Raw genomic sequence first — 51,920 nt, 5'->3', positions numbered from 1 at the left:
ATGATTTGGATTCTCTATGACCGCATGCATCAGGTTTGATCATTTGTTCTCGGTAACGCTGTTTAAACATAGTGTCTATGTAGTCTGTTACATGACACGCTTCCCCGGGGTGCAGTCGCACTTCAGCTGATCATCCGTAGCGGGCGCAGAACTCCAGTTGCAATCCATCTGCTTTTGCCCAGCGTCAGACATCCTTTTCAGAATTTAATTCAGAGATAGACTTTGTACCCTAATCAATATAGAATGTTGTCACCATTTCCCAGAATCTGGACTGACTGTATTAATCCACGACGATCCAGGCCTTGTGCAATTTCAGTTTCAATTTCTGGTTTATGGTTCAGATCCGTCGAAGCCTTATTATTTGAAAAATTAGAGAGTGCATCAGTTTCAGACAAATTTGATTGTTGAAGCTGATTCTGTCAGTCCATGTAGATAATGTTTTGATCAACAAGATGTTGCAGTAGCTCCGTTGACCGTGCTGTAAAACCCTTGTTCGCAGATCTAGGAAAACCTGCGATAACTGCAGAGTTTATGAGGTCAGCCGCTCACAGGGGAAGAAGACTAGCCATAGTCACGAGGAAGTAGTGGTGGATCTTCTGTACATTTAAACAAAAATAAAAATGGGTGGTCTTGTTTCTACGTTTCAAATGTTGCTTGGTTGGTTGTTGAGATGGGGTGTTGCACTCTAAAAGTGGAGGAGGGTGAAGGGGCCTAATTAGGGATGTGTTTTGACCGGCGAAGCCTAGCTTATGTCACCAAAGAGAATTCTGTCATTTTCACTGGAAGATATTTTGATTATAGATTACGAGGTTATTAGGAGTTGTTAAGACACTTGTTTCAAGTAACAGTAATGTATTGTGGCTTGGGAAAACTTAATCCAACAGCCATTTATTAAACATAGAGCAAGGAACACATAGAAGGGTGAGTAAACACTAAAAAAGAAACATTACAACATCATTGTTCAGGTGTTATACCGAATACACTATTATCCATCATGCGTTTTAAAATAAATTTAAATTGACTGAAACAGCTTGTTTATCATTGAAAAAATTGTGTTCAACATGGGTATGTCACATTGCTCAAAATGTAGTCTCTTTTTGCAGCATTCGTAAGGGTTGACCTCAGGAAGAGGCCAGTCACGATCAGACTCTCAAAATCAAAGTTTGTTTCAAAGTCCTCCCGACGTTTATTTATCTGCATGAGATTCCAAAACGTAGAGCTTCACAATCTGCAACTCTTTGTCAAACACAAATCTCCCCACACGATCATAAGACACAGTGAAATCTTGTTTCACAATATCTTCATCTTCACTGAGAACTTTTCTTATGCTCTTCCCTTGATTTTTTCCTTGGTACAAAAGTCAGCTCCTCTCTCACTTTCAGCAAACTTCTTGGCGGTGTTACACACATCATTCTTCTAGATGTTTCAGGACTGTTTGGAGCAGCGGCCGCCATTGTAACAGGAGCTGCAGAAAGTCTTCTGTGGTTAACTATATGCCCTAAAGCTTTTTTAAGTATCACACTTTGGAAAGTAGGTAGGAGCCCACAGGTGTGAAACAAACAAGGAATGTGAACACCTTCAGTAGTCTTAAAACATTGGATGCTTTAGCACATTCAGTGAGATTATTTTCTCTTAAACAATGTATGTTTTCCTTGTGACCAAAGCATTCAAATGATCTTTCTAGTAAATCTAAAGTACACTGTTGCAAGGTACTTTTGTTTACACATTAAGTTTGTGATGACCACTAATATAATTTAATAATGTACAAAATCGGCCGAGGAACTATAATTATTATTAATGTGTTAATGTTATATTTAAAGAAGCAGTCTTTGGTTCAGAGTGTTAGATGGATATTTCAAGAAAACATATTTGTAAAGATCCTCTATATTCACACACACTCACATTACCCAAAACTGTGTTAAATACTTTAATCGAGCAAATTTAAAGAAATCTGACGTATATAAACACAGTAAAGCAGACAACACAAAGAGCTCGCAACATTACAGCAGTTTCTGTTTGCAAAAAAAAAAATTTTGTACGATTGTGATGTTTAAAATGAAACCATGGTTTCAGAACAACACGCACAAATCATGGAAAGATAAAAAGAAACATTTGAATTCTGCTACAAAACTAAGGCTTCAAGCTCATTTTGTTTGGTTCTGCGTTTTCAGAGTTGGACTACTACAGTGAAAAACTTTTTGTACAGTACATATCTTCACAATGGAGTAATGTGGTGTTAAACATGTGGGAACAGTAACAAACACTACTCAACATAAACTAGAACCCCAAAACTGTAATGTAACTGTGAGCTAGTTTCACATCATGTAGATTATCTGGGTAATGAAATATCGGCTCACTTGCATTTTCTGGCTAACAACTGAAATGTGGACTGATGCTAAACCCGTTTTTCAGGCGTCAAGGTTTGGTTGAAACATATGTAATAAAATTTAAAAGATGATAAACTATATCAGATGTTCTTGAAAATGTAAACGTCAGACATGACAACTTTGTAAACACGTAATAACTAATATTTTAAGATAGATAAATGTTTAGATATTTTGTGAAAACAAAGATATACTACAACATTTCAGGGGCCCATGCTGTCAAAGACCATAATTTCACACTGTGTTGTTTTAAAAGTAAAAGTAGATCAATTATAAAGACATGACAACACTCAGTTCCAGTCGTGTGTGTTTCCGCGAATCAAACCTGTTAGTCTGATGAATACCTAAAACATCTAAAACATGTGTTGGTGCAGACCATCTAAAATGGACTAAAACATGCCCCTTTCAATGAATTCTTTCTACATGTGATCTCTGGTTTATTTAGTGTGATGTTTAGAGAAACAGAGAAGGAAATAGTTCCTGTGGCATCCATGACTTTTAATGTCTAACTTTAAGTGTAATAGACGGTTTTGTATTAAGTGTAACAGTCAGAACAGAAAATGGCAGGACTCATTTTCAAGTTGATTGAAAATTTTGTGTCTTTGTGACACTGGTAGACCAGAAAAAGCTCTAAAGTGCATCACAATCTCAGTTTAAACAGTCTCTTGACAATCATTTAATCATCTTGTACTACATTTTGTTCATGTTTTGCCCGTTTACCCAAACTCTGAGAATAGTCTTTATCTAAAAAACAATGAAAAAAGATACACGGCTGGTGGGCCGGATCAACATTAAAAGTTTTCACAATAGTTTAGAAGAGAGGATTTCATATTTTCAAATTAGGTATTTGTTATTCTGATACATATTTCTGTTGTGGAAACATTTCCTGTATAAAAGAGTATGTCTATAACCTATTCAAGGGGGTTTAGTGCAATCATATGGATCTTAAACGTAATCACATTACAACAAGGTCACATAGTCCCTCTAGTAAATCCACCAAAAGTGGAGAAAGCAGAAAATTCTTAGCACACAGTAGATGTTAATGCTTCTGACATAAAGGGAGCACACATAGGCCTACTCTTTAATGTCCAGTAGAAATGTTGAAACTAACGAGTACGACAAATAAAAATGTGAACATCATCATCAGCTATATGAACAAGAGCTCTAGAATGTAGGGGCGATATTTTTATGCTTGTAAAATTCCTATGAACAGGCACTGTATGTTTGACCACAGTCAGAGAAAACTCTTCATCAGAAAACGGCAAAACAACATGTAAACAGATCAGTCGACTATCTCTGGTAAAAAATAAATAAATAAATAAAATAAAATAGAATATATTTACAAGTCACACTTTGACAATTTTTGTCTTATGTGCTCATTACAGCTAAAATCCTGTTTTGTCAAATGCCGTACACACTTTTGCATTTCATAATTCAGTGATTTTTTTTTAGTCAGTTTTGCTCTGTATGCAAGAGTTATTTTTGAATTTTTCTATAACCATTACAAAAGTGAGAACATCATAGTTCTCAAATGTGTCTGTATTACAACAAAAGCCCATCTAACAAATCTGGCAGAAGTGGGAGAAACAGATGTTTAGCACATACACACATTGTAGATGCTTGCGTACACCAGAGATGTTGCTTCATTTGAGTCAAAGAAGATGGCCATAGGAACGGATAACATTCTTTAATGTTGTTGTGTTTTGTCAAAATAATAAAAAAGTTTGGTCAAATGTTTAATACTTTTTCTTAAATGAATAGGATGTGCTCACCCTGCTCTCTTTCCCACGCGAGAGTTAGCATGAACTTACAGGAGTCTTCAAACAAAATGGTTTCACCTGCTATCTGAACAAGATGACTTAATCTAGTAGATTAATAAAAATACCATTTACAAATCAACATAATTTTTTTTTAACAATTGTATTCTGAATTTTATATGCATTGTAAACATTTGCTTTCTTGCTATACTCTCTTTCTTAGTGATTTGGTCACGTGAATACACAAAAGGTTATGGATAAAATTTATCTCTACACAGGAGTGTGGAAACTTTAACATGCTCAAACTTAAACGAGTGGGCATCTTTCAGTGGAACCGTTTCATTTGTTTAGGTTGTAATAGTTTTAAGTGTAAAACAGCTAGACTTAATTTTTTGTTGTGTCGATGCTTCATGTGATCACACTTTTTGGACAGACACAAAGTTGCCACTAAAAGAAATATCTCGAAGAGAAAAACTGTAACTTAAGTTCTTAATTTTCATTTATTCCTATTATGATGACACCACACAGAGATCACCTAAAAACATACAGTCCAACAAACAAATTGTGAACGGCTGTCCAAAATCTTGATATGGCTAAATCTGGAGGTGTAAGAAAAATGTCATTTAAAAAACATTGTGATTCTTAGATGTGAAAACACCCTTGGCATAATCTGTTAGCATGCAAAAATAGTCATAAATGTTTTAGCACAGCTATCTACACAAATAGTATGAGAACTGTATATCGTGTCACTTGCATAGAAAATTCATTACCAGTTTATCAGAGTCAAAAGGAAATGATGATAATAGTTGAAACATCCTTAGCTTGTACATTTCTTTCATTTTGAAAATCACAGCTGCTGATGCTAAAAATTTTTTGTAAACCATTTAACATTACATGATGCCTACAAAATAGTCAAATAGTCAAAGTGTATGTTTTCTGTTCTAGGTAAGAACATTTACACCAAGTGTTATAGGCCGGGTAAATAATTAGAAAATAGTATTTCTGTCGAATGAGAAAAGTTCAGTCATACATTTAAGATGTAGAAATTATGTTTTTGCCAAACACATCCAGAGAGTTTTCTACTCGTGCGAAAAAAGCACTTGTGTGCGTAAATGATCTAAAGAAACAATGCTGGTCATCAGGTTATTTAAACATTTTTTAAGACAATAGACAGTGTGCCTTGCTTTAGTGACACACAATGTGTAATCTTTTAGACATGTTTAAAATGGTAGGTGTAATTATTTTACTGAGTTTAAGCTAAATGTATATTTGTTCACTTACAGTACACATACTACAGGTTAGATTATTAAATTAAAACATTTCTTACATAACACAAAATAAAAACAACAAATACGAATTTGCTCATAAAAAAATTTAGTTTACTCAGTTTTACTGTGTGTGTGTGTGTGTGTTTGTGTTTGTGTGTTTCAGGTATACCCCATGTTATGGGGAACAATGGTGGCAATATCCAAAATCCTTGGGGATTGTTTTTGTCCCTGTGAGGAAACAAGTTTATAAATCATTACAGAATGAAGTGTTTTTGAAAATCTTAAAATTAACGAAATTTTCTGTAAGGGGTAGGTTTAAGTGTAAGGTTGGTGTATGGTGATGCAAAATACAATTTGTACAGTCTAAAAAAGCATTCCGTCTACAGGATGTCCCATAGAACATGGAAAACCAATTTGTGTGTGTGTGTGTGTGTTTAAAGTCGGTTTTAAAATTAGCGTGAGATTTCAACTCCTTTTACACATCACATATTATGGATAGTATTTTCTTAACATTAAGGAATGCCTGTTTGATTTTATTAATTCGAGATAACATTCAATTATTTATCTCTTCAGCGGCTTGGTTAGTTGATGATTTAGATAATTGTCTCTCTCACTCTTTGAAATTCTCACCTGGAAAGACACCAGACATCGTCCTCCTTTTCAAATGTGTTTGTAGACGGGGAGCATGTGGCCTGTTGGTGCCTAGGTATCAACACCATATAGAGCAAACAAACATTGATCCTGTCAAGACATCAAAACCCTCACTTTTGCACAGCCATTTTTTTTTCCCAGGAAAAACCCAAACACCTCCCACTGTCTTTAGGTGTGAACAACAAGCCAGAAAGGAACTTCACAGAAACCCCCCACAGCTCTGGTTACAGATACAACCATCATAAGAAATCCCCCACTGCTCTGGTTACAGATACAACCATCATATATCCAGTAATAAACACAACACAAGTCAAATCTGAGATCTCTTTGATCTTTTGATTTACACACCTCTGCCATGTCAATCAAGGGTCACAGGACCCAGTGGCATGGCCACCGCTTTGACTGACAGGCCATATAGTCATAAATCAATCCAAACTGACCATGCACACTTCTGACTACCTGTCAATCTACACGGACTGTACGGCCATAAATCAGGCCATAAATCAGGGTAATAAATCATCAAGACTTGAGATAAAGTGTATGATAGGACTACTAGCCTTGATCGAGACTATTATATTTTATATTTATATTATTTATATTCGTATGTAAACCTCAATCAATAACTTAGTCATGGATCATGATTATGGTTTGCCTGCACGTTCTGTGAATGTCCATTTGTTTTGGGACACGAGAAGCAACAAGACACGGGTAAATATTGGAGTTGCATTTCCAAGATAGAGAGAGCTTTCGTGACAAGCTGAAACTACGGAGAGATGCCGAACTCGCTTGCATTCTGATAAACAGGTATGCATCCATTCAGCTAACTTTATCTATCCGTAGGCTATATTTTGTGAAACGATGATGTCTTGTGTAAAACGCAGACTGACTAGCTCTCATGTAAATCTACATTAGTTCTATATCTAGCTGAATAAAGTAGCTTCAAATGCAGTTCTCTAACTTGTTCGATATCATAGTATAATGCAATAATAATTATTAACGAAAGGCGACCGTGTTTTTTAACATATATTACTACTAGCTAGATGGAATATTGATTTGATAGGGGTCTCATAATTCATATAGACGGTTTCATCGGGCGCACGCGCCTGGACCTAAGTTAATTTCTGGTCTGTGTTGTATATCAGCATACATGCCAACCCTCCCGATTTTTCCGGGAGACTCCCGAATTTCAAAGCCCCTCCCGAAAATCTCCCGGGCCGACATTTCTCCCGAATTTCTCCCGATTTCCACCCAGACAACAAAATTGCTACACCATCCATCACTTTGCGCCGTTTCAGACCGAACAACTGGGACTTGGCAACAGCCTCTGGTGGAACGGCAACGCCATTCTGGCGTTATATTGCACATGCGCGAATTTAACTGCTACTTTGTGACGTTCTACTTTAACGGTCTACTACGGGAGAACAGCTGATTTGCCGGAGTCGCTTTAACGTGATAGATTAGGTAAATAGATGTTATGGCATATGACACTGTATCAGTTTATGATTGTCTGATCACAAACGATCTCATTGGGAATCCCGAGAACATCTATATAGGTAATAAAAAAATATTTTATTTTACCATGATTGGTAAAAAAATAAATAAAAATGAGAGCTTGAATGCACTGTAAGTCGCTTTGGATAAAAGCGTCTGCTAAATGCATTAAAAAAGATTGTCATTTAATGCCAAAAGCAATCCTTCTCTTGCTTTTTTAAATTACATTTTTTTTTGTATCTCAATAAGTGAATTAATGCCGCGTTGCACTGTCCTGTTTACCGTTGCTAAGTGATTTTTACGTTCTTGGCTACGGCGGTGTGACAGCAAACTTCCGGTCGCTGTAGCCGTTCCATTCGCAGCTGTTGCTTAAAGGAACACTCCACCGTTTTTTGAAATAGGGCTTATTCACATTATTTCCTACATTTAGATAGGTGGGCAAATGCATTTTTGTGTCAGTGCATGCATTGTTTTAGTTTGACTGGGTCGGCGTTAGCTTAGCTTAGCACGATGAATGGAATCCTTTGTTGTCAGCTAGCATGGCCCGAGTAAAAGTGATCAAAAAAATAAAAAACCGGCGTGAATAGTAGTTGCCTGGCTATTTTCCTTACAGTACACGAATGGCGATGAACATGGCTTATTTTGAGAGAGATGAAGAGGGTGACTTCTCAGACAGTCAAGAACAAGAACCATACCTATTTGAACCAGAGTTTACAGAAGACGAGCTGCGTGCTTTGGAAATAGAACGACAGGAGGAGGAGGTTGCGTTCGCTCAACAGCCTGAGGACGTGACGATGAGAGCCAACATGAACTGGTGGTGTGAATGTGGGGGAATATGCCAATCTATAACCGACGGAAATAGTGTCTGTGCTGTAGAGAGTGGGACATGTTTTTGCCATTGATGACCAGGCTCAACACGTCAGATCAAGATGAGCGTGCCCGAAGTTGTGTCACATCTACAGAGGATTTCACGGCGCTGATCCATTCTGCAGTACTCAATTTTTTTTTTCCGGTGTGACAAAGTGAACTGTAAAAAACGCCCCACGCCGAATGGACCAAATGGACAGCTGTCCACAGAGTAAGTGATTATTTTAATCATGACGCATGTATAGATTGACCCATATTATACCTGTATTCACATAGAGTTGATGTTTTCATGTGTTGCGTGATTCTCTGCGCCGAAGTAGCAGTGCTTCGCCTGTGCTTCCCCATAATATAGTCCCAAGTCAATATCTGCCTAGGAAATCACCTAGTGTTAATCTGGATCGCTATTTGTACTCGTTGTGAATACGCAGGCCACAAGAAGTAATTAGGTGTTTTTTTTTTTTTTTTTGATCACTTTTACTCCGGCCATGCTAGCTGGCAACAAAGGATTCCATTCATTGTGCTAAGCTAAGCTAACGCCGACCCAGGCAAACTAAAAAAATGCATGCACTGACACAAAAATGCATTTGCCCACCTATCTAAATGTAGGAAATAATGTGAATAAGCCCTATTTCAAAAAACGGTGGAGTGTTCCTTTAAAGTCCCTAATAAGGTTACACCTCGAAGTCAAGCGCGGCAAATTCAGAACAGAAGAAGAAGGGAAGGAGGAAGAAAGAAGAGACATGGCGAATAAAAAGAAATATGCCTGAAAATTCCTAACTAAATGGACTGGGTTGGGTTTGCATAAATGGGGTTGGGTTGTGATGGGTTGTTGTTATTGTACATAATATGTATGTATAAACTATGTACAGATAAATTAGTTATATTTTTCTTTACGTTTGTTTGTGTGTGTGATTTATATATGACACAAACACCCCCCCCTCGCCCCTTTGAAAATCTCCCTAATTCTGAGGTCTCAAGGTTGGCAAGTATGTATATCGGTCTGGCTGCAGTCCCTCCTACAAACGCAGTTAAAGGCAAGGTGATGAGTAGACTGAAGTTGGGCTCAGGTGGTTGTGCTGCTGGGTGTGTTTCCCAACATTTATTTATTTTTGGAGACTCGCCACAATTTTAAAACTGATCTTTTTTCAAAAAGGCTTCATTGAATAAACATGAGTAACGTTACTTACTGCACGTTTAATAATAATAATTCCTTACATTTATATGTTTAAATATCAAAACGAGGCACAGGTGTTTTTATATCGCTGTATTTCTGAAGGAAGACTTGCATGTTATATGCCTAATAGCAGCGTATGAGCGTACCAGCTCTGCTTCGTTTACAGCTGTTACTGGGGAAACCTCTTATTTCTCGCGCAAATAATGAATTTGCATTTTTATTAAGTCCGTCTGATCCACGCCTCAAACATTTTGTTTACCAAAAAATATCTACTCTAGAGGGACTTGGCTGTTGTTATTGATTCTATTTGGAAGTCTACCGGAAGTTAAGTTAGGTCCACAAAAGCGCTCATGCGCAGTAACGTTTGTTTATGTTGTTGCCCTTGAAACAGTCTCTCCGTTAAAAAAGATGTGATTGTCAAAATACTAATTTAGAATGAGTGAGGAATGATAGGGAGTGACAGAGCGCGTGTTCCAATGAACAACAACTCCCATGAGCCTTACGCCCTTTCCCGACGTCATCAAAATACGTCTTATGTTATTATTTTGATTGAGTGACCCCTGGTGGCCAAAAATTCCATATTGTACGTTTAATGTTAATTATTGTTTTCTAAAAAAAGAATGTCAAGTCAATGACATCCCTTATTAGAAATATTTTATTTATATCAATCACAACTCATCAATCATGTCCAGATATTTGACTGGTGGTGGTATTAGTATGGATTTTAATCCTATTTCTGTAAAATGTAAATCCCCCAAGAAATTCTGTACATATACTAAATACTTTGACAATCAATATATCGTCGCTGTCCGATGAAAACCACGTATGAGGTGTTGATTTTGAAAAGTTTATCAACGTTGTTTCCCCGTCGTACCTTGCACCGTGTATAAATACACCTAGATCCTAGTGGGCATTTAGATCAACACGGTACATGCAAGGCTTAAAATCTAATGACTGGTAGCAATGGCTTTACAAACAAATTCAATAAACTACCACATGCTCAAAATTGTCAAACAGCAGTTTAATTTTGGAAACATACTGTATAAAACAGATGAAAATAATCCCACACTTTATTATGCAGAGTAGCCTATGCATGGAGGTAATGCTAAAAACATGTAGTAGAACAATCCAAATACAATAATATTTAAAGGTTTTTGTGAAAAAATTTGGCACATAAATGCATAATTTTTGCAGCACTTACAAGACAAACCCTTGTACCTTTAGGACTGAAACCAGTGGATCTTTTATTTGGGTGTAAAAACTACAGTTTCTGTCAAAAACATGTTTTAGTAATGTGTCTCATTACAAGAGTGGTGTACATTTGTGCAGTGAAAATGTGTTGCACAGTACAAGCAGGGAACCTTCAACCAGTTGATTTCTAACGGGAACCCCCCCCCGGACTGTGTCTTCTTTACTGTGGGGAACGCAGAATGAGATTTCTACCGCAGGGCACTATAAAATGTTAGAACCAGCAGCCTCGTGTATATAGTGTGGTTCGGGTGATCCTTGAAAGTGTCCCAGCGCTAGGTCCTTTCTGACGCCGTCCCCTCCACTCTCTCCCACTTGTGCATTTTATGTACCGTCCTGTATAAACATGTACATTTAATCATTTAACAGACGATTTTATCCAAAGCGACTTACAAATAAGAACAACAGAAGCAGTCAGGTCAACAAGCGAACAACAACAACAGTATACAAGTGCCATGACAAGTCTCAGTTAGTCTAGCACAGAATGCATAGCCAGGTTTTTTTTTTTTTATATATGAAAGACAAGATATGAAGGAAACGTGCTAGCATTAGTTGGTTAAGTTCCGGTGAAAAAGAGGAGTCTTAAAATGTTTCTTGAAAATGAGTAAAGACTCAGCAGTTCAGATTGAGATTGGGAGGTCATTCCACCAGCTGGGCACAGTCCAGGAAAAGGTCAGGGAGAGTGATTTTGAACTTCTTTGGGATGGCACCACAAGGAGTCATTCACTTGCAGAGCACAAACTTCTGGAGGGCACATAAGATTAACCAATGAGTTTAGGTATGTTCACAATGTTTCGTTTCACAGTAACTTTGATATTGTGAAATATATTTAACTGAAAACTGAATGCAAAATAAATCACACAATATTTTCATTTTACAGTTCAGTAACAGTGAGGTTGGAAACAAAGTGGACAACACTATTCATTAAACACTTAATGTATTCAGATGAAAATGTACAAGATTAACAAATTATTCACAAGCTAAAGGAAACTGGTACAAACTAGACCAGTTGGGGTTGCCAGTGGGGGGACTAGTTCACCACAGATGTCTGGTAAGAGACATAAAGATGCAGGTTAAGTCTTTGATGCATTTATTTTCTTCACAAATGTTGCAGACATTACATTGGTGTTTCCATCTGGGTGTGGTCTTTAAAAAAAGATATAACAACAAATTAGTATAAACAAATCAATAAAGTAGGTAAATTCATACAAAGGTAGCAATATACACTTAAATGAACAACCTACATAAGAATGTGTGATGACAACCAGTAATTGCATTTAAAGTACCTTAAACAATAAATATCAACTACAATTCAGAAGGGTCACAGCTATCAAAAGCTGAAGTACATAAATAAACTTACTTGGTTCATCTAACATACGCACACAACACCAACACCTCGAGTACATTTGCTTTCACCTACTCGGTGCAGGCTATTTCTACCAAACACTAATCACTGCCACCTGCTGGAAATGGGCGGAGCGTAGTGTCTTTAGGTTGCTGCGATGACATCACATTCAAACACTGGCTGATCACCAGAAAACTTCAAAATAAAAGCTTGTTTACAGCGTGCCTTTTTAACACAAGCAGTGTTTTCAGAGCCCCCAGTTACACTGTTTTAATCAGAACACTAGCAATACAGTGTAGTAAAATAAGTAAAATCTAATTCAGTAAATTTTTATTAAACTAAGTACAATCAAAACCTATCACAAAAGGTCAAAGCATCTCTAGCAGAAGTGACGGTGCAATGTAGCAGCTGAACAATTTCTTACCAATGTTTCAAGAACAAGCTGGATCCTTGATGACTCTACAAGGGGAAAGAAGAAAGAGTTTACTGAAAAGTTCTTAAAAAGCAGGATTTCATATTATACCATTTCTTTAAACCGTTGGTTCTCAAACTTTTTATACCAAGTACCACTTCAGAAAATATTTGTTATTAAATATTAATTTCCACCATAATGACCAACATTACATTTCAGCAGCGTAGTAGGCCAAACTATTCAGCTACAGGTCTACAGTTAAAAAATGAGGCAATTTTATTCTAATAAGAATATTTATTGTTGTCAGACACTTTACCATGGTAAATACAGTTTGAACATTAACACTACAACTGTGGTTATACACAGGTAAATGAAAAAGAAAGTTTAAATTAAAATGTAATTTTAAATGTAATTATGTAACAAAAGTTACAAAACTGTACTGTACTTTAACTGTAACATACCTAAATGTGCAAAAAAAAACTTACTCAAAGATTAAGTTAAAATGTATTAACATTAATTAGTTTAATTTAGTGTTTCACCTGCATAACAACTAGAGGGGGCCTGACACTTTGAGAACCATGGCTTTAACAATCCTTTTTTTATTAATTCATTAAAATTATATTATTTAAACACCGACATTTGCACTTATATGTTTCAGAAAACACTTTGAAACTATTATAAGAATACAAACATATATAACACACCTAATGCATGGGATTCATATCAGGAAAATATGGGAAAATCTCTAAAAGACAGACATTAACACATAACCTACCAGCAACACACTGGGTGAGCATCTAACTTGATCAGCTGTGATAAAGCAATGCAAAAATAAACACATGGCTATTTATTTATCTGCAGGTTACATGTCCTTTAAGCTACCCATTTGTAAACTCTGGTAATACTTTACTATTTTCAAAAGATAATAAAGATAACCTTAGCGATTTTCTTACCTCATTTTGCCAGTATGTTTTCAGGACCTCACAGAACACCTGACCCTTCTTGTGTTCACAGTTTTTGTTCTCCATTGACATGTCACGACTCAAATTCTAACAAAAAAACAACTGACCTTATTTCAACCATATTTCAATGTTGAAAGTTGGTCATGTGCTGGAAGTTTTTCAACCGTTCATCTTTAAACGTTGAATCAACGTTGTTTCAACGTTGAAACCACAACTGACCTTATTTCAACCATATTTCAACATTGAAAGTTGGTCATGTGCTGGATGTTTTTCAACCATTCAGCTTTAAACGTTGAATCAACGTTGTTTCAATGTTGAAACCCCAACTGACCTTATTTCAACCATATTTCAACATTGAAGGTCGGTCATGTGCCGGCTGGGTCTCTGTAAAGGAGCTGTGTGAACTGATGAATGTTAACTATGATAGGGCTGTTATTGAGGCGATTGCGAGGGTCAGCAATGAGGAGGAAGGTTTGTAGGAAAATATAATTGAGTCAGCCAAACAATTAAGTCTACATTGTATTCATTACTGAAATGTAGGGCTGCTCCGATCACGATCGGCCGATCGTTAATGCGCATCTCAAGCTAGTTCTCTAATCAGCGGTAAATTCCATCAGGTGCGTGATTTTACATAGAGCAGCTGTTAGGCTACTACACATAGCCATTGTTAACTGAAAAGATGCGCCAATAAACGCTGCAAATGAAGTGGATTTGTGCATCTTCTCAGTTAACAATGGCTACGTGTAGTAACAGCTGCTCTATGTGAAATCAGGCACCTGAGGTGCTGATAAGAGAACCAGCTTTACTGACTAGATGCGCATTAACGATCGGCCGATCGGAGGAGCCCTACTGAAATGTTAACTAGTTTTTCACTCTGTCATTCTTAGATTCACTTGAAAGTGACAGTTCTCAGACAGCTGCCAATGAGGGTAGGTACTTTAGGCTTAAATTATTTTCTCTCAGTAGCAGCTACCTATACAGCAAGCTAAAGCCTATTGATGTGTTGCACATTAAGATGAAAACCTGTCACACATGTTATTTTGGTTCCCTTGATCCAAGAAACTGCTGTCACATTTCCAAGTAGTAACCCATCAAATTGTATGTGGCTAAATTAAGACATTTTAAAGGGATAGTTCACCCAAAAATGATATTTAAGCCATGATTTACTTACCCTCAAGCCGTTCCAGATGCATATGTCAATCTTTTTTTCAGACAAACACACTGTTATTTTAGAAAATCTCTTAAGTCTTTCAGTCGTTATAATGTCAAGTTATGGGGTCCACATCGTTGAAGTCCCAAAATGTGCATGCATCCTTCACAAAAGTAATCCATCTGGCTCCAGGGGGATAAGCAAAGGCCTTCTGAGGGTAATCCATGTGGTTTTGTCGTAAAAGTATACATATTTAAACCTTTATAAATGAAAATGAATCCATGAACGCGCTCCGACCTCCGCCGGAAGCCAGTTATTTTCGTTTATAAAGTTTTAAATATGTATATTTTTATGAAAAAACCGCACAGATTACCCTCAGAAGGCCTTCATTTATCCCCCTGGAGCCGGATTGATTATTTTTGTGAAGGATGCAGGCACATTTTCGGACTTGAAGCAGCCAGACCCCATTGCTTCACATTATAACCACTGAAAGATCTAAGACTTTTTCTGAAATAACTGAAAATGTGTTCGTCTGAAAAAAGATGCATCTCGAACGGCTTGAGGGTGAGTAAATCATGGCTTGAATATCATTTTTTCACAAATACATGAAACATTAGCCATATCATATTAAAATATTTGTTTTCATAAATATAAACATGCTTTTGTTTCCCTCTTATCTCTGTGACCTGTGTCCCCCGACACCTCTCCCCCCTTCTTTTCTTGTATCTATCTATTAGATACAATGTGGATGGCAGTATGGAGTTTAAATTACTACACTGTGACGACTGGCAACCCTTCACATCCCCATCCCTGAGGAAGACGCATGGCCGCGGGAAGTGGGGGTGCTGGGGGTGCTGCAGCACCCCCTAGTGACGAGAGGGAGATAAAAAAAAATGTAGGCCTATTAAAATATTTGTAACGCGCTTGTAACTTGTATTTTTTTTTTTGGCAACAAGTGTGGGATCAGCTTTGACTAGCCAAGCAATTGTAAGTAGTACACTATAGTATTTTTTTAAGGTGGTGGGGATGGAGAGTATTATTTCGTTCGTGTGTTCTTTGTGTAATGGTTGTGGAGAACTGTTAAATAACGTTTAAATAGTAGGGCTGGGTATCGATTCATGTTCCAGATCGATTCGATTTCGATTCACAAGCTCTCAAATCGATTCTATTTCGATTCTCGATTCGATTTTCGATTCGATTTTCTATTAGAGATGTAATCGGGCCTTAAAAGATAAGCCCGACATGTCCCGAGCCGACACGTACATTTTGATTGACAGCTTTTTAAGAGCCCGAACCCATTTACAACCCGACATTATTCAAATGTACGCAGCACACAGATCTTTTGCCTTTTGTCAGGAATGAGTCATTTATACATAGTTTAACATAATTTATACATGACTAACGTAATAGGCCACTTGGAAGTTTGAACAAAGAAATAAAATAAGTCCTCTGTAACATCGTAACATCTCAGCACTCTATAAATAGCCCTAAGGTATAGGCTCATTTAGCATATAAATAGGCCAACGCACCAATAAAAACAAGTCTTTCTTAAAAAATTTCATTAAGATAAATTATAAATTAAGATGGGTATTTGGCAATAACGAAATGAATTAAGATAAAGGCTCTGCCGGATTTGCTTCGCCATAGCAGCTGGCATAATAAAATAATAATGCCAACATTAGCTTATATAACCTACTCTGTCTACATTATGCATTTAAGACTCAAGTAATATTTAGTTATTATTTGAAAAACATTTACTCACCAAGATTAGGTAAGGCCTAAGTGTTTATGTGGAGGAAAATGATTGAATCCACTGTAGATGGCTTCAGCGCGCTCCTGTGCTCACTGATGGTGCGTCATTATTCACTCATTATTCTCATTATAAACAAGGTCAAAACTTTTCCAAACCTCAGACTTTGCTTTAGTTGCTGGTGCTACCAAAACATAATCGTCAGAAGCAAGCATCCGTTTCAACTACTCAGCATACATTTTCGCATATTTCTCGCGCTAATCGAAACATTACATGACCGCTCATTTACCGCACAAGCCCGAGCCCGGCCCGATTGGTTCGATTGGCAATGGGCTTCTTCACACTGCCTGAACATGTGCAATTGTGCTTTTGAAGACAACTGACCACGCGCACCTGTCCGCGCGGTTGTCTGCTCAGACTCGGTACACACTCTCCGGACTCAAGGACGCAGAAAGTATAAGAGGCTTTAAGATGCAGTCTGTAAGACGCGAACGGGAGCAAGAACTGACGCACATTGCAGAAAATGGAACCACTGCTTTAAACTGAATGAATGAATGATAGGTTCGTTGGTAACATCGCACAAGGCACATAAGAGGGTGACATCTAGTGGAGAAGATTTGTAATTAGATTAACGCTAATCTTACGTTCAATGTATGCGGAAATAAATACGGGAAAAAAAATCGATTCATGGCCTTTGAGAATCGATTTTGAATCGACCACATTTTAAAAAACGATTAATCGAAAAATCTATTTTTTACCCAGCCATATTAAATAGTCGGAGATTCCTTGTGGTTTGTGTAAAAAGGTTGGAGATGGATACAGAAAGCTTTATACTGTGCGTGTGTTCTTTGCGTAATGGATGTGGAGAACTGTTCAATAAACAAATTGCTTAAATAGTCAGAGATTATTTCCTTGTGGTGTGCGTAAAAAGATTTTGGAGTTAATAGAGTTGCGTGTGACATAAACGTGCAGTGACTCAAGCCAGCTGCCCAAATCGATTGCATTGTTTTAGCGTTATTGTGAAGTTTGATTAATATTATATTTTGTTGTAATATTATTTGTTGTATCTAAATGAGTTGCATGTATGTATAGGCTATCTGAAATTGTAATGAAAGTAATTATTTCGTTTTTTTCGATTATTAAACTATTATTTAAACTATTATTTCTGATTCTGCTTCTGCTTCAGATTAATAGCGCATTGCGCATATCTGAGAACTGATGTATGTGTGTTTCAGACCCTGGCTGGCTGTGCACTGAAGTGTATATGACAATAAAGTAGTAAATCTCAATGTATATATTTTTAAAATGTATTTTAAATAGGCCTATTGGCTAGGTTTTTTGTAAAGAAAAAAAAAAAAAAATTCACAGCACCCCCTGTTCAAAATTACTTCCCGCGGCCCTGGGAAGACGTGTGTCATCGTGGCCCCACTCTATACATCCGCCCCAAAAATTAAAGCCCTGAAGTTCAAGCACCTTCAAGAACTGAAACATGTTTTACCCAAGGACTTCCATCCATTTTACAATGCACTTGACCATGAGTGATGCAATTTCACTACCTGGATGAATGGGCTGTCCTGACTTACTGATTCATTTATTAATTAAATGTTCTATTTATTGTGGATTGTCATGTAATTGTTTATTTGCATGTTTTAAAATGACTTGGTCTTATCAGTTGAAATTTTTGGAATTCCTATCAGCCAATTCTGACCAGAAAGATGTTTTATGGTGTCTCCTTTATCTATACACCTTTTACCTATTTCTTTATTATTCTCAGGTAGGTAAGGAAAGTCGACCCTGGACAAAACTATAAGCATTTCAAAAATACTTACATCTTGCTCAGTAGACTTCCCTGTGGTCAGTTCTTGCTTACGGCTCTTAAATTACTACTCTTGCAGACCATAACTTGTCAATAATAAAATACAAGTTTTATTAAAATTAACAAAAGTTATATCAAAGTACAATAGTAAAGTTACAAAATCAAGGTATAATCAGCTGGTATCAGGCGTCGAGGGACACTGTGCTTGTTCAGTATCCGTCGGTCTCTCTCTCAGTCTTTTATACCCAGACGTCGAACGCTGGTTCTTCTGATGTCATCACCTGGAGTGCTGCCAACTCCTCTGCCGAGGCTTTCAGTTGTTTACGTCGCATTGCTTTAGCCCTTTTCCTCTTCTTTTTCCTCTTAACAGTCGGTGAAATACACCTTAAATACTATATTGTCCATTTATCATAAAAACTATTTCTAATACATAAGTGTTTCTACTCTAAATCAGTCACTACATACATTTCATGCAAGTAAGCAGTTTTCTTAATGTTAGTGAAGTTACACAATACATTTTCCATATAGCATTAATCACAGGGTTACATCTTTGTACTTAAGCAAAAGCATTATTACTACTTAGGTTACAGTACATCTGTATAGCATAATATAACTTTATAGCAAATTAAGCATTAATCAAGACAGTACAATTGCAAAATCATCATCTCCATTAACAAAGACATGATTAAAATCTTGCATTAAAGGGATAGTTTTAATTAATGATCGGAAGAATGCGTATCGACCACCGTTACTGTAAAATATGCACGTATGTCCATTTAAACTCAATTTTGGTCAAATGTGGATTATATCATTACACTGGCAAGAGTATGGTTACATGTAAAGATGCCGTACCAAGTATGACAACGCTACATTCAACTGCTTTTGAAATACATTGTTTTTTTCACTTCCTGAAAAGTAACTGTATTGTGAGTTTCATTGGGCAGCGACGATATACTTAATACACTTTTGCTAATGCAAGGATTTGGTGTTTGTATTTTTTTCCACACCAAGCCATGCCCCTCAATAAGCCCCTCCCCCATAACAAAGCCCTGCCCCAAAATCTCATTACATTACATTTATTCATTTAGCTGACGCTTTTATCCAAAGACTTACAGTTGCTATATATGTCAGAGGTCACAAGCCTCTGGAGCAACGAGGGGTTAAGTGTCTTGCTCAGGGACACATTGGTGTCTCACAGTGGATTCGAACCCAGGTCTCTCACACCAAATGCATGCGTCTTATCCACTGCGCAGTGGTTAGCGCAGTGGATCTCACTCTAAGATGAACTCAAAAGTTGGCAGCCCTGCTGTATACCGTTGTTTTCACTGTCATAAAAATGGGCTGATGACTTCCTTGTTCTATAAAGTCCCTCCTTTAGAAATATACATTATGAGTTGTGATTGTTTTCATAAATATAAACATGCTTTTGTTTCCCTCTTATCTCTGTGACCTGTGTCCCCCGACACCTCTCCCCCCTTCTTTTCTTGTATCTATCTATTAGATACAATGTGGATGGCAGTATGGAGTTTAAATTACTACACTGTGACGACTGGCAACCCTTCACATCCCCATCCCTGAGGAAGACGTGTGTCATCGTGGCCCCACTCTATACATCCGCCCCAAAAATTAAAGCCCTGAAGTTCAAGCACCTTCAAGAACTGAAACATGTTTTACCCAAGGACTTCCATCCATTTTACAATGCACTTGACCATGAGTGATGCAATTTCACTACCTGGATGAATGGGCTGTCCTGACTTACTGATTCATTTATTAATTAAATGTTCTATTTATTGTGGATTGTCATGTAATTGTTTATTTGCATGTTTTAAAATGACTTGGTCTTATCAGTTGAAATTTTTGGAATTCCTATCAGCCAATTCTGACCAGAAAGATGTTTTATGGTGTCTCCTTTATCTATACACCTTTTACCTATTTCTTTATTATTCTCAGGTAGGTAAGGAAAGTCGACCCTGGACAAAACTATAAGCATTTCAAAAATACTTACATCTTGCTCAGTAGACTTCCCTGTGGTCAGTTCTTGCTTACGGCTCTTAAATTACTACTCTTGCAGACCATAACTTGTCAATAATAAAATACAAGTTTTATTAAAATTAACAAAAGTTATATCAAAGTACAATAGTAAAGTTACAAAATCAAGGTATAATCAGCTGGTATCAGGCGTCGAGGGACACTGTGCTTGTTCAGTATCCGTCGGTCTCTCTCTCAGTCTTTTATACCCAGACGTCGAACGCTGGTTCTTCTGATGTCATCACCTGGAGTGCTGCCAACTCCTCTGCCGAGGCTTTCAGTTGTTTACGTCGCATTGCTTTAGCCCTTTTCCTCTTCTTTTTCCTCTTAACAGTCGGTGAAATACACCTTAAATACTATATTGTCCATTTATCATAAAAACTATTTCTAATACATAAGTGTTTCTACTCTAAATCAGTCACTACATACATTTCATGCAAGTAAGCAGTTTTCTTAATGTTAGTGAAGTTACACAATACATTTTCCATATAGCATTAATCACAGGGTTACATCTTTGTACTTAAGCAAAAGCATTATTACTACTTAGGTTACAGTACATCTGTATAGCATAATATAATTTTATAGCAAATTAAGCATTAATCAAGACAGTACAATTGCAAAATCATCATCTCCATTAACAAAGACATGATTAAAATCTTGCATTAAAGGGATAGTTCACCCGTCATTTACTCACCCTCAAGTTGTTTCAAACCTGTATGAATTTATTTTTTTCTGAAAAGAAAGGATATTTTGAAAAATGTCTGTAACCAAACCCCATTGACTTCCATAGATTAATTTTTTCCTACTATGGAAGTTAGTGGGATCCATCAACTGTTTGGTTACAGAAATTTTTCCAAAGTTATTTTGTGTTCAGCAGAAAAAAGAAATTCATACAGGTTTGAAACCACTTGAGGGTGAGTAAATGATGACAGAATTTTCATTTTTGGGTGAACTATCCCTTTAAGGCCTGTTGCTATTTTATAATTCCACCTGTAATGTCAGTATTGAGTCTGATTAGTTGGTATTGCTTGAATCACCTGAAGAATAAACATGAACTGGTAACTGGAGTTTACTGGAACTGCATCTTCATTTTCACTTTTCTTTTCTGCAATACATTGCCAAATAAACATAGCCTGGTGAGACAGTGACTTTCTTTCATCGAAGTAAACGCGTTCCCCCTGACGCCAGACGTACGTCTAGGAGTGACAAAATTATGGTAGGACTGTGCAAACAAAGTATCTGTCTAGCATTACCATGTCAGTGTATTGATTCATTGTCCCTTCATAGTTTGCAAGAGACATTTAATAAATTTATAATTAATATTAAATAAACTAAGCGTATTTAATAAACTAAGACGTAGGCTATTTTATAAACTGAGCGTTTTCATCTGTCAATATGAAACGCGACTTGCCCGTTCTAATTAATGATCGGAAGAATGCGTATCGACCACCGTTACTGTAAAATATGCACGTATGTCCATTTAAACTCAATTTTGGTCAAATGTGGATTATATCATTACACTGGCAAGAGTATGGTTACATGTAAAGATGCCATACCAAGTATGACAACGCTACATTCAACTGCTTTTGAAATACATTGTTTTTTTCACTTCCTGAAAAGTAACTGTATTGGACATACGTGAGTTTCATTGGGCAGCGACGATATACTTAATACACTTTTGCTAATGCAAGGATTTGGTGTTTGTATTTTTTTCCACACCAAGCCATCCCCCTCAATAAGCCCCTCCCCCATAACAAAGCCCTGCCCCCAAAATCTCATTACATTACATTTATTCATTTAGCTGACGCTTTTATCCAAAGACTTACAGTTGCTATATATGTCAGAGGTCACAAGCCTCTGGAGCAATGAGGGGTTAAGTGTCTTGCTCAGGGACACATTGGTGTCTCACAGTGGATTCGAACCCGGGTCTCTCACACCAAAGGCATGCGTCTTATCCACTGCGCAGTGGTTAGCGCACCAACTTAAATAATAAAATACACTTACCGGTTGTGGTACATAAACAACGCCTTCTCCAGACAAAGAGGGAACTTCTCCATCTTTCAACATTAATCTTTGTGAGAATCCGGCATTAAACTTGATTGAGATTGAGAAAGCTGTCCTCAGCAAAATGTGCTGCACATAGTTTTACATGTGGATTAAAATTTTCGGGAACCGAGTTAACCCTCTGGGGTTCTTCGGTCATTTATGACCCGAAATATATATTTTTTTAAATGTTAAAAATTGTAGCTTCATCGGAATGGTCAGAAACTTGGTGACTTTATTGGTACTTGGTATATGAACACCCCCGAAAATTGGGGACAGGATTTGAAAAGTCTAAGTGGTCGTAAGGCCCAAGGAAGGTATCCGGTGCTGGATGAAGGTTTCCTGCCTGTTCGGTCTTTCAGCGTGTAGAGTTATTCAGTTTAAGTTCAAGTCAAATCTGACTTCATTTTATTATGTAATCTGACTCCATTTTAGTATGACCTTGAATTTAGGTTGAAATGCAAATTGGTTGTTTGCCTTTTTAATTAGTATTCTTTTGACATTTATTCTAATTAACTTCTACTTTTATATTAACTCGTTCATTCGGGTGCTCATGTTGCTAACAAGGATACAACGTAATCTACTAGAGTCAATAATCACAAAGTAAAACAGAATAAAATCAAATGTAACAATTTATTATCAGTCAGGTAAATATGTGTTCTGCCAATTACATATCCAATTGAAACATATCAAATCATAGCACTAGAAAACATCAAATTGTCAAAGATTAATCAAAGTAAAATATGCATACCTGACCTTAGAAAATACATAGTATGAAGTGAAGAGACACACCACACTACGGGCTTTCTGGCTACAGAATCGCCCTGATCCTTTCGCTGCAATCCTTTAAATACCTCAAACCAAGACAAACATATCCCCCGAGATTAAGACCGAAACTAATAATTGGAATTTGATTAGGTCAGGTCCCAGACCAGGGTAGTTTACACCTCAATAGGAAAAGAAGGTAATTTACATGGAAGACCCTGGAAAAGGGCACTCCCATTACAGTAATCAAAATATCTCTTAACTCTTAGGATCTGTATTATGTTTTAATCTACTTTTCTAAGGTTGAGACCATTGTACCAGTCGCCCTGGGACAATTCAAATGACCGTAAATTTCACTTGCATTAATGCAGAATATTATACTATTGGCAATTCTGAGTGAAACTAAGTGGAGGGAGTGTGATGGTGAGGTGTGAACTACTAGGTGTGGTGCGTCTTTGGTGGTACCATTACTTATGATGGAGGGTATTCAAGAGAGTGTTCAAATGTTAATTATCAGGAAAGTCCTTTGTTTTCTTACGGAGAAGTCGTCCCTCAGTCCAGACGGTCTGGCTCCAGTCTTACAATCACACTCAGGGTCTTCACACTACACACACACACACACTTATACACACAAAAACACACGCACACAAATGACAGTGTGTCATTGAAAAAGCTAATTTTGGGAAATGTGTGAAATAAAAGCAATTATTCATCAATGTAAGAAATAAAGTGCATAGCAATGAAAGCATGAGGCTGTAAGCCATCAAGATTGCAAAATAGACACACACACACACACACACACATAGGGAAATATGAGACTGGTGAAACTGTAACAGAGAAATGTGAGAATATGTTAAATAAAATCAATGAATCAAATAAAGGGGAGACATTGAATCCAAAATGCAAAAGTCACTTACTATGTCTTTCTCTAATTAAAGGTTAATAAAAATATGTTATGATTGAAATAATGTAATTTTTCTTTATTAAGTTAGGATTAAAACAATGGGTAACAAAATGCTTTCCATTTGTTCTCTTTCTAGTGCAATGTTCAGGTTTGACTGTATTATAAAGTAAAACTGGCACTTGAAATTACCATTTAAACCAATCAAACAACAACAACAGAAAAAACTTGACAAAAATTGTCTTTGAGAATCTGTGATTATATATTAAAATGCACAACCTGAAATAAATAGGCAAATATGTGCAAAAATCACTAGAATTCACAAGCCTTTCTACAGAGAGCTGTATTCTCTATAGTGGTAAAAATGTGGTATTGCATGATTAAAATGCTTAATTTGTCTACCAGATGGCACCAAGCTAATTTCAAAAATTGTTTTCTATAGGCCTTGGCTGTACTTTAAAATAAAATACCGCATTAATAAAAAAATTAAAAAAAAATTACATATATATATATATATATATATATATATATATATATATATATATATATATATATATATATATATATATATATATATACATTTTCTATTATATTCAATGGGAAAAAATGTATCATAATTATTGAAGAACCCCAGAGGGTTAAACATAAATTGTAACCATTAATCTCCAAGTACAGCGTCCCTGGGAAGGCCAATCAAAGGTGATTGGACTCCGAGATGAAAATTATAGCGTTTCGACGACATGGCGACAAACACGAACGCAACTCTTCCTTCTTCTCTGTCGGAGCACAACAAGCCCACGCCCCCCTGTTTGTGTATTCCTGTGGGCAGAGGTTATTCAAAAAACTGTTTTAGTGACATATTACTGCAGGAACTAAAGGGATGTACTGTAGTCCAAATGGGTCGTTTTTTGTAGGCAAATTCTGTTAAATAAAATATCTCGCTTGGCATTGAACTTTGAGCTTTAGAATTTTACAGATATTATTTTTACTCTAATAACAACATTACACACTAACTAAAGTTTAAAACATGCGATCACGAAGAACGGGACCTTTAATGTTTCATTAAATTCAGCTCAGATGTTCTGACTCATTGCTGTATAACTGGTCAGACGTACCTTCACAAAAAATCCTAGTGACTTTTGTTATCTGAGCAATGAAGGCCTTATTTAGTTAAACGCAATGAAACTCAAAGCCAGCCGCAGATGACCTATATAGCCTAATACAGCGATTAAACATTAATCTGATTAATAAAGAAGACCGAATACATTTTGTAACAGGCATTAAAAGAGCATATTTTGTTGTGGCAGATAGAGTGCTTAAAGGGTAACTAAACCCCTGGTCCGAGACTGACTCCACCCACTGGCAATATTTGAAAAATCCTAAAAAGTGGGCAGAGCACAGAGGAGATAGAGGGGAGGAACTGAGGGTGGGGCTGAGCGGGTGGGGCATGAACCTGAGACCCGCAGTGACGGATTGATTGACAGCTGCCATCAGAGTCGATAAAATGGAGAGCAGTGTTGGGAACGTTACTTTAATTAGTTATAGTTACTCACTACTTGTTCCAAAAAGTAACTGAGTTAGTAACTGAATTACTCTATACTAAAAGTAACTCGTTACCAGGGAAAGTAACTATTTGCGTTACTGTAAAAAAAAAAAAAAAAAAAGTTGCTACATGTCAGAGAATTTGTCCTTTTTTTTTTCTTTTTTTTTTGCAGTTTTCACAAGTCAGTTGAAATGAGTGGAACAGACAGGTACATAACTTTCTATATTTATTGCACGTCAACAGACAGCAAGAGTTTTATCCTGCACTTCAAGTATTATCTTTGTAAGAAAAGTGTTTTGGCCACTAGCTTTGTAGATGCGTGTCACACATTACATGCACACATTACATGCACGTTCTTGCCTTTGACCACACTTAATTTGAAGTAGTGCTTATATCTTCACCTTGAAAATGCCACCTTTTCATCGGCTTGCTCCTGACTCGCCATCTCTGCTGCGAATCTCTGTGTAGCTGTTGCGCGTGTGTGTTAGGCGCCGTTGGCGCAGCCCCGTGTGCCGGCATGTGTGTAAAAACACTGGCTCTGATTGGCTACCATGAAACACATGACTCTGCCTTAGCCAATCACAACCGCTTATCTCGTCATTAACCAACCTGCTCACTCGCTGTGTGAGCCAGGGGTGCGTTCGGATTGCATATAGTTTATTAAATCAATGCATAGTAACGCACCGCATTTAATGTTCAGTAACGTTAACGGCGTTGTAACGAGGGGAAAAGTAATTAGTAAGATTACCGTGTTACTGAAAAATAACGTTGTTACCTAACGCCGTTCTTTTAAACGCCGTTATTCCAAACACTGGTGGAGAGTGACTGTAGTGACGCAAGTAGCTTTGCAACAGAGCTTTCATTTGAAATAGAGGACTTTTCTCCCCCACCTTCACCTGAAGTGGAGGATGTCGAGGTGTCTGTTCATATCAATTCGAGCCGCTGGCTCAAACTGCGGTCTTAACTCCCGCACCGCGTCGCTTTTCAGCGCGAGCTGTGTTTAGAAGCCCATTTCCACCTCCATTGCATTGGAGAAGCAATCCCGCGTAAAATGCAGTTTGCACACTCCAGCTCTAGGCGGGAACTCGCAGTATTTCATGCCAAGTGCTTGCAACCACTGGCGCTTAATTTTAAAGTCTGCTGGAAAACTATGCAGTCCAGCAGTCTCAACCAGCAACACTACACCTACATACCATCTTGACCACTGTACTAAATACAGATAAATCTACGCCGACTTGAAGCTATCCTAACTGATGCAATTATATACTATGCTACTAACTAACTATACAATACTAACGTTACACTAACAACTATGCTAATTAACTACATAGGCTACACGAAATAATCTAAATAACTATATAAATGCTATGCTAAATAGATGCTATAATAGTCTATCCTTGTCGTTTTCAATACTCGCAACTCCAACTCACTACTACAGTAATTTTGACGGAACAAGATGGTTTTATAATGCCATGGGTGTGGTAGCTCGTACCAAGGGGCGTGGTGAGCAGGCGTCACCTGCCACCGCTTACGTCACTTGCCACCACAACATCCAATAGGAAAAATCAACTGCAGTAGCCACCGTTCAACCTGAAGAGGGCAGCACTCAGACATTTTTACACCATATATTGTAGAATTAAAACACTTTATACTCAAATGTCAAAAAGGTTACTCGAATCAATGAACAGCGCTAATAAAGCCCCATTCCTACAGATCATTAACTAAAAAAAGTTGGTTTAGGGTTTAGTTACTCTTTAAAAGAAAGGCAGCAGGTAAGCAGTTATATTAAATACTGCTGGAGCTTCGTTGAGAACTGAACATAATGTACCGATTAAGGAGGTAGTAGTTTTGTAATATTAATGACCTAGTTTTTAGGAGTTTGTTTTAATGATCTTATTCTTCTGTTTTATTGTTGTGGCTGGATTATTGCCTGACTGATGGTTGCCTGACTGTCCCAGTCGAAAATAGTGGATGTTAGAGGTATTGTTAAACATAAAGGGAACTTTTAATGATTTTAAATTACATTTTATTTAATTGATGCGTTTTTATATTTTTGTTCCTTTGTTGTAATAGACTTTGTTTTCCCTTTTAATGATGCACAGTTACCGTTTACTTTAGATTTAAAACTTTTGTTTGTTTTATTTCTTTTGTTCTGTAAATTCGAGACCCAGAGGGTGAGAGGAGAGTGTAGGCCCCAAAGAATCTGGGTTAATAGTTATTGTGTTAAAATGCTGATTTGTGTCTGTATCACCTGCATTGTCCACTGTTGTTTATTTTCTTTTGTAGGTTCAGTTTTGCCTGGTTACTGTTGACCCCTTAAGGTCATCCCACCACACTAGTAAAAACTGCTTACTTGCACATGCCTTGGAGCGTTGCTGACATTTTAATGCTGTTTTACCTGCAGTTGAGTGTTGTTAAACTCACCCCTGATGAACAGCACCAATAGAAGGCAGATATGATCACCTTTCTGTCTCCTTCCCTACTACTGTACTAATACAAGCTTGATTAATACTGATGAATACAGCCTACTTGAACAGTTAAATCCCAATTTGGGAGATCTGTACAGTACAGTGGTAGTGGTGTATGTCTAGGAGGACCAATGGTGGCCACTGAGTTGCCCTCACTGTTTGGATGGCGGTGGTGAGGTGGCTGGGATTTGAGGTGATGGTTTGATCACTTTATCTTTGTTTTCTGTAGGTTTGCAATGTGATTGCTGTGAGCTTGACAGCTGTGAGAACACTTTTGCTCGTGCCACTTCTGTCTTCACTTTCTGGGTAACATGTGGCATCTATAGTTTGTTTTCTTTTGTTCATTTATTTATTTAGATTTTGCTTTCATGTGGGTATTTGCATCAAAGATTGATGATGTGATGTTTTAATACTTTTGACCTGTCTTAATAAAAATGTGCCTGTTTGTTAAAGTCCCCTCATGGCCCCGTTTACCTGGTTACTGTTGACCCCTTAAGGTCATCCCACCACACTTGTAAAAACTGCTTACTTGCACATGCCTTGGAGCATTGCTGACATTTTAATGCTGTTTTACCTGCAGTTTTTGAGTGTTGTTAAACTCACCCCTGATGAACGCGCTAAACCTTTGCGCAGAGGGCACTTTGAGATGAGAGGATTTTTAAACATCAAAAACCAGTTGGAGGGCCAGATAAAAATTATCTGTCTGGCTGCCGCCATTTCACTCGCCCTAGATCATTTTTTGTAGCCTATTCGTTTTTTTTTTTTTTATAGTCTCAACCCATAGCTACAAGGCAGACAAGGAGTAGCGGCATGCTGACCCAAGACGTCACTTTTCAACGCTGTTGAGTTCTATAGAAGTCTATCAGACTATCCTGCATGCTGAAAATGACGCCAAAGGTATATACCCTGTGCGTTGAAAAGTGACCCCAGGGACCCTTGACCATGCGTCAGACATTTGACGAGTAGGGAGTGAGACTGTGTTGCGAGGTCAGCTACAGAAAGGCAAGCTGAAAAGACTTCACTGAATCCATTTAAAAGAAAGGTAAAACAACAAATGTTGGCTTTGAGGTTTGATCACATGAACATTGCTTCTTCTTGTGAGTTTTTGGTTAGTAGCTCAAAGGCACCAGTCACTGTGTGTCTACTTTGACTACTGGGGAAAAGGGACCAAAGTCACCGTTTCATCAGGTAAGATATTGTGGTACTTTGTTGTTCCATTTTATATATATATATATATATATATATACAGTTTTGAAGATCGGTTAAGTGGTCTTGCCACAAAATAACATGCAGCCATATTTAACATTTTTGTCTTCGCTAATAGTGGAAAGGGGACCTCGGTAATCGAAAACAATATCTAGTAAAACTCAGATTAAAGGAAGTGCGCACTAAAATGTCTCAACACTATTGCTTTGATAACGGAGGCCAATGGCAAGACAGTGTAAATGAAGAGTTCAGATGCAAAAACCTCTAAATGCCATCTGAAATTTTCATCTAAAATTAGGATTTTTATCAAGCTCCTATGCTTAGGTTGAGTCATTTTACTTTAATGGCAATGTGCAGGTCCTTTTCCAGGCTATTAAAGTGAAATAACTGAACATAAATATAGGAGCCTGAAAAAAATCCTAATTTTAGATGAAAATTTCATATGGCATTTAGAGGTTTTTGCATCTGAACTCTACAAATATACTATAGGGTTATGATATGGCTCTTATCGTAAATCTTCTTGTTGTGACGGTGCTTTTGACTACTGGGGAAAGGGAACAAAGGTGACCGTAACATCAGGTAAGACGTTCGATTTTTGTTTAGTTAGAGCCGAACTACAAAAAAATTATTGAAAAAATTGCATGTTTAGTATCAAACTTAAAAAAAAATAGAGTGAAAAATCATGGACAATGTTGCATTTAATTATAAACTTAAAAGGATTGGAGGGTTTGGCGAAAAAAACGTTAGTGTTTTTGTGCGCTAAAGAAATTAAAAGTATCACTGTGACTACGAAGCCTTTGACTACTGGGGGAAAGGAACTTCGGTCACAGTGACATCTGGTAAGAAGTCAAATTAAATCTTTAATAAGCGCTGACAGTTGTTTTAAATATAATAACACAACTAAATGTTTTACAAGAATGAAAGTTAGACTGAATTAAAAGGATAAATAGTTCAATTTGTGGCTTAGGAAAATAAATAAGTGACTTGTCATTCGAGCGTAGGCTACATAATAGCTATTTTTGTACAATATCCATGTCTAAAACTGTCAGTGTGACAATGCTTTTGACTACTGGGGAAAAGGAACCAAGGTCATTGTCTCTTCAGGTAAGAAAACCCTATTAAAACAAAATCTGATTTAAGTACGAAAAAATGTGACCGGCTAATTTGTCAAAAAAGTTGTTTTTATATTGAAGCAACATTTAAATGGCTATTTACTCTACGATTAGGACAGTTAAAGTCGGCACATGTCTTTAGAGTTTTGCTAGAAATGCAACGATTCACAGTAATTATAAATAATTTAACAAAATTTGATGTGTACAAGCATTCAGATAAAACAACGAATCGGCCAAAGGTCATTTAACAGATCATTTTTGAGTTGCATTTTTATACTGCGCTGTGACATTAAACGAATATCGTGTAACTGGGCTTTCGACTACTGGGGAAGCGGCACCAAAGTCACCGTAACAAACAGTAAGATTTTATTATTAATTGCAAGGACAGTTGTATCATACAATAAGACAATGTTACTTACAGTTTTATTATTATATCTTAAGAGTTTTCTATTGATTGTTGTTGTCAAATGAATGTCATTCCATTAGAAAATGTTAAAGAACAGGCTACATAATATTATAATGTTTCGTAGTATAGCTGCTTAAAAACGAACAAAAGTCTATAAGCGTATTGTCAAACGACGACTTTAACTGTTCATTCTTCTCGCAAGTGTTATCAGTCTGTACAAATATTAGTAGCTGGAAACAGCTAAATATGACTAAATAACTAAACTGCCACGTTTTAGCTTTTACCACTGCTATGGCCACTACTTGTTAATTTAAAATAATAAATTGAATTCCACTATTTCTAAGAAAATACAATTTCTAAAATACAAATTCAGTTCTAAATAGCCTAAGCAAAACACCTGCTTGGGTCGATCGGGCTGCTATCCAACCGCAATTTAATAGCCTAAATAATTACAAATTAATTTAGGCTATTTATCCCTTTTCGAATTACTCCAAAGTTCAATGACACAATATTGACTGATTGATTGGCTATATTTAGGAATTTTTGAAAGGTTGGGATTGTTTTAATTTGTTCGTTCGGGTCAGGCTTTATTTTAAAGTTCAGTTATTGCTATTAACAAACCCTTAACTAAGTCTTTTGCCTTAATTTATACTCATAATTCGCTGCTTATTTATAGTTAGTAGTAGCTGTCGGGTTTATGGGTCGGGTTGAGGAATATCGTCATGGAATATGGAATATCGTCATGCAGAATTCGTGCTTTATAGCCTAGACCTACTAATAAACAACCAATAGCCTATGTAAATAATAGACATGATGATAAACAGAATTGGATCTTATACTAAACTGTTTGTTTTAATTTGCACACAGGTTATTTGAACTGATTCATTAGAAACTAACTGAAAAGTAATCCTGCAGTCAAAATGTCCAGTAATAAATTAGTTTTTAAATAGCATTTTATTTATTACAGCATCCAAGAGAGAAAAAAAAAAAACATTTCACCCTATTCGCAAGATTTTGTGTTTTATCGAAATATGTGATTATATTTGGTCAATCAAGCATCAGCGTCTAAAACTATAAAATACCAGTTATCCAGGGCAACAATAATAACTTTTTGCTCAACCGGGAAACTCTCGGGACTCCACAATTTCAATCAATATTTAATATCCATGTAGAAGCCTTCTTATTTGTTAACTAGACCTTGTGGGCGGCACAACATTAAGATGCAGCCTGGTCTAATCGTTAATACGTAGCCTAGTTAATATGTAACTTTAAAAGACACAAAACGTTTTTTGTATGTTTTGAAAGGTGCTAAATCGTACAATACTGACATAATTATGGCACCAAAACGTAAAAATAGTTAGATTTTTACAGCGAATAAAACGTAAATTATTTATGAATCTTTCATGTCATAGAAATATGTATATTTTCCTTTTCTATCATATTTTTTTGATAAATGAAAGGTCCCTAAGTCCCACTACGATCTTAAACCTACCAATTTTATACGGAATGTTAAACATAATAAAACATAATGGACAGAAATGTGTAGGAAAATTACAATTTTAATTTAAATATAACATTAAAACAATATTTTGAGGCATTAAATCCTACACCTACCCATAACCATTTTATTAACCACAAACTGTTATAAATAGGCTAAATTAATTACAGACAAACAAGCGTAACGTTAATAACAATCATTTATTTTTTGTGAAAATGTCAAAAAAAAAAAAAAAATGCCAGTCCTCTCTGGTGTTAATATAGTTTTTATAGGCTACAGAGCAGAATTCAATTTATTAATCCGTGAAATTATTTATCTGTCTTCTCTCCGTGAAGGTGCTCATTTAAAATGTCAATCAACTGAAACTTGATGAAATGAGTATAAAACCGGTGAGAACCTGATACCTGTTCGATATCAGTGCCATAAACCATGTCGTAACGTTGCTCGATTTATAAAGTGCTGAATTTGGATTTGGACAGCAAAATATTAGCTACAAACTGGTTAATCAATTGTATTCATTTTAAGGTTTCAAAGTGTAGTCTCGTTTAACATTATACAACAAATGTAAATCATTAAAGACACTAATTTAATATTAATACATGGACATTCATAATACATTCACACTTTACGTTACGTGATTTACGTTGGCTAATACACGTTTTAGTGCTATAAATACGTAAATGTTGTACGTTTTTGTGTGTACGAAAACATAAGTAAATGTACGTGTTGTAGAACCACACTTAACGTTAAAATACACGTATTCTCATGAGATTACGTTGCAAGATGACCTGAAAAGTTAAAAGCCACAGGAAGATTCAGCGATGTCTTCCTTCTTGCATAAAACCAGATAATATCCATCGTTTTGTTTTATTTTACGTTATGTTATAATCTATTAAATTACATTTTATTTTTGTTATATTTAATTAATTAAACCATCCTTCCAGTCATTCATGTCTAATAGTTTTCATATGTACTACATTACATTGTATGTATATTGTCTGAGAACGATGCATTGTCTCTTCAGGTGAATCATCTCCACCAAAGTCAATCTTGCCGATATCCCAGTGTACTCCTGATTCTGCTGGGTCCCTCGTCATCGCCTGCATGGCAAGAGGTTTCTCACCTGAGGACTCGCTTACTTTTAAATGGACGGATTATACTAAGAAGGAGTTGAGTGATTTCGTGCAGTATCCAGCATTCAGTAGTGGCGGACAATACACCAAAATCAGCCATCTACGCATTAGTAAAAGCGATTGGAATCCTCAAAAACCTTACAATTGCGAAGCTTCAAATTCTGCCGGCAAAAAAGCATCCCCTGTTGCTCCAGGTAAGTTAAATGAAAAAATAACATTTAAATAAAATTTTTAAAAAAATCTAACATTTAACATGAGCTACTTCCAAAAATTAATAGATCAATATTACACATTTTAACAATGATATTAAAACTCCACTTCAAGAGCATTTTCTTTACTTGGTTAAACAGGCACACCCCCCCCCCCCCCCCAAAATATATATATGTCAACCTATATGTGTACAGTTTGCAAAATGTCGGATGTCCTCCACAGTTTCACTGGATGTAATCGTTGTTTTCATTGCAGGTCCAAGAAAACCCACCCTGAGTTTGGTTCCTGTCACAACCCTAAAAAGTAAATCTTTCATGTGTGCTGTTGAAGATTTCTACCCCCAAAACGACCTCTCGGTACAATGGAAGATAAATGATACAAATTCCTTGAGTCCGCTAAAACTGGAGAGTAAATCGAATGAGCAAGGTTTTTATAATGGATACAGTTTTTATGAAGTCAGCAGTGAGAATTTGGATGTGAATACTCAGTATACCTGTGAGGTCACACACCAGGGAAAACAGTTTAACAGATCAGCATACTTCAAAGGTAAGTCATCTAATGTTGATTTTCTCTCTCTAGTTCACACTTTAACATCTATTTCAAATTCACAAAAAGATAAACTCCTTAAAACTGATCCCAATTCCCAGAGATACACATATATTAGATATTTATATCACAGATTACACCAAATTTACACTTTAAGTAATACTGACTTTCTTTTTCCCTTGTAGCTAAATTTTCACTGACAATGAAGCCACCAATTCAGAAAGAACTATTTGTTAATGATAAAATTGTCTTGCAAGCTGTTGTTTCTGGAGATGTAAAAAAAACAGTGCAAGATACTTCAGTATCATGTAAAGTGAAGGATGAGCTTGTGCCCAATGGGAATATCACAACAGGGGATGTTCAATTATCTCCTGAAACTTCACAATTTAACAGAATTCACGATGTCATCATTAATACAAATAAATGGTTTGATGGTGAAGTGGTCACCTGCACCATCCATGACACAAATAATAACAGAGTCATCGAGCAGAAGATCAGTTTTCAAAAAGGTAAGTCAGTTTAAAACCTTCAAATAATCAACTTTATGGCTCTATGTGCCTTTATGATAGATGCTTATAATTGAATTGCCTGGCAAAAAAATAACAAAATATTGCCTTCGAGCACATTTGAAATTCTTTGTCAAAAAGATTAGACTGCCTTGATACACTATTGTTTTACATTATTGTGAGATTTTTCTGTTTGTTCAATGATCCTTTATTATTCTTTCTCCAATTCAGATGGAAAAAAGCCCACTGTTACCATTTACAAACCTGATAACGTCAAAGATCCGCTCTCTCATGTGTGTGAGGTCACCAGCCCTAAACTCGGTGATGTCTATGTAATGTGGAAAGTGGGTGATGGTTCTTACAGAGAGGGCACAACTAGTGCTCCCATCCATCAAAAGGACTCAACGTCTGTTCTCAGCATCCTAACAATGACAAAAGAAGAGTATAGCAATGTCATCACCTGCGCAGTCATTCATGCCAACATGGACAATAGAAGTTCTCCATTACAAGTGTCAACAAGCAAAAGTAAAAAGACAGAAGTTTCATGTGATTAATGTGCAAGCGTTTCCAAACTATCATTGTTCATCTGTTGTTCAGTTTTCCAGTGCTTATGTCATGTTGCTCTCTCATCAGATTATGTAAACTATCTTCAATGTTTTTTGTGCATCTTTCTGTCTGTATGTCTGTATCACTTTACTGCATGGTTCAAACATCAAAGTCAAATTACACTCAAGACTAAATGTTTAATTTGATATTTACTTACATGCTGCATGTAAGTAAATATGTTCACATAAAAACATTGTCAGAACGATATCATAGAGCTTCTTTATGTCGGCTTCTGTGCTTACTGTACTGCTGTTAGTCTATAATATAACATGTCATTCTTGTGTTGTTTTACAAGCAATAAATATTTGTTTGCATGATTTAGTCCAGCTCTCACATTGTTTTTATGATCAGAAACTTGGTGTGCTTCACTGTCTGCCCCTGCTTTTTATTTTTTATATTTTTTTTCTTCAGTATTTCAGTATTTTTTTGGAGGGGGTGGGGGGGGGGGGTCTCTGTCTCTAGTAAAGGCATTTATTCAATTATAAAGATAACCATAAAAATCACAAGAATTATTCGCTTTTTCAATCAATAAAACATACAGATGGTATATATCATATTTTTTTATGTGCACTTTCATTATTATTATTTCAGGAGAAAATAGTAAGTTACTTGATAAGCATACCATAAATGTAGTAATATATATTTATATATTTTTATAAAGTGTATGTTCTAATGCACTATCAATGTCTAACAGACAGGACTATAACTGTATATTTGTCTCTTCAGTATACACTCAGTTGTGTGTGCAAATGAATGTATGTGAGTCCATGTATGCAGTACATAAAGACATTATGTGCTTAAGTGTTACTAACTAGATGTCTAAAACTTTACATTCAGGATATATGATTAACATTCTCATATATGTGTTGGAGCATGTGCTTACCAAACATGTGTGTCCTGTACATGTGTTTTATTTTTCAGGTGAGACACCTGAGCCAGACACAGGCTTTGCTCTGGACTGCAATAAAGATGTTCTTGAGGAGGATGAGTTCAGAAGTCTCTGGTCCACTGCCACCTCATTCATCTTCCTCTTCCTCTTCTCTCTGACCTACAGCGCTGTGCTCAGCTTCTTCAAGGTAATACGAATATTACTATATATCGTGCAGAGAATTTTAAGTAAGATGACACATTTTGTAACTTTTACTGTTTGTTCTTAGTGTTATATGCCTGCTTCAATTTAGATTGTATTATGTCTTTAATGTGTATTTAACTATATATTTTTTTCCCAGGTGAAGCAGTGATGATTTGTTAAAAGAACTTGTGAAGACCCCAAGGTTTCTCATTTGTTCTGTGACAGTAATTAAATGTTGGTCGAATGTATTTAGAAATCAAAAAAGGAGAATAACCACTTCATCTCTATCTATCTTTTGCTCTGTCTATTCATGTCTTTCTGTACGCTCGTCTGAAAAACATAGAATTTCTGAGATGTTGAAACTGCATAACTTGCCTCCGTGCACACATTTCTGAAGAGAAATATGTACACATATCAATAAAGTCTTATTATATTTGTCAAAATGAGATTTTACTCTTTTGAATATTGTATCAGCCTCTTACTACAAATGACATTATCTTGCATTTTCAGTAGATGATATTGTGATATTAATAGAGATCCATCAGGAAATTATAAGAATTATGACCTCAATCTTGATGTGTTTGCTGCTTATCTAAAAGTATGAGGGCAAAAACATCTTGAATTAAAAAAAATCAATCAGATTAATAAAGTAAAGCTTCTGAACACCTTAGAATATTTTGAAGAGAGTAATTTCTCAAACAGATCAGAAGAATCTCAATTTTTACAATAATTTTTATTATATTTTAAGACTGATTGAAACTGTACTCAAATTCCTAGAAAAGCTGAAATGTATGGAAATGCAAACATGCATTGCAGTGTGTTTCATATCACATTTTATTGGGTGTTTCTCTCTCCTATTTCGAGTGTTGTATTTAAATACTTCATCTCTGGGGATTCTGGGGGTTCACAAGAGCAGATGAACATCTCACATTCAGCAGCTGCAAACTGTCAAGCACTCAAGGATTTTTTTCTTCTCAATAATAGCCAAACAGTAATAAACTGAACAACACCTGCAGTTTCTAGCAAGCATGATGAGCTGCAAAGAATAAAAAAAAAATGCATGTTGTAAAATGCCCATTTTACAAACACTGTTTATTCTGTAATCTGATACAAATTTAACAGCATCCTCTTGATATGTTGCATGCTCATTAATACACTTAAGAATAACTTGAATTACATTCAGTTGTCTACCCAAAAATGATGCACCTAAACTGAGAATTCAGTGCTGCAATAAAACTCATTTTAATGTCGTTATGCAAATTTCATTTGACTGAGTACTCTCAAAGGAATTTCAGAAGGTCAAAAATACATATATTCGAGAGCATCTGTGTATTCAGATCTCTCTTTCTTCCTCTTTTGGCTCACACATGCTGAAGTGAAACATACTAACAATTCTTAGGAAGGTTAAAATGTTCAAATTTAAAACCGAAGCCAGCAACGACTTATTTTATTACACTTTATTCATGTTTATATTTTATTTATATTATATTTTTTCATATGAAATATATACTTTCTTATATATATATATATATATACTATATTGCAATCACTATGAATAAAAAAAAGTTATTAAAAAAGTACACTACTTTTCTTAACGTTTAGCCTACTAAAAAGTTGATAAATGTTATGGGTATAATGTAAGTCTTAAAAATAAGTCTAAAAATAAGTCTAATGTAATGTAATGTCTGTAATCTATAGAATGTCTTTTTTTAGATTCTCAGTTCCTGAATGCTTATGGCGCATTCACTTTTTAGCAGAGTCCTCCAATTGCACTTCACGCATATGCGAGGTCGTAAACGTAGCTTACTTGTTTTGCATCTTGCTGACTCTTGCGCCCTCCAGTGGTGAAAACTATTTACATTGATGTATTTTACATTCACGAGTCCTCAAGCCTAGTCGATGCTGAAAAAATGCGGTTAGCCTTTATGACCCATCTGTATTTTGAATTTGATTTTGTGAGAAGATTTGATTGTTTTACCCATGTCCCGGTCCCTATCTACCATCTAAACAAAATCGTATACGTCAGATAAGTCCCTATAAAATCGTAATAATACAGCCTTAATAGATAAACTAAACAGAAAGCATTAGTTTAACACTGGACTTGGCCTGTCGATCGGTTGTCATTTGACATGCGCATGTCGGCTCCATACAGAAAAGAAAAATAATTCTTTACCTCCAGACTGCGTTACACACGTCACGTGACAGCAGTACACGTTTTGGGGGGAAAAGGTACACAATCTGTCACCTGTGGAAAAAAAAACTTCTGAGGTACAAATATATAGGCTTCCATTACTAATAATAACATGGACATGTGAGGTAGTATTATCCCTTTAATTTACTAATGTGAAGTGAAGTGACATTCAGCCAAGTATGGTGACCCATACTCAGAATTTGTGCTCTGCATTTAACCCATCCGAAATGCACACACACAGAGCAGTGAACACACACACACTGTGAGCACACACCCGGAGCAGTGAGCAGCCATTTATGCTGCGGCACCCGGGGAGCAGTTGGGGGTTCGATGCCTTGCTCAAGGGCACCTAAGTCATGGTATTGAAGGTGGAGAGAGAACTGTACATGCACTCCCCCCACCCACAATTCCATCCGGCCCGAGACTAGAACTCACAACCCTTCGATTGGGAGTCCAACCCTCTAACCATTAGGCCACGACTTCCCGAAAACATGAGATAACCGTATCGCGATGTCTGCAAACGTTATCGCTAGACCATATTACGTTATTAGCGTGTCGTTATGTTAACGTTGCATGCTTGATGTGAGCATTAACGTTGCTAATATGAGTGTGTTTACGCCTGAAGCTAATGGGGGAATTTAGTTTCGAGTTAAACTGTCAAAATGACTTTTTACATTCTTACAGGCTATTGTGTATGCTCGCTAACGCCTCACTGAAGCCGGATCATAGGACTAATGTAGCCCATATTGACTTGAGAGAAATATTAAACAAGATGTATTTTACGGATGTTTGGAAACCTTGGGATCTTGACTAGAGTGTAAAATAAAGTTCTGTGGGTTTGGATCTATCTATCTATCTATCTATCTATCTATCTATCTATCTATCTATCTATCTATCTATCTATCTATCTATCTATCTATCTATCTATCTATCTATCTATCTATCTATCTATCTATCTTGAACTTGAAAAATAAAACCCAAAGGTCTGTCTTTCTGATTAGCTGTCTCTGCCTGTGTTACATTAATGTCTTTTTACCTAACTTTTTTGTCTCCCTTTACAGCATACATCTCCAGCTGGTTGCAAGGACTTCTGTGGCAAGTTGGTTTTATTACTTCCATGCTCTATGTCTTTGTTGAACTATCCAAAATTTGGTTTTGGGCTGTTTCGAATTTATTGTTCACAAATCTGTCTTGTGCAAGTTTCTCTCTGTCTGTGTTTTAGGTTGAAGTTGGCCGAGAGCGATAAGTCGTACAGTTGCTGATCTAGAAGCATTAGGCAAGAGTGTCTGAGAACGATGGTATGATCTGCAACACAGTCTTTTTTTATTACTGATTTATTACTGACTATCTATTTCTTTCTTTGTTGTTTTTCAATAAGAGAGAACTCCCATTAATGGGAATCAAAAGGAAACCCTGAAATCATTTTTTAAGGATGGAATGACACGAGTTGGTTCAGAATTAATACCAAGAGCTGCATCAGCTACTGGTTTGGAAACCAGTGTCATAGAAATAAGGTTTACTTTTGTGCCACACTAACAAACATCATGTCAAATAAATAAATCATTCTGCTTCACTGCTTGTATAAATGATGTGTTTTGTTAACATTCGGTTTAATTGGTGTAATACCTTTTTGCTATTTTTTTGTTTTTCAGAACTGGATTGGTAATTACAAAAGATCGCAAATGACCAATGCTTTGTCTGAGCCCCGGCCATCCAAAGCCAAAGTTCACATTAGATAGCTGTCGCCTTACAATCTTTTTTGTAGGGACATATTCAAAAACAAAGGTGAGAAACAAAATTTAAAGACTGTTTTTATACTAAATTGTTTCTTTCCAGACATGGTGGCCTTTTTGACATAAGGTTTATGAGGGTCATGAAGCGTCATGAAACAGAATTTCATGATAGTATTTGGGAAGTACTTCACTCACACAAATTACATTCATCACTTTAAGAATGCTGAGTGTATTGAAAAGAATCATCAGGTCATCTACTTTACACGTTATCTTGTTTTTTACAGAGTTGTTACAGATAAATGGTTTTCACAACCCAAGTACTGATTGTCGTTGTATGAATTTACTTTAGAAAGGAGATGCTGACTCTAATGCGTTAAGTTTTTCCTCAGGCACAATGAATGATATTAAGGGCAGGTGCGCCACATTGGGGGAAGATGCAAAGCAGAAATACATTCAAGAGGCAGCAGCACCAGTGGCGAAGCCAGGATGTTTTTATAGGGGTGGCCAAGTAAGGGCCAGCAACCAGTCTGGGGTGGCACAGAAATCTTCATTATTTTATATAAAAAATGTGTTTGACTATAATGTAGGCATAATGGGCTATTTTAGTGCCTTAAACACAACTGAGTACAATTAATTTTTTTATTATTCCTCACCTCCAGGTATTTTAAAAAAGGGGCTCACTTTAACTTTATTGCTCATTCAGCTTCTCAAAACTTGTAAATGCTTGTTCTCCAACATTAATCATGGATGAGGCGTGCAATGATAAAAATTTTTTTTTGAAAAAGGCCAGAAATCAACATAACAGTAGAATTTGTTTATGCATTTAAATGGTTTATTTTTCGCATATTTTATAGTATAAGTGCACTGTACTATAAAATTTAATTACTAATAAAAAAATAAAAATCAACTTATGTCTGATATTGTGACCTCAAATTGCAGAATAGGCTATATTTTATTTGAACATGCATTTGAGATACGTGGTTTGCTTATACACGCAGTTTGCAGCTTTAATCGCCTTTTCTGTGATTTAATGACTTAGCTGTAGACTTCTTCAAGACAAAAAGACTTTAAACAGCCCTTTAATCACAGAGCAAATAAATAAGTCAAAGCTTGTTCTTGTGTTATAGTTACTTAAATCTAGGCTGTCACACTATATTTCACACACTGGTTGGCCAAAAATATAACATTAGCTCTACTGAACACACACATCTGCAAAAAAAACACCCTAAGTCTTCAGTCCAGAAAATAGCTTTTCATATTTCATGGCGCAGCAGTTGATTCTGTTCCCCTCTGGAATTCTTGTTTCCTCTCGGGTTGCAAGGTCTGTGTAATAAACCCAACCAAATAGTTTATCAAACATTGCCCCAAAGTAGCCTAAATTGTGCCGCATGCTGCAAATACACCAAACACACCTGGATGTAAGGAAAGCAAAAAGGGACAAATCTCTTGCTACACTGCAACATAGTAAAATGATTCTCACACTCCAGTTAATGTTCTGTTATTATTTTTCTTCATCTTGCAGTTGTTCCTTTGTTTTTGTCTTATGTCCGAGTTTTTGCAGTTTAATTTTTCCATTGCAAATTAGTGTAATCTGTCCATGCTGATGTCCAAATGCTGACGTTTCAATATAGAGCAACAATACATTTGAACTAATATTCTATGATTAATCTGTTTACCTTCTTACTGATACAGTGGAATATAGTTCATATAGATCAAACCTATATGAGGAAATTCTAAATTACAAAATTCAAGGTATTTATCCATGTCTTAAAAAAAGAGCAGAAATATTTAACTTGGATATGTTCCTCCAATTTCCAAGTTAATGGTAAGCAACTTCTCTACACTAACACATTTTTTCATAGTAAAGTGAGTATAATGATACACCAACACTTTATAATAAAAAAAAGTCAGTGCTTGTCAAGAAACTGTACTTAACTGACTTAAAGCAACTAGCACATGGACAATGACCTGTTTTCTAATTTCAGTTTATATAGGTATATTCCTTCAATTAGGCCTTTAGAACCTCATTGCAGGTTATTTGTTTAGATTTTAACAATAAAGCTATTTCAATAGATGGCAAACTTAATCACATCTCCTCAGAAAACAATGTAAAGTTAGAAGAAAAGTGGCTGCTGGACAAAAAGAGGCCAGGCAATTTTTATTTTAGAATTAGAAAAAAGCAAGACATTGATAAATGGTTAAAAAGGCTACTAAATATTTTCCTTTTCAACACTGCTCTGAGACATATAAACTGATTATGTTATGTTAACAGCTAGGATTAATTTAGTGGGGAAAGTCACAAATGCATGTTCAGGACCAAAAATTTAAATGAGTACATTTATTGACCATTACACAAAATAGCCTATGCTATTCTGACTAAATATGAAGCAGTTGTGTACTGCATTAATTTATTTCACAGGTTTGGGGCAACAAAGATCATTCTTTCTGACCAAGGCACAGAGTCTGTTTACCAGGTTTATAGTTTATTGAATAAGGGGGGGGGGGGGGGGGGGGCACTATGAATTAAAGTTGTCATGTGTGCATATGGTTCTGATTTATACACAACTTTTATGGTTCATTGTATACTTATTCTAGTGTATGTTTTGCATACACACCACACAGTTAAGCTTTCAGTGCATACATAAATACAACAACAGCAAGGCATATAATACAAGAATAAAAATAAATTAGCATAAATGAATAAGTATAAGACAGTATTAAAACAAAATAGACAAAGCCTCAAGCATCACACTGAAATCGGTAATAAATCTGATTTAAAAAAAAAAAAAAAAAAAGGAAATAATTTTCGAGTTGTAAAACCCCTCGTCTTAAAACTATTTTCAAGTTTAGGATTTAGGACGGTATTTAGAACCATTTGACTTGCCGTACATGCAGTCCCGCTTCTTGTGCAGGCTGCCTTTAACTGTCATTTTGCATTATTGACGCACTGTTTTCCTAATTAATTTTGTTCAGTTGCTTTGACGCAATCCTTTTTGTTAAAAGCGCTATATAAATAAAGGTGACTTGACTATGTTTACGTAAAGGGAAACGGACATTTCGAGGGGAACAGATAGACTGCTGCTGCACCGGCCGTATTCTAACCTTCAATGCTTAACTTAGTTTGCAGGCTACTAAGCTAGCAAGTGCAGTGTAGTTCGACTTTCAGCTGCTACTTAGTGCTAGATACATTTTTCCAACACATTCAGAGAGAACTAACTAAACATTGATTTACCATACATCTCAATCGACTGATTCCAGCGTTTTTGTCGTTGCTACTCTGTGTGTGACCGTCCTCCTGTGTTTCACGGACCAGCAGCAGTAGGTGCAGAGCGCACGCTCATCTCATGGGTCACCTGACCTGCATGGCCAAACGTCCGCTGAGCAGAAATCAGCTCTCAGTCTCCGTAAGACCGTTACTGTGTTAGTTAAAAATGTAAAACTGGCCCTTAATCAGTTGATCAGCTGTCATCATTGATTGACAGCATTTCTCCTTTCTTGTGTTGACGAACTTGACCAACTAGCTATCAGATCTGGGGTGGCCACCGGGGTGGCCAATGAGCTTTCAGGGGTTAACCAATTAAAATGCACTTAAAGAAGCTGAAGTTAGAGGTTCATTTGCTAAGCATTAGTGGTATTCTTAAATTATTAGATGGAAGGATGATCAACAGCAATTGTGGTGTGAGCAAGACATTGTGTTAGACAACCGGATAGTTTATCTCTAGTTTTTATCATAATTTCAAATGAGTTTGTTACAAAAATATTCCAAGGCTATCAACATCAAATATTCTCACATTGAAGAAATTGTCAAAGACTCATACCACCATCTCAAACTGGAAGCAGCTGAAGAACAAAGTGGTCATGAGATTTCTTTAATTAAAATTTAGTTACCCCTCTGTCTCAGGTTTGATTTACATCCATTTCTGAAACGAGAAAGCCGCTTTCTGAAATGGAACCCAGGAAAACCTGCTTTTATCTTATGATTTATTATCAGCAAGATGTGAGATCAATTGATGTGCAATACCCACATATTCCATTGGCAACAGTTAAAAATGAACAAGCTACCTTTGAGATGTTGCTTTAAATATAGTGATGAGTATGATTTAAACTAACTCGCTTGACTTTCAAAATATTTGTGTTTTTCCTTTGGTAGATGGAGGCAATTTGTGCTGTGTCTGCCGCGTCCATTTTGATGATAAGAAGAAGAATGCAAGAAAGAAGTGGCGTTCATGGTCTCAGTGCACAGTGTGCCAATCATGGTCACACACAGCATGTGGCTTAAAAAGAACATGTGCCTTCACTGCCAGTGTCAAGACACCATGCAAACACCCTGAAGATGTATCTTGTTACTTGTTTGTAACAAGTAACTAATTTGTTGTAGAGCTAAACCACATACATTGTTAGAAAGGTCTTGACCTGGAGAGTAACATATGTAAGTATGAAGATTCTACATAGCTCCTGTTTTGAAATACTGACCTTTGAAACATCACCTTGGTGCATATTTGAAGGCTTATAATTAAGCAATTAAAAAGGGCTACACACATGGGGCCAACTGTTATAGAGAGCTCTTGTCCTCATTTATGATGTAAATATAGTCAACAGCTTGGGATATTGTCAAATCTGGTTAAAAGTTATTTGAACCCATTTAAAATTTAGACATTTAAAATCTGATTACATAGATATGTTTACAATCCGCCCAAACTCCACACTGTACTCTCAACTCACTATTTGCAATATCCAATTCTAAGAAATACACGATTAAAAAAAAAAAACTACAATTCTCTATAGCTACGCAATGCAGCTTGATACAAATCAAGCACTGCAGTTGTAGTTTATCTGGTTTGCGAATTAGGGTTGGAAATTAGGGTTGTAAAATGATATATCTACTGAATATATCAAATATCTAGTGTAACCAATCTATTACTTACACTGCATCTAGATGATTTACGTTAAGAAAATCTAAATATATTTGTTTATTTAAGACTTTTTAGCCGAAATGTAGAACGCGCAAACCCCGCCCACAACACAATGCACTTCCGTAACCTTCTGCTACCAAAAATGTATTTCTCTGAATCGAAGGAGAAATGTGCAAAAGTTATATTAACATATCGTATTGTTGAGTTATCTGTTTGTTGTTTTTTTTTTTTTGGACAAATGTTGAATTTATCATTTTAAAAAAGTGTCTTGTGAATAAAATACTTATGGGCGGAACTAAGTTATGCAAGCTACGTGGTTTCAGCGATAGCAGCGTAACCACCATGGCAACAAACAACGAACAAACTAAATGCAATATACATTCACTGAACGAAGAAAGTGAAAATAAAACGAAAACAGCCAATGGGAAGAATAGAAAAAAAGTGTTCAATTACATAGGCTTGGATCTGGAGAATTTCAAGCCAATAAGTTATGTAGGAACATACTGAATGTGGCACTGTCACATACGGATTTTGACTGTAAATTCATTGTATGTCATTTTTTAAGTAAATTACTTTTCATTGACTTTAAATGTGCTGTGAATAAGTGCAGAGCACCATGGCTGAAAACATGGCTGTAACTCGTAGAGTCAATACACCTCTATGTTCCCTTTTATTTTATTTTTTTACAAAGTCATAGTTGCTTCAGAGGATTCAAGATCCAATAATGTATTGTCATTTCAACTCAGTCGAAGGGGATTTTGATGGTGAGCTCACAAAAAACAAAACACCTCTCACACATTTGTACATTACAGTAAATAACATATTACATTATGGTAAACACATTTTTTTTTTTAGATTAGATTAGATTCAACTTTATTGTCATTATGCAGAGTACAAGTACAGAGCTAATGAAATGCAGTTAGCATCTAACCGGAAGTGCAAGAATATAGTGTTTTATATACATAAAAGTGCAGAGTAAGTAAAGCTATGATATACAGAAAGTACAGTGTAGTTGCTATATACAATATTGATCGGAGTATATACAGAATATAAATATGAATGCAGTGTAGGGATTGTATGTACATTATGAACAGAGTAATGAAGGATTATATATATGTTATGAACAGCAGGAACGTGAGAACAGTGGTAATAAATGCAGTTGGATGAGTGTGCAAAAATATTGTTGAACAATGTATTCTATGCAAAATAACAGTAGTGCAATATTTTTTATATAAATATTTTACTGTGCTCGTAGAGTAACAATTATAGACGGTTTATTTTTTTAATTTTGTACTCATACAGACAGACTAGTGGGGATATCTATGCTTAAATACAGTGCCTAAGCTTTAAAATAGATCAGACCTAGTAAAACAACATGTCTGCACAAGTAATGCAGTAAAGTAATTAATTATTTATATATTATAATTATATTATATGTCTATAATGTCTTGTACATGTGGGTGAAACATCACAGCGGCTTGATGTCGTTTTCTTTCCAGCTGTTGGAGACCTTGAATGAGAGCAGCTTACTGCAGTCCTAAAGATTTAAGGAAAACATAGATTTATGGGAGGTGTCAGGATCTTGGTAAGGGAGGAACTCAAATGCAGACAGGATTCAACACAAAAGGGTTTATTAAATACAAAAAGGGAAAACAAAAACCCACGAGGGGGAAAACAAGGGCTAGGGTAAGGACTAAATAACCAAACAAGACAGGGCTGACCAGATAAAGACATTAAACACTAACTATAAACAAACACTCACGGTATACAGGATACAATCACAGTCACAAGTGTGGAACACATCTGAGAAACACGTAAGTAACACAATGAACCGACGCAAGACAGAGCACACTAGGAGATCTAAATAGGGGTACTAATCAAGACACGACAGGTGTTACAGATAGGACAATCAAGACACGACTAGGTTAACAAGGGGGGCGGGGCAAGGGAACGAGACAACACAAGCACATGGCCCAAAGACAAGGCCATGCGCTTGTACACAAAACATGGGTCTGTCATGATCCTGCCTCAAGACTAGGAAAAATCAAGGACACGAGGGCAGAATCATGACAGAACCCCTCCCTTAAGGAGCGGCTTCCAGACGCTCCTCAAGGGAACATCAAACACGGGACACGACTGACATGACAGACTGGGACACAGACACAAACCAACAGGACATGACAAATAACAACAAAGGCAAACATGAGTACACAACGGCAGGGTTGGGGTGACAAATCAAAAAAAACAAACAGGGAAGGGGAGGGGGCGGGACCACAAAGTTCATGGGGGACAGACCAGGGCGGGTGGGAGGGGTAGGAATCCTAGGAGGACAGGACGAAGGCTGACGACGGGGGGTACGGGCAGGTCTGGGTGGTGAGGGACGGGGAGGGGTCTCGGGACAACTGACAGGGGACATGACAGGACCAGACAAGGGACGCGGGACAACACTTACGGGACGCGGGGAGACGACATCTACTGGACACGGGGGGACCACAGGACACGGGGCCACATCGGCTGGACACGGGGGGACAACATCGGCTGGACACGGGGGGACAACATCTACTGGACACGGGGGGACAACATCTACTGGACACGGGGGGACAACGGCTGGACATTTGGGGCTTCTGGGGACAGGGTCAGGGGACAAGACAGGACTGACGGGGATCTCTAAAATTTGGACAAGACGGGACAAATAATCAGAAAATGCTTTAGCAGCTAGGACAATTGGCATCTCCTTATGAGATGAAACCGACTGTACAAGAGTCTTTGCTGCAGAGTCGGCCGCGGCTCTCTCCTCCGCTCTCACGACTGCCGACTTGCATACAGCTTTCTTTCCCGGCTCGGGCACGCTAGCGCTCACCGCTGCTGACTCGGACACGCTCACTGCTGCTGGCTCGGGCACGCCAGCGCTCTCCGCTGCTGGCTCGGGCAAGCTCACCGCTGCTGGGTCGGGCACGCCAGCGCTCACCGCTGCTGGCACGGGCACGCCAGCGCTCTCCGCTGATGGCACGGGCACGCCCACCGCTGCTGGTACGGGCACGCCAGTGCTCTCCGCTGCTGGCACGGGCACGCCAGCGCTCTCCGCTGCTGGCACGGGAGGAAACGGGGTCACAGGACCGGCAGGCCCCCTCTTCCTCCTCTTCCTCCTTGGGCGCGGTGCAGAGACCACAGCTGGGTCAGAGGCGGGTTGGGGGAGTTCGGTCTCTGGCAGGGCTGACTCCGACGATTCCGAGGCAGACTCCCACGATAACCGTCTCCCTCGCTTCCCGGGGAGACCGACGGGTGTGGGAGGCACCTCAGGACTCGGTGAGGGATGTGCCTGATCCCCCAGAGTGGCCACGGCCAGGATACGACCCTCTGGAACCGTTGGCAGCTGGGTAGGTGGGGACCTCTGGGGCTCCTCCTCTCGCCCGCTCGCTCCAGAACGACCTCCCCTGGTCCCCCGGAACACCACAAGGCGAGAGCCCTCAAAACAATCTTGCTTGCTGGCTGACAACATCCAGTATTGCCTCCTGTCTGCTGAGTTCCCTTTTGGTCGGTTCATTCTGTCAGGATCTTGGTAAGGGAGGAACTCAAGTGCAGACAGGATTCAACACAAAAGGGTTTATTAAATACAAAAAGGGAAAACAAAAACCCACGAGGGGGAAAACAAGGGCTAGGGTAAGGACTAAATAACCAAACAAGACAGGGCTGACCAGATAAAGACACTAAACACTAACTATAAACAAACACTCACGGTATACAGGATACAATCACAGTCACAGTCACAGTCACAAGTGTGGAACACATCTGAGAAACACGTAAGTAACACAATGAACCGACGCAAGACAGAGCACACTAGGAGATCTAAATAGGGGTACTAATCAAGACACGACAGGTGTTACAGATAGGACAATCAAGACACGACTAGGTTAACAAGGGGGGCGGGGCAAGGGAACGAGACAACACAAGCACATGGCCCAAAGACAAGGCCATGCGCTTGTACACAAAACATGGGTCTGTCATGATCCTGCCTCAAGACTAGGAAAAATCAAGGACACGAGGGCAGAATCATGACAGGAGGAAGAGTGATCTTTTTTCACAAGTTTAATTAATATTTCATGGACTCAGGCCATGAAATTCTGCAACAATGATTAACCTCTTGAGGATTTGAGCTGTCAAGATGTGATAGCAGGTATTCCTCTAAACATGCGGGTTCCGTGTAATGGATCAAAGTTGGCATCCAATGTGACAATCATATCTCCATCCGCCTGGAAAACAAACACTTACAGTAACACTGGTTTTGTACCCGCACCAGGTTTATACATTTATACTATTACTTCTATTATAATACTACATACACAAATTAACTTAGTTTGATATTAATTCAGATTTTAATTCTACGCCATTAATTTAATCAAACAAGAACCACGCTAGAATTATAACCAACCTTTGGACATGCTGGGCATATGGTGCCATCATTTAATTGTGGGCAAATATCAACCAAACTTCTTTGTCGGAAGTGGTGATGCCTAAAATGGGATATGGGGTGTTGCAAAAACCCTCAACAGAAACCTGACACTCCAGTGACAGAGAAACAGAAAGCTCTAGCAGAGGGATGGAGAAGGCTGTCTGTCTGGGGCTTGTGGCTGTTGCTGGTCAGAGCCCATATCTTAGCAGAGTACAGGTTTTTGGTTCACACGCACACATCTAGACTGTAACGGTGCAGAGCCGTCCTGCAAAATATAAAGAGGAAAATAACATAAAAACATAACCTAGTACTACTATAGAGACTAACATATCAGTATAAATTAAATTAAATTAAATGTATGCATTTAGCAGACGCTTTTATCCAAAGCGACTTACAGTGGATTCAGGCTATACATTTTTAGCCATCATGATAGTATATAAACTATACATTTAGTTTATATAGTATAGACTAAATCACTTGAGTGTGTCACATATAACTTAATGTTTGTAATTATTGGAATCAACAAACAACTTTTTTTTTTTAATTGCATCACAAATTTGATTAATTCCTAAACGGAAATCATTACTCCACATGTAATAGGATTGAATTCCTTAACTTGTCAATAAAATTAAATACATTAAGATTTTGTATCAGGTAAAATGACAAACCTGTGCTGACAATGACCTTCATGTCTTTTGTGTAAATATAGGAATAACCCCAGGGAGGATGGCTCATAGTAAACATTCTGTAAGAAACATGGATAACTCTAATGTTTTTAAAACAACAAACTTGTGACACTAACAGTTGATACTGCATAGTGTTAAAACAATTTGAAGTATCTAATGAATCTGTTGACATTACTGTGAGTTTGCTGTCTGTATGCAAGTATAGCAATAGCAATGTAAGACTGTATGCTACTGTTCTTACATTTCACTTTTCAGGAAGATGCAGTAAATTTCTGTGAATCCTCTTCAGGCAAACCTCACAAAACACTGTAGTGGAGCTGCACTCAATGCACCTATAATCAGCATGTTCTCGGCAGACAGCACACTGGGTAGTGACTGGTGCTGAACATTCAAACGACACCTTAAGCATCTCATCCTTGACTGCATCCCAGGCATGAAGCTCTCTCTTCTTTGCCTTACTGTATGCACTCTCAGAACAGCTTGTGTCACATCATAAGGTTCAGCCAGTTGAGATGTAATAGAAGCTTCTGAAGGGTGGGTCTGTTTGTAGCTGGGCTGGGGAAGACCTTGACTGAGGTAAGAAAACTTTGCAGGGCCAGCGATAGACCTCCTTACCAACTTAATTTTAACGTTCCTGAAACGTGTGGTCATCTTAAGAGCTTTTCCCATATCTGAAATCAAAATATTTGGCAATTATTACATAAAGCAAAGTGCAACCCGTACCGTACTTCTTATCACAGCCTAAAAGACAGAAACACATGAGTGAAAATGGGATGCAGTCAGATGAGGGATATTTGGTGTGATAGTTAGATACAGCTAGCTAGATAACTAGATAGATTGCAAGATATATAGATAGATAAATACACATCAAGCTAGATCTACATCTATAGATAGATTATATAAATAGATAGATAGATACACAGCTAGCTAGCTATATATATATATATATATATATATATATATATATATATATATAATATATATATATATATATATATATATATATATATATATATATAAACTGCTCAAAAAAATAAAGGGAACACTTGTGTGTTATATTGTTGTTGTATTCCCTTTTATTTTTTGAGAAGGTATATAGATAGAAAGACAGAACAGACAGCCAGACAGATAGACAGATCCAAAGCTTCCTGATATAGGATCAAATCCAGCCAAGCTTTGTCCAAACCCACAGAACTTTATTTTACACTCTAGTCAAGATCCAAGGTTTCCAAACATCCGTAAAATACATCTTGTTTAATATTTCTCTCAAGTCAATATGGGCTTCATTAGTCCTATGATCCGGCTTCAGTGAGGCGTTATCGAGCATACACAATAGCCTGTAAGAATGTAAAAAGTCATTTTGACAGTTTAACTCGAAACTAAATTCCCCCATTAGCTTCAGACGTAAATACACACTCATATTAGCAACGTTAATGCTCACATAAAGCATGCAACGTTAACCATAACGACACGCTAATAACGTAATATGGTCTAGCGATAACGTTTGCAGACACATCGCAATACGGTTATCTCATGTCAGCAATAATGACACGCAATACGAGTGTATGTATTGTTTTCCATTACAGTTTAAATGCTCAGTTTTATAATTTTAATAGTCTTACCTGAAAA

At 37.1% G+C, this 51,920-nt stretch overlaps 2 long non-coding RNA genes and 1 gene segment (V, D, J or C); all 3 read left to right on the top strand.

The window, feature by feature from the left end:
• The first annotated feature begins 33,487 nt into the window (after positions 1–33,487).
• On the top strand, positions 33,488–36,496 carry LOC113087902 (Ig mu chain C region membrane-bound form-like). The segment is given in 6 exon segments: positions 33,488–33,572; positions 33,844–34,134; positions 34,320–34,643; positions 34,872–35,165; positions 36,168–36,322; positions 36,476–36,496. Coding segments are annotated over 5 exon segments (1,017 nt in total).
• A 3,097-nt stretch (positions 36,497–39,593) lies between these two features.
• LOC113087906 (uncharacterized) lies at positions 39,594–40,238 on the top strand. Its single transcript, XR_003285690.1, has 3 exons — positions 39,594–39,807; positions 39,888–40,023; positions 40,162–40,238. It is a non-coding gene; the product is annotated as an uncharacterized LOC113087906 (long non-coding RNA).
• On the top strand, positions 40,228–41,011 carry LOC113087905 (uncharacterized). The gene is made up of 2 exons (XR_003285689.1): positions 40,228–40,294; positions 40,632–41,011. It is a non-coding gene; the product is annotated as an uncharacterized LOC113087905 (long non-coding RNA).
• Positions 41,012–51,920: the final 10,909 nt, after the last annotated feature.

Source organism: Carassius auratus, unplaced genomic scaffold, assembly GCF_003368295.1.
Source record: "Carassius auratus strain Wakin unplaced genomic scaffold, ASM336829v1 scaf_tig00045394, whole genome shotgun sequence".
NCBI classification, from domain to species: Eukaryota; Metazoa; Chordata; class Actinopteri; order Cypriniformes; family Cyprinidae; genus Carassius; species Carassius auratus.
This window is presented reverse-complemented; position numbering and strand designations above follow the sequence as displayed.